This window comes from Lactuca sativa, chromosome 3 (genome assembly GCF_002870075.4).
Source record: "Lactuca sativa cultivar Salinas chromosome 3, Lsat_Salinas_v11, whole genome shotgun sequence".
Lineage (NCBI taxonomy): Eukaryota > Viridiplantae > Streptophyta > Magnoliopsida > Asterales > Asteraceae > Lactuca > Lactuca sativa.
Window position 1 is genome coordinate 152,066,122 of NC_056625.2, and position 72,089 is coordinate 152,138,210.

Sequence of the window (72,089 nt, forward strand, 5' to 3'; positions counted from 1 at the left end):
TTCCAAAGTTGTCAAGATAAGTCCCTTAAGTAAAATGTTAGACTTGTGACTACGCTGGGCATACTAAGGAGTACGTTGCGTGTACTCGTGTGCTTATGTTGGACGTGGACTCGCCTGGGTACACTAGGCGTACCTAAGGTTACGTTGGTTGTAATGTGTCCAGATGTAAACCCTAATTTGGGGCATGAGCACTATAAAAGGAATGTTATGGCTTCGACCTCAGCCTCCATACCAGAGAGAAAAACCCTAATAGAGAGTCCCCTTTCGTTTTTAGCTAGTGTGTTGGTGTTCTAAGCTTCTAAGTGTCATTTCAAGGTGGTGGAAGGAAAGAAGATGTCATTTTGGAGGCTACAAGCTTGAGGGAAAGAGTAGATCCGAGCTTTTCAGAGGTTGGAGGTTCTTCCTGAGGTAAAAAGCTCAAAACTTGCCTTGTCATTTATGTTGTGTGCTTCTTGGACCAATTTCTAGGGTTTTTGGTCCCAAGATGGAGACTTTATGAGCAAATGGTCTCCATTGGCCTAGATCTATCATATTTCATGACTATAAGTGTTGTATGTTCATAAAAAATGAAATCTTGGACGTAAATATTGAGCCATGCATGAGATCTAGACCATTGCAGGAGGAAGGAAAGCGGTTTGAGGGTGTAAGGACCTTTACAGCCATGCAAAGACTTAAAGGCCCCGACTTTATGGAATAGGAGGCTTTAAGAGAGTCAGATCTGGAAGTTGAAGGAGTGTCTTAACTGTTTAAGACCTAAATCTATGAAATGGGTGAACTGGGACTTATGTTGGGCGTAACTCTCAGTACGCGTAGCGTAAGGGGTTGAGGCCCTGATTGTGGTTCTCTGGCGTACTCCCCGCGTACTGAGAAGGTACGCGCCAAATACTGCCCCCTGTTGACTTTCGTTGACTTTTAGGGTTTTGGTCAACCTTTGGACTTTTGGGTCAAGGAGGGGTAAAATGGTCTGTTACCCTTCTATGGAAATTGTATAATAGATTTAATCTAGCCTTTAAGAGTCGTTATTTATCTGAGAGTATTGTTATGTGTTTAGGCGGGGGCTAGACCAGTGTGATTCGAGTGCGAGATTATCCGAGATACCGAGGTGAGTCTTCTCACTATATTGTACATGGAAGGGTGCCTATGTGTGACCAAAAGGTCTTATATGCTATGAGAAGTATGTGTTGTATGCTGTTATGTGATATGTATGTTATGCATGATATGGACCGAAAGGTCAAGTTAATATGGTCGGAAGGTCAAGAGGTTACAGACCGGAAGGTCGATACAGGTAAGACCGTAAGGTCTACCGGGATTCGGGACGGAAGTCCCCTGAGACACTTCGGTTGGAAGATCCTACAAAGTTATGGCCTGGAAAAGCAAATGTGTTGTATGTGGTATTTTGGGGAACTCACTAAGCATTTATGCTTACACTGTTGTGTTATGTGTTTCAGGTACTAGTGACGATCGCGGGAGGGCACCAACATGATTGGTACACACACGAGGAGTTTTACATGTTATGATCTTGGGATGTAATGTAATGGATTGTTATGTGATACAATGAGATTTTTATAACTATTATGAATGAAAGTGTGTTTTCAAAATGTGAAAAATTGTTTTGAAAGTTTAATTCGTTGCAAGTTGGTATCAGAGCCTTGGTTTGAGGGATTCGGATGTACCTTCGGGAATATCTGAACTCAAACTGAGGATTTGAGGAAATTTTTTCATAAAATAAACAATTTTTCCAAGAAAGTAAAAGATTTTAAGAAAGACAGAACGGAGCAGTGTGTACGATCAGCCAGCGCCCGAACGGTGATTTCCCAAAATACCCTTACATTATGTGTTGTGAGATATTATGTGATATGCTATGCATGCTAGAGTAGGCCAGGTATTCATATTAGGACTAGAGTGGCCTGATTTGTGATGCCTTAGCCTACGATATTACTGGTGCTATGAGATGCCTTAAGAGTGAGCAGGTTGCACTGAGGAGCTTATGAGAGGTCTACTGGAGGGTAGCCAATGTAAAGCAAGAATAGAGTACTTGTGATCTGGGATTCAAGGAGGAGGACTTGGGGTGAATACTGATGCGGTGTGGTCGGTAGTATAGGGCCCATACTACTGAAGACACCGGATAGGTGAGCAGTCCAAGTAAGAATCCTTATGATACTAAGGGACAAGTAAGGTTGTGTTATCGAGTGCAAGTATGCTCGAACGAGTCTCTAATGTTTTTATCTTGTATTTCAGAGACACCATGGTTGGGACACGACACACACCTGAGAGCAACAGTGTCACCAACGAGGAGATCCGCCAGTTGATTCGTGAGGAGGTGGCTGCAGCCATACGAGCTGATATACCAGAGATGTTCAGGTCTATCAAGACCACATTGATTGAGACCTTTGATGAGCGGTAAGCAGCAGTGACTGAGGTTGCGGCTGCTGCAGCTACTGCCGCTGTTGTTGCTACCAGGCCTCAGGGACGTGACTCGTTGTTGTTTCGGGAGTTCAGCAACACGAAGCCACCAGAGTTTGATGGGACACGGGACCCGATCGCTAAGATGAGATGGATTTGTGATATCGAGGGATGTTTCTACACGTGCTCTTGTCCAGAGCACTTAAGGGTACGGTTCGCGTTGAACCAGCTTCGTTTGGGAGCGAAGGATTGGTGGAAGTTCGTGAAGGCGAGCTTCACTCTTGCAGAGATTTTTGAGGTGACCTGGGAGAGGTTCACCACCATGTTCATAGAGGAATATGTTCCTCATCTGGAGAGGCAGCGGTTGGCTCAGCAGTTCTTGATCCTTAAGCAGGGTACTGAATCGGTTACTATGATTACCAGGAAGTTTCATGAGAGGGATATGTTCTGCCCTGAGCAGGTGGCTACTGAACAGGCATGCATGAGCCGATACTTGAGCATTTTGAGGAGGGATATTCGGGAGTTCGTATCGAACTCAACTTACCGGACATTTGCTGAGCTTCAGGAGAATGCCCGTAAGAGGGAGATTGAGTTGGAAACTCAGGCTAGGGAGGAGGCCGAGCCTCATGTGACTGATAGGCGGTCGGCACAGTCTCAGCCGACAGCCAAGCGAGCAAAGCCCACCGATTCGAGATCTGGAGGCCAGAAGGGCCGCACATGCGGAAAGTGCGGAAAGGGACACGATGGGGTTTGTCGATCTGGTGCTTGCTACAAATGTGGAAAGGAGGGGCATATAGCCAAGGATTTCCCCAAGGGATTCATGGTCTGCTTTCATTGCAACCAGACGGGCCATCGGAAGGACGAGTGTCCGAAGCTGCGAGGGACAGCACAGGGAGCACAGCAGGGATTTGTCCCTGCCGTTGTGCGTGCTACTGAGGTTCCGCCGGTGAAGGCCGAGGCACCGAAGGCTCGTGGGAGAGCCTTCTAGTTGACAGCAGAGGAGGTCCGTGCAGCGCCTGATGTCATGGCTGGGATGTATTCTTTCATTTATTTATGTTGAGTTTGAAGTGTTGTGCTTATATTATGATATGCGTAGGTACTTTTCTTGTGAATTCTGTACCTGCTTTGGTGTTATTTGACTCGGGTGCGAGTCTTTCATTTGTTTCCTTGGCATTTAGTCAGCACATTAGTATCCGGCGAGAGGCAATGAGTAGGCCTCTGCGAGTTTCTATAGCTAACGATCGAGCGGTGTATGCTACAGATGTGATTCGAGGATGTATACTTGAGATCTTCGGTGTGGAGTTCCTAATAGATTTAGTCCCGATTGCGATGGGGGACGTATGTGTCATAGTGGGCATGGATTGGTTGAGCCGATTTGGAGCTATTATAGACTGCGAGCATCAGTTGGTGACTATATGAGACCCTAGTGGGGGAGTACTTACGGTGTACGGCGAGGGTACCCGTCCTGAGTCAGCATTTTGTTCGGCTGCTAGGGCGAGGCAGAGCCTAAAGTAGGGCTGTAGTGGGTTTGTGGCGTACGTGATGGACACACGAGTGGACGCTGGGAGGCCAAGTTTGATTGATGAGGTCCCGATAATGTGCGAGTTCCCGGATGTTTTCCCCGAGGAATTGTCGGGTGTGCCCCCCGAGAGGCAAGTAGAGTTCCGTATTGATTTGGTTCCGGGGGCAGCACCTATCGCCAAGGTGCCATACCGCCTTGCGCCACCAGAGATGCAAGAGTTATCCTCGCAGCTTTAGGAGCTGCTGGGGAAGGGGTTTATTAGACTGAGTAGCTCACCTTGGGGAGCGCCGATCCTTTTTGCCAAGAAAAAGGATGGTTCACACCGAATGTGCATTGATTACCTGGAGTTGAACAAGTTGACGGTCAAGAACCGTTATCCGTTACCGAGGATTGATGATCTATTCGATTAGTTGCTGGGAGCGTGTTGGTTCTCCAAGATAGACTTGAGGTCGGGATATCATCAGATGAGGGTTTGAGATGAATATATCCAGAAGATGGCGTTCAGAACTCGTTATGGGCATTATGAGTTCGTGGTGATGCCTTTTGGGCTCACCAATGCACCGGCAGCGTTCATGGATCTCATGAACAGGGTGTGTAGGCCGATGTTGATCGGTCGGTGATCATGTTCATTGATGATATTTTGGTGTACTCGAGATCTAGAGAGCATCACGAGGAGCATCTGAGGGAGATTCTCGGGGTATTGAGATCGGAGAGGCTTTTCACCAAATTCGACAAGTGTGATTTTTGGTTACGAGAGGTCCAGTTCTTGGGACACCTTGTTAACCAGGATGGGATATTGGTCGATCCGGCCAAGATTGAGGCGGTTATGAGATGGGAGGTGCCGAGATCACTCACCGAGATTAGAAGTTTCCTAGGTTTGGCCGGCTATTATCGTAGATTTATCATAGATTTCTCCAAGATCAATGTGCCTCTCACCAGGTTGTCCCAGAAGGGTGTTACTTTTCCATGGGGACCGGAGCAGCAGACCTCGTTTGAGACACTTCGTCAGAGATTGTGCAAAGCCCCGGTGCTAGCACTCCCGGAAAGGATGGAGGATTTTTTGGTGTATTGTGACACATCGATATTGGGTATGGGTTCAGTACTTATGCAGAGGGGGCATGTGATAGCGTATGCGTCGAGGCAGCTGAAGCCTCATGAGACGAGATATCCCACCCATGATTTGGAGTTGGGAGCAGTGGTGTTTGCCCTCAAGATCTGGCGCCACTCTTTATATGGGGTTCGGTGTGCCATCTACAGGGAACATAAAAGTTTGAAGTATCTTATGGACCAGCCCAATCTGAACATGCGCCAACGGAGATGGCTGGATGTGGTAAAGGATTACGATTGTAAGATCCTGTACCACCCGGGCAAGGCTAATGTCGTAGCTGATGCCCTGAGCCGTAGGGCGGAGAGTGCCTCGATTCGGGATATTTGTATGCGGTTGACAGTGACGGCACCGGTGTTGGACACCGTTCAGGAGGTCCAGGCAGAGGCCGTGAAACCGGAGAACCGTAAGAGGGAGTGGGTGATTGGGTAGGTGCCAGAGTTAATTACCGATAGTCGCGGGCTGATGACCCTTCAGGGTCGGATTTGGGTGCCGTATGAGGGAGGAGTGTGCACCATCTTGATGGAGAAGGCGCATAAATCAAGATTTTTGATCCATCCCGGGGCCATTAAGACGTATTTGGATTTGAAGAAGGATTATTGGTGGCCATGTATGAAGAGGGATGTAGCATGGTTTGTTGAGAGGTGCTTAACATGTCGTAGGGTTAAGGCTAAGCACCAGCGGCTGCATGGTTTGTTGCAGCCACTTGAGGTTCCCTAATGGAAGTGGGAACAGATTTCTATGGATTTCGTCACCAAGTTGCCAAGACCACGAGGGGTGTCGACGCAATTTCGGTGATCGTCGACCGACTGACGAAGAGTGCTCACTTTCTTGCTATCAGTGAGAGCTCTTCTGCTGAGAGGCTAGCAGAGTTGTATGTCAGGGAGGTGGTATCGCGACATGGAGTGCCGATCTCATTTGTATCAGATCGGGATGTACATTTTACTTCCGGGTTCTGGAAGAAGTTACACGAGGAGTTGGGCACGAGGCTGCATTTCAGTACCGCTTACCATCCCCAGACAGACAGACAGAGTGAGCGAACAATTCAGACGCTCGAAGATATGCTTCGGGCATGTGTGTTGGACTTCGGAGGAAGTTGGGACACGTATCTGCCTTTGGCTGAGTTTTCCTCTAACAACAGCCACCATTCGAGCATTGGTATGCCTCCCTTTGAGCTATTGTTTGAAAGGAGGTGTCAGACTCCCATTTGTTGGAGAGAGGTAGGGCCGCGAGTAATGGGTAGCACTGAGATAGTGCTTCAGACGATAAAGTAGATACAGTGGGTTAGACAGCGTTAGCTGATGGCCCAGATTCGTCAGAAGAGTTACGCGGATAGGCGTCGATTAGAGCTCGAGTTTCAGGTTGGGGATTTTGTACTCCTGAAAGTGTCTCCTTGGAAAGGAGTGATTCGTTTCAGGAAGAGGGGCGAGCTGGGGCCCCGATATATTAGGATGTTTAGGGTGATCACTAAGGTGGGAAGAGTAGCATATCCTTTGGAGCTACCTGCGGAGTTGGGCCAAATTCATGATACCTTCCACGTGTCTCAGCTGAGGAAGTGTATAGCCGACAAGCAGGAAGTGGTGCCGCTGGAGGATATCCAGGTGGATGCGATTCTGAATTATGTCAAGAGGCCAATCGCGATTCTAGACCAGAAGATCAAGGTTCTGAGAAACAAGGAGGTGCACCTAGTTCAGGTTCAGTGGCAGCATCGGAAAGGGTCCGAGCTGACTTGGGAGCCGGAGTTGGAGATGCGGGAATAGCATCCGGAGTTATTTTTGACATGAGACATTGAGGGCGAAGTCTAGTTCTAGTGTGGGAGAATTGTAACATCCCAAAACTCAGGTAAAGCTATTTAACCCTTCTATTTTTCCAAAGTTGTCAAGATAAGTCCCTTAAGTAAAATGTTAGACTTGTGAGTACGCTGGGCATACTGAGCAGTACGTTGCTCGTACTCGCGCGCTTATGTTGGACGCGGACTCGCTTGGGTACGCTAGGCGTACCCAGGGTTACGTTGGTTGTAATGTTCCCAGATGTAAACCCTAATTTGGGGCTTGAGCACTATAAAACGAATGTTATGCTTCGACCTCAGCCTCCATACCAGAGAGAAAAACCCTAATAGAGAGTCCCCTTTTGTTTTTAGCAAGTGTGTTGGTGTTCTAAGCTTCTAAGTGTCATTTCAAGGTGGTGGAAGGAAAGAAGAGGTCATTTTGGAGGCTACAAGCTTGAGGGAAAGAGTAGATCCGAGCTTTTCAGAGGTTGGAGGTTCTTCCTGAGGTAAAAAGCTCAATACATGCCTTGTCATTTATGTTGTGTGCTTCTTCGACCAATTTCTAGGGTTTTTGGTCCCAAGATGGAGACTTTATGAGCAAATGGTCTCCATTGGCCTAGATCTATCATATTCCAGGACTATAAATGTTGTATGTTCATAAAAATGCAATCTTGGATGTAAATATTGAGCCATGCATGAGATCTAGACCATTGCAGATCCACCCTTCCCATGCCTATTCCTCACGTAAAGTTGCAAACTTTACGTGTAGAGATGGAGATCTACGAAAAATAGACCATAAACTAGGGTTTAAGGCCAAGGGGTTCAAAATTGACTCAAGGGCTGATACTTTATGCTTCTCTAGTCCATAACACACTTGGATCTGAAGTAGCAACTCCATATCCGGCTTCTAACTCAAATGGGTGACAAACCATGGCTTAAAAGCCCCAAATCTCACAACCATGGAAGATATAAAGGAGAGAAATGACTTATTACCTTCAATATCTCAGAAAGGCTCTACAAACTCCAGATCTGAAGCCAATCCTTGAAGCTTCATTGATTCCCCTCTTTCTTCTTCCTTCAAATCACCCAAAAATGGCTTGGAAGCTTGAATGCACAACAATGGAGGCTTAGGGTTCGCTTTCTGAATGAGGGAGGCTCTAACGAACCCTAATGGAGAGAATAAAGAGCTTAAATAGCGCCCAAAGTCCCGGATTTAGGGTTTTCCTCGCACAGACCAGACTCGTCGAGCCCACTTGGCCGACTCGCCGAGTTGGTCACTTACACCTCGACCCGGATCCCGCTCGGACTCGCCGAGTTCCTCCTTGGACTCGCCGTGTCACCCCTAAAAATTAGGGTTTTCTTTCCTTTCTTGGCCTCCAAAACCTTGGGTGTTACACTTACTTAAACAACAACCATGCTCATTTAAAGAACCGTTCACTATAGAAATGGCTAACGGAAAAACTGAGAGCACTAACAATATATACATAGGATGTACTCTAACTCTAGATAGCCATACATTTTCGATCGACCTCATGCCGGTCCCAATTAAAAGTTTCGATGTCATTATCGGCATGGATTGGTTGAGTCTTCATCGTGCCGACATCATGTGTAATGAGAAATTTGTTCGCCTTAATCTCCCGTGTAACGAAACTCTTATTATCTACAGCGACAAACTCGGCATGAGCCTACGAATCATCTCAAGTATTCAAACTTAGAAGTACTTACGTAAGGAATACCATGCATTCCTTGCACACGTTGTTGATACGAGCCACAAAACTAAACACTTGAAGAACATCCCTGTAGTATGCGACTTTACCGAAATATTTCTAGAAGAACTATTGGGGTTACCTCCACAACGCCAAGTCGAGTTCAGAATCGACTTAGTACTAGGGGCTACCTCAGTAGCCAAATCGCCGTATCATTTAGCACCAACTGAGATGCAGTAATTGTCCGGTCAACTTAACAAACTGCTTAGCAAGGGATTTATAAGACAAAGCTTCTCACCTTGGGGAGCTCCGGTATTATTCTTCAAGAACAAGGATGGGTCGTTTCGTATGTGCATCTACTATAGAGAACTCAACAAACTTACGGTCAAAAATCGTTACCCTCTGCCTAGCATAGACGATTTGTTCGGCCAACTGCAAGGAGCGAATTACTTTTCACAGATTGATCCAAGATCCGGGTATCACCAATTACAAGTGTTAGATGAGGATGTTCTGAAGACAGCCTTCCGAACTCGTTACGGACACTACGAGTTCGTAGTGATGCCATTCAGATTGACCAATGCGCCCGTAATATTGATGGATCTACTGAATAGGGTGTACCGTCCTTACTTGGATCGGTTCGTCGTCATATTCATTGATGACATACTTATCTAGTCTCGTAGTGAGGAGGAGCATAGTAAACACCTGCGGCTAATCTTAGAAACACTACAATCAGAGAAACTCTACACAAACTTCTCTAAATAATAATTTTGGATCCGAAGAGTCGAAGTCTTAGGACACGTGGTTAGCAAAGTGGGAAACCACGTGGACCCATCCAAAAGTAAAGTCATTGAGAACTGGTCAGCACCGAAGACGCCTACTGAAATTTGTCAATTTCTAGGCTTCGCTGGCTACTACCGCAGATTCATACAGAACTTCTCTCGAATTGCGAAACCTCTTACAACATTGACCCAGAAGGGCGTGGCCTTTGACTGGGAAGAGAAACAAGAGAAGGCATTTCAAACGTTGAAAAGAGCCTTATGCACCGCACCAATACTATCCCTCCCAGAAGGAATAGAAGACTTCGTAGTCTACTGCGATGCGTCCAATTAAGGGCTTAGTTGTGTTCTTATGCAACGAGGTAAGGTCATCGCCTATGCCTCAAGTGTAACATCCCGAAACTCAGGTAAAGCTATTTAACCATTCTATTTTTCCAAAGTTGTCAAGATAAGTCCCTTAAGTAAAATGTTATACTTGTGAGTACGTTGGGCATACTGAGGAGTACGTTGCGTGTACTCGCATGCTTATGTTGGATGTGGACTCGCCTGGGTACACTAGGCGTACCCAAGGTTACGTTGGTTGTAATGTGTCCAGATGTAAACCCTAATTTGGGGCTTGAGCACTATAAAAGTAATGTTATGGCTTCGACGTCAGCCTCCATACCAGAGAGAAAAACCCTAATAGAGAGTCCCCTTTCGTTTTTAGCTAGTGTGTTGGTGTTCTAAGCTTCTAAGTGTCATTTCAAGGTGGTGGAAGGAAAGAAGATGTCATTTTGGAGGCTACAAGCTTGAGGGAAAGAGTAGATCCGAGCTTTTCAGAGGTTGGAGGTTCTTCCTGAGGTAAAAAGCTCAAAACTTGCCTTGTCATTTATGTTGTGTGCTTCTTGGACCAATTTCTAGGGTTTTTGGTCCCAAGATGGAGACTTTATGAGCAAATGGTCTCCATTGGCCTAGATCTATCATATTTAATGACTATAAGTGTTGTAAGTTCATAAAAAATGAAATCTTGGACGTAAATATTGAGCCATGCATGAGATCTAGACCATTGCAGGAGGAAGGAAAGAGGTTTGAGGGTGTAAGGACCTTTACAGCCATGCAAAGACTTAAAGGCCCCGACTTTATGGAATAGGAGGCTTTAAGAGAGTCAGATCTGGAAGTTGAAGGAGTGTCTTAACTGTGTAAGACCTAAATCTATGAAATGACTAAACTGGGACTTACATTAGGCGTAACTCTCAGTACGCGCAGCGTAAGGGGTTGAGGTCCCGATTGTCGTTCTCTGGTGTACGCCCCACGTACAGAGAAGGTACGTGCCGCTTACTGACCCCTGTTGACTTTTAGGGTTTTGGTCAACCTTTGGACTTTGGGGTCAGGGAGGGGTAAAATGGTCTTTTACCCTCCTGTGGAAATTGTAGAATGGATTTAATCTAGCATTTAAGAGTTGTTATTTATTTGAGAGTATTGTTATGTGTTTAGGCGGGGGCTGGACCAGTATGATTCGAGTGCGAGATTATCCGAGACACCGAGGTGAGTCTTCTCACTATACTATACCTGGAAGGGTACTATGTGTGACCGGAAGGTCTTATATGCTATGAGAAGTATGTTTTGTATGTTGTTATGTGTTATGTATGTTATGCATGATATGGACCGGAAGTTCAAGATGATGTGGACCGGAAGGTCGATACGGGTAGGACTGGAAGGTCTACTGGGATTCGGTACGGAAGTCCCCTGATACACTTGGGTCGGAAGATCCTACAGAGTTATGGCCTGGAAAGGCGTATGTGTTGTATGTGGTATTTTGAGGACCAACTAAGCATTTATGCTTACAGTGTTGTGTTATGTGTTTCAGGTACTAGTGACGATCGCGGGAAGGCACCGGCATGATCAGTACACACACGAGGAGTTTTACATGCTATGATCTTGGGATGTAATGTAATGGATTGTAATGTGATACAATGACATTTTTATAACTATTATGAATGAAAGTGTGTTTTTAAAATGTGAAAAATTGTTTTGAAAATTTACGTCGTTACATCAAGGCAGCTGAAGACACACGAAGTAAACAGCACCACACACGATCTTAAGTTAGGAGCAGTTGTGTTTGCTCTGAAGATCTGGAGATAGTACTTGTATGGTATAAAATGCACTATCTTTATAGACCACAAAGCCTACAACACATATTCAACTAGAAGGAGCTCAACATGAGATAACGGCGGTGGGTCGAGCTACTCAATGACTACGAATGCGAAATTCGTTATCATCAGGTTAAGGCCAACGTAATAGTAGACGCCCTAAGCTAGAAAGAATATTGTGGTCAAAGAGTCAAATCATTGACTATGACTATCCATTCGCATCTGTCTACACAAATCAACGAGGCTCAACTCGAAGCCTTGAAACCAAAAAATGTGGCAGGTGAATCCCTGCGAGGGATGGAGAAGAATTTGGAAGTCAAGGGTAGTGGAGCCTTATATCTCATGGACCGGATCTAGACACCGAAACACGGTGGCTTCCGAGACTTAGTCATGACCGACGCACACAACACTCGATATTCCGTCCACCCAGGTTCAGATAAGATGTATCTGGATCTTAAAAAGCTATACTGGTGTCCTAATATGAAAGAAATGATTGCTACCTTCATGATTAAATGTCTTACTTACGCAAAGGTTAAGGTCGAATACCAGAAACCATCAGGTTTACTTCAAAAACCAGAGATACCAGAATGGAAGTGCGAGCGAATCACAATGGACTTCATAACCAAGTTACCCAAGACTACGGTTGGACTTGATACCATTTGGTTCATCGTCGATAGATTGACCAAATTTGCACACTTCCTACCCATCAAAGAGACCGACAAGATGGAGAAACTCACAAGAATTTACATTCGGGAGATCGTACGACCGCATGGTGTTCCTATATCTATTATCTCCGATAGAGATAGTAGATTCACTATGAGGTTCTGGCAGTTGCTACAAAGTTCCCTTGGAACGAGGCTGGACATGAGTACAGCCTACCATCCACAAATCGACGGACATAGTGAGAGAACGATACAATCTTTGGAAGATATGATTAGAGCCTGTGTGATCGACTTTGGGAAGGCATGGTATACTCACTTACCCCTTGTCGAGTTTTCCTAAAACAACAATTATCACATGTGCATAAAGCTGCTCCATTTGAATCCCTCTATGGCCGGAAGTACAGATCCCCGCTGTGCTGGGCTGAGGTGGGTGACACCCAATTAGCTAAAGGATGAGTTCCTGAAAGCACTTATACAGGCCCGGAGATCATTCGGGAAACGACAGAGAAGATCATTCAGATTCGCAAACGATTGAAAACCTCTAGAGACCGACTGAAAAGCTACGCAGACAAATGAAGGAAACCTTTGGAATTCCAGGTGGGAGACCGAGTCCTTTTGAAAGTCTCACCCTGGAAGGGCTTGATACGTTTTGGTAATCGTGGGAAGCTAAATCCGACATACATTAGGCCTTTTGAGATTCTCGCAAGAATCGGCCCAATAGCTTACAAACTCAACCTACCCCGCAAACTCAGTAACGTACATTCTACATTCAATGTCTCAAACCTGAAAAAGTGTATGTCCGACGAGACTCTTATAATCTCACACAATGAGATCGGGATCAACGAGAGCCTCAACTTCGTGGAAGAACCTGTAGAGATCATGGACCGAGAGGTTAAGCAGACGAAGCAAAGCCGCATCCCTATAGTGAAGGTTCGCTGGAACGCCAAGCGAGGACCAGAATTCACTTGGGAGCACGAGGATCAAATGAAACTGAAATTTCCTCATCTTTTCGCTTAGTTATTTGTAACTATCTACTTGCTTAAAACTCCAATTTTGGGACGAAATTCCCTCTAATGGGGGGATGATGTGACAACCCAAAATTTCTATTTGTACAAACCCTACAGTCAACCAAATTCATATTCTTTTCTGTTAACTTTTAACTCTGTTTAGAGTCCGCTTGGGTGTTTTAATCTTAATTCATCAAAAGAACAAAAGAAAGGAAGTACCTTCTAGAGTTTATGGTAAAGCAAGAAAACATTTAACAACATAACATGGTGTATACGGCCAAACATTAGGAGTTTGCGCCATAAACTCCATTTGGCCATGAACTCATGCATAAAGCATGATTTTACTCCTTTCCTCCTTCATTTCTCACCATCCATGTTCAAGATCCTCCAAATTCTCTCTCAAGTATCATAAGATCTTCCTTCGAATATTCCAAAAATGTAAGTATTTCTTCTCTTGATTTGTTGTTACAACTCTTCATCTAGTAGTTATACATTATTTCATCCATGAAATCCTTTCATTTTGATAGATCTTCAAGTGTTCTTTATTTCACCAAGAACACACACTAGTGTTCTTGGATCTTAAACACCCTTACAAGCCTCATATAAGTAAGTACACTCCTCTTAACTAGTTATATGCTTAGATTACTTGTTAAACCATTGAAAAAAACCAAAAAAAGCTCAAGAACACATGGGTTTACGGTCAAGGCAATCTTCTTGGGCCGTAAACACCATAAGGTGGTGCATATGTGCCACCATTACTTCCTAAGGATTGGATATTGGACTAGAACCCTTCCTACATGAACTAAGGACCTTAATCTATGAAATGGTAGAAGTTACCATGGGTTTATGGCCATAAACCCATTGCATATTCCGAGGCTTAATCGTAGTGTCTAACTTGCCTAAATACTTCTTGTATAGTTATGAAAGTAAGTTGTTGTATGCATGTATTGTACTTAAATGAACTAACTATTTATGTTAAACGAAATGCGGCTTAGTGCGTAAAAAATGTTTTGTCAGAGAGTATTAGTCCCTTAAGCATTTATAGTTTGTATATCTTATGTGGTTCGATATACTTAGTTCACTATAAACAATGCTCTGATACCAATCTGTCACACCCCCAAACCGGAACGGCGGAAACGTTCGGGGGCGGATGACTTCATGTAGTACTGTAACACTTGAATACATAGTAAAGAAAGCAATATAACCATCATATATATAATTGGAAGTTTACATTGTTGAAACGTACATGTTAAAAACCAATTACAACATGATGTCAAAATATGAATTTAAATTGGCACCGGAGCGTCCCTTCTTCAAAAGCTGTTTGTTACTTGTAATTATTGAATCCCTGGGACATACAAGTAGTTTTGAAAGAGTAGATCAGCATTTCAGCTGCTGAGTTTCATAAGTATTTAATGACAATGTTTGTATGAACTAAAATGAAATTGTTTGCTTTAGTTTGTTTGTTCCTAGAAAATCCCATATTTTCTACTGGTATAAATGTAGCCTTCTACCAAGACCAATGTTTGTTTCTAGAAAATTGATGTTTTTCCAAATGTGGGTGGCAGTTTAGAAGTTCCAAAACTGTAAGACATTAATGTTTTTCATGCCTAGAGTAGTCAATTTATGTACGTATAAAGTTGCTAAGACGTCTGAAATCCCCGTAAATCAATGTGTTTTTAATACTCCATGTGAGTTTTATAACCATGATATTGACCAGGACGGCCTGTACACAACGTTCTTTAGGCGTTGAAATGTTCTGATGTTTGTCACCCCAAATGGTGTACTGTAGCCAATAGTCAGGGCGCGGGGTTGTCAATCCCGTATAGATCTATACATAAGCACCATGCTCCCCCTCCAAGGGATTCTGGTATATAAAATAGGACTTGAAATGTGTACTCTAACGTACGTGAAGTTTAATGTCTCACAAAACATAGTATAAAACAGATTTACGTATGAAAATGTTCATTTGTTCTTGTATATGAAAGTATCTCCTTGAAATGGTGTTTTTATTATGTAAAAGTTCATGATGTTCTCGTAAAACTATACCTATTATAGCTTTCCAAAAGTGTGTTTCATTAGTATAGTAAACCCTAGAGTGTTTGATTTATATATATATATATATATATATATATATATATATATATATATATATATATATAGCAACATATTTCATTTCAAAAGACGAGATGTTATTGTGATATATTTTATATACGAAAGTTTCCATATAGTAGTTATAAATCACATATGATTCACTTGATAAAAAGTGTATAATTAAAATTTATGTAACACACGATAATAACCGTGTGTTTAGTTGTATCCCCCCCCCCCCCCGCCCCCCTTAAAAGCCTATAAAAGCATTTATAAAATATTTAAAAGTGTAGATTATAGGGGTATGAACTCACATGATTGTTTGAAAAAGCGAAACGACAATCGAGAAGAGCTTCGACTTTAGATTGTTGATTTTTCTTGCGGAAATCTCGGGAATCTCGAGATTCTCGGGAGTGCAAAACCTTCCTTCAGGGCATAGATATGAAATCCCCTTTTCGATACTTAAGGTTAAAAACTATCGTATTGAAACTTCGCGTTTTTACGATTATCTATGTTGTCGGTTTTGTCGGAAATCTTAGAATGGTCATAACTTCTTCGTTATACCTTGGATTTTAGTGTTCTTATTATTTCTGTAAACCTTGACTCAATATCTAGCATAGCAGGGAATCTCGGGATTCTTGGGAGTGCAAAACCTTCCTTCGGGGCTTAGATATGAAAACCGGGGCTTCAGGATATTTCTTACATGTAAAATGAGGTAAAATCGTGAGAGAAAGAGAGAGAATGAGCAAATTTGGCAGGCACCTCGCATCCCTTTTATAGGAGGGCTGACCCTTCGGTACGCTGGGCGTACTCTGGAAGTACGCTAGGCGTACTCATACGTCATTGCTTACCGCTTCTTCGGACGAAGCGTCGGATTTGATGGTCTAGAAGATTAGGGGTGACGTGGACGAATCGAGGCCTTGCACTCCATTACGCTGGGCGTAAATCCTCTTGGTGTGTGTACCCTGAACTTGTAAAATCCGTAACTTTTGCATAGGAGCTCCGTTTTTGACGTTCTTTATATGCACGCGAAGGTGAAAACATGCTCTACAACTCTCTTTTATACTTCATTGGCAAATTTTGAATTTATTTTTAATTATTATATTTTTAACAGGCCAGGACACGAGAAGTCTGTTAAAAATCCATAACTTCTTCATCTGATGTCCGTTTTCGCCAAACTTTTCACCGTTATACTACAATTGTTGATGCCTTTGATCCTTATTTACGTTGTTTTGACCAAAAACCTCTCGATCTCTATTTCAAGTTTTTATTTGTCTATTGTTAGATCCGTATTTTGTAAACTTTATAACTTCCTCATACGTAGTCAGATTTGGTCGATCTTTTTATGTACGTTTATGGTTTAATAATATCTAAAACTTTCCTATAGATACTTAAGGTTAAAAACTATTGTATTGAAACTTCGCATTTTTACGTTTATCTGTGTTGTCGGTTTTGTCGGAAATCTTAGAATGGTCATAACTTCTTCGTTATACCTTGGATTTTAGTGTTCTTATTATTTCTATAAACCTTGACTCAATATCTAGCATAACAGGTAACCCAATAGAGACTTTTGAACATTTTATTTTCGAAGTTAATTTCATTACAATACTTGCCCTTTCAGGTCATTACATAGATTCGAAATATCGGGTTGTCACACTAGTACATACTATTCATACACATAATATATTATACTAGAGAACTTACTATGAAGAGAATCAGGGAAGACATACACTACACTAGTACATACAATAGATACACATTATAACATAAATGTGAGGCACTACTTTGGGGCATGGCATCTCTGTCATGGCTCGTCTTGTAGTCAGAGTCTTCTGAAGGGAGAGCATGAATTCGTATATAGATCTATACTGGACTAACCTTCCTACACCTTATTGCTAGCTACAGTGGGACCAGAAGGTCTTCGGGTGATGAATGTCATACCATCTCGACGTCTTCGAGCTTCGTGTTTCACTAGGTCGATCAAGTATGGTTACAATTATATCACATTATACCATAATAAACAATTGGATTACGGTAGTGTGACAACCCGATATTTCGAATCTATGTAATGACCTGAAAGGGCACCTATTGTAACCTCTTTTGATGTAATGAAATTAACTTTGAAAATAAAATGTTCAATAGTCTCTAATTGGTTACCTACTATGCTAGATATTGAGTCAAGGTTTACAGAAATACTAAGAACACTAAAATCCGAGTTATAACTAAGAAGTTATGACCATTCTAAGATTCCCGACAAAACCGACAACACAGATAAACGTAAAAATGCGAAGTTTCAATATGATAGTTTTTAACCTTAAGTATCTAAAGGAAAGTTGTAGATATCATTAAACCATAAACGTACAAAAAAAGATCAACCAAATCTGACTTCGTATGAGGAAGTTAAAAATTTTACAAAATACGGATATAGCAATAGACACCTAAAAACCATAAACGTAATGGAGTGCTAGGCCTCGGTTCGTCCACGTCGCCCCTACTCTTCTAGACCATCTCATCTGACACTTTGCCCGAAGAATCGGTAAGCAATGACGTACGATTACGCCCGGCGTACTTCTGGAGTACGCCCAGCGTACCGAAGGGTCAGCCCTGCTATAAAAGGGATGCGAGGGTGCCGACCAAATTTGCTCATTCTCTCTCTTTCTCTCACGATTTTACCTCGTTTTACGTGCAAGAAATATCCCGAAGCCCCGGTTTTCATATCTAAGCCCCGAAGGAAGGTTTTACATTCCCGAGAATCCTGAGATACCCAAGATTTCCACAAGAAAAATCAACAATCTAAAGTCGAAGCTCTGCTCGATTGTCGTTTTGCTTTTTCAAACAATCAAGTGAGTTCATACCCCTATCATCAACACTTTTAAATGTTTTATAAATGCTTTTATACGCTTTTAAGGGGGGAAATACAAGTAAACACATGGTTATTATCGCGTGTTACATAAAGTTTCATTATACACTTTTTATCAAGTGAATCATATGTGATTTATAACTACTATATGGAAACTTTCGTATATAAAATTTATCACAATAACATCTCGTCATTTGAAATGAAATATGTTGTTATATATATATATATATATATATATATATATATATATATATATATATATATAAATGAAACACTTTGTTTATACTTTCTGTATAGGTGTCCATCTTTGACACTACAAAAGTTATACTTTTCATAACAAGTGAGCATTACACTAGGGTTTACTATACTAATGAAACACACTTTTCAAAAGCTATAAGAACTTTTACGTACTAAAAACACCATTTCAAGGAGATACTTTCATATACATGAACAAACAAACATTTTCATACGTAAATCTGTTTTATAGTAAGTTTTGTGAGACATTAAACTTCACGTAGGTTTGAGTACATGTGACAACTGTCAAATTCAAGTCATTCTTGGACTCATGCATCCTTATAAAAACCATTCATGTACAACATGCCATGGCCTAGTAGTATAGATTAGGTCAAAATCTTGCATAAACTAGAATCCAACTAAGATCTAGGACTAATATACTTGACACTTACAATTCTAGTAAGTTGCTTAACTACAATAGGAAATGCTAATGTGATAATTTGAATGAAACTTTCAAGCTTAGTTATAATTGAAAAAGGGTATAAAACCCTAAAAATAAATTAAAATATTCTAATTATACTTTATTATGATGATGAATATCAAACAATATTCCAAAACCCTAAAAGAGCTAAAAATCCAAACTTATAAATTATAAAGCTTAAAAACTTTATAAAATTTGGCTATAAACTTTCTAATATCAAATTTTTATTAATCAAATTATGAATTATAATCGATGATATAGAAAATTATCAAGTATTAATCATAATTTATTAGTTAAAAACAAGATTTATAAATAAATCAAATTTGCTTAATAAACACTTTTATAAAATTAGGGTTTTTATAAATAAAATAGAGGGAATTTTATAAAATTTGAAAATTAAGAGAGAGGAGGCTTAGGGCATGCAAGAGCCGGCCATTCTCCCCTCCCCATGCCCTCTCTCTTCCCAAAACACAATCATTAAGCTAAAACCCTCAAACTTCCTCTTCTCTCTTCACTCTCTTACACTCCACTCTCCTCTCACACAAACTCTCTTCCTTTCTCTCTCTCTAACCCACGAAATCCTCCCTTCCTCTGCCATAATTTCGAGATTTAGGAGAGCTTGAAGTGTTCTTGCTTCTCTCAAAGTCAAAACCAAGGTAAACAACACAATCTTCTCTCATAGTTTCATGATTTTACTTCCTCTTCTTCTTAGTTTTCTCTTCTTTTCGGATTCTATGCCTTTCCATGGCTAGAAATCCTTATTTTTCCCTTGTAGTTTGTAGATTCTCACCATAACACAATGCATGTGTTTGAAATGGTGAAAATCCGGGATCAAGCCCATGCAAGGAATGAAAATGATGCACATATGTTCATGTGACTTCAAAACCAAGTATTACATCTTCTTCTCCATTTCTTTTGTGTTCTTACATGATCAAAAGCATTTAAACCATTTCTAGTACATCTTGGATGCTCATTCACTCCATGCATGTGCTAGAAATCGGACCTTAACAAAGGCATGCATGATGTTCTTGTCAAAATATCTTAAGAATGCACTCAAAGCAAACATGCAATCTGCCAGATTACTTTGTTCAACTTTGAACGACCATAACTCGGTCATTACTTAACCAAATCATGATATTCTTTTTGTATTGGATAGTTCCATGAGTTAAATTTCAAACCCAACTGGTCTCACTGTAAAATATTAAATATCCGATTTTTGGAAATTTTTACAAAATAGTTGCGCAAACAGCTCTTTTTCTGTGATCACCATTTTTGCCTTGCATGATAAGTGGCCTTAAACCCAACCATAAATCTGAGGAAAAATACTTTAGAAACTTAACATATCCAGTGAATGATGGCTGAAATTTCGTGGCTTAAAACCTCACTGAATGGGCTACACGAATTCATGAACTTCAGCCACATTTACATCTCATGCACCATTGCATGCAACATTTCTTAACTTGTTTGGGTTCATTACCCCTATTTCCCTTCTGAATAAATTTTGAACATTTTTTTCTTTTGAAATCCCTCATATGCATGTGATAATCTGTAAAATACCAAGAGCTTTTATCATTTCTTTGATTTATTAAAATTATTGCTAGAAACCAAGGGCATAAATAAAATAAAATACTTCCAGAGGTCAATAAATCCGGAACAAATTCATGGATGACCCTTATGGTGGATGATGACTCCTCACTAAATTTCATCAATTTTTGTTGTTGTTTGGTATGATTTCCGATTTTATTTTTGTTAAGATATAATAAATCACAAAACCACTTTAGAGAGTGTAAAAATTATATCTAACAATATTCTCATACCTTACCTGTGATGGGTGACTCAGAAAAATAATTTCAACATTTTTCATCATGCCATTCTATTTTTCCTGATTTTTTTGTAATTATAATGGTTTTAAAATGGGAAAAATAGTTCTGATTATCCAAAATTCAGGACAATTTACCAGAACATCATATTGTACAGTAGGAGGTTACATAAAAATTTTGAGGATCTTTCTCTACTATAAACTATTTTTCTCTTATTTTCTAATGTTAATTACACATAAATACCCAAAACTAGATTATACAGTACGAAAACCACTTTTGATATTTTTCCCAGGTTATTTATACTGTAAATGATGTTACAAAAAATTTTGGTAATTTATTTTAATGGTTTAATATTATTTCTTCAATTAATGATTATCTAAAGGAATAAAACAAGGAAAAATAGAAATACCCACTGAAAAATATCTTTTATATTTTTCCCACCCTATTTATGTACAATAACAGTTAATTTAAAAGTTTGGGTAATTTTGGAAACTTTTTTCTATTTATTTCAATTTTTATTGGAATAAATGCTCAAAAATCATAAAAATATAATTAAACAGCTTGGAAATTCATTTTTATATCTTTCCCAGCTTAGTATTGTGAAATATCAGATAAATAAAAAGTTTGAGAACTTTTATCCTTTGAATGCTATTTTTCGTGAAATTATGTTGTTATAAAGACTTAAAGTTTAGAAAATTTATATTCCAAAGTTGTAATTAATCGCACGACTTGTAGAATTTCGTTATTTCAGAAAAAGTGTAACTAATTAATATAAAATCAAATACTAAAACATAAATTGGCATTTCACTATATGTAGAATTTAGTATATTAGCATTAGATTTCGACATGGAAACTCACTAGTGTGTGTTTGATATCGTAGGATCCCGGTAGTAAGACGTTGGTGCATTCCGAAGTACCACTTGTACCTACTCGAAACATTGTGAGTATTCACGTACTCCCCTATTTTCAGTTTTTATGTTTTGGGGTGGAAAAGCATGTCCAGAAAAACTTTAATTTGCATGTTGTATTTAAATTGATTTATATCAATCATGATTGCTATTGTATTGCTATGTTTCTTTATGTATGTCTATGCAACACGGAACATGAGAACTTATCGTACTAAGGCCCTTCCCTTATCTCTAACCATTAACTCTTTGAGCCAATAGTCATTATGGATAGCGCTATTAGGAATTGACAACTCCTCACTCACCCGAATCGCTGGAGTGCATGATACCATATTCATCTATGGAACGATAAGCATAGATCTCGATAGGGCTTCAGTCATAGGTTTGGTTGAGTCTCATTGTTTGCTCATACACATACAAACTCGTTTCTCGTTATAGCAATAAACTTGTATTCATTAATAGCAATCAAATCTGTTTATCATTAAAGCAATGTACTTGTATTTACGAAAAGCCTTATTTCAAGCTCGATTTTATAAACTTGTGAACTCACCAACTATTTTCATAGTTGACGCTCATTTTACATGCTTTTTCAGGAAATAATTAGTAAGTGGATATAAAGATTCATCATCATAGAGCATGCTGCATCGTGTTGAAGCTATTATGAAGCTATATTTTGAACAATGTTGTTTTGGAAAAACTTGTATTCTGTTTCTTTTTAAATTATGGGTTGTAAACTTTTCAATACTGCTATGGTGATGTATCTTTATCTTTTGCAATGAAACCGTTATCGCTGTCATATCTTGCGTTTCTGCTTTAGCGGGGTGTGACAGTACACATTTCAAGTCCTATTTTATATACCAGAATCCCTTGGAGGGGGAACATAATGTTTGTGCATAGATCTATACGGGATTGACAACCCCGCGCCCTGAATTTTAGCTACAGTACACCATTTGGGGTGACAAACGTCAGAACATTTCAACGCCTAAAGAACGTTGTGTATAGGCCGTCCTGGTCAATAGCATGGTTATAAAACTCACATGGAGTATTAAAAACACATTGATTTACGGGGATTTCAGACGTCGTAGCAACTTTATACGTATATAAATTGACTACTCTAGGCATGAAAAACATTAATGTGTTACATTTTTGGAACGTCTAAATTGCCACCCACATACGGAAAAACATCAATTTTCTAGAAACAAACATTGGTCTTGGTAGAAGGCTACATTTATTGTAACACCGAAAATTTTAAAATAATTTTTCACAATTTATAAAACATTTCTCGTTAATTTTTCATAAAAACATCAGGTTTAAATCTCAATTCACATTACACAAAATCCCAAGATCAATGTATATCAAAAATCCCATGCGTGTGTACAGATCAAGCCGGCGCCTTCCCACGGTCATCGCTAGTACCTGAAACAACAACACTAACACTATAAGCACAAAGCTTAGTGAGTTCCCCAAAATACCACATAAACACACATATATATATATATATATATATATATATATATATATATATATATATATATGTATATATATATATATATATATATATATATATATTGGCCACTCGGGGCTATAACTCTGTGGGTCCGTGCACCCAAGCTCTGTGAACCCTCAGGTTCTAACTCTGGGAACCTTCCGGTTCTAGCTCTATAAACATGCACAACATAAATCACATAGACATCATGCAGTACAACACATAGCATACACATAACATACACATACTCTGACACATAACTCTGATTACCTACTCAAGGTAAAGTATAGTGAGAAGACTCACCTCGTGAATATTGATAGCTAGCAAATCCCGAAATCACACGTGCTCGATCCTCCGAGCTACAATCTCCCTATAACATCACATGTCTCTAATTAACACTTTCTAACACTAAGGTTGACTACCCCTAAGAAGTCAACACTGGTCAGCTCTTGGTCAACGGTCAACTTTGACCGGACTCGGCGAGTGCACAATGGCGACTCGGCGAGTCTAAACGTTTTCACCAATCTCTCTGGAATTCCCTTTTTACACGTCGAGTACTCCCCCCCTGACTCGACGAGTTCCACCTGGCAGAAATCGCGGGGCCACCCCGACTCAACTCGCCGAGTCTCAAGAACAACTCGGCGAGTCCCAGCTCGACTCAGTGCACCTGACCACCTTCTCTAACTCGCCCTAACTCACTGAGTCAACCTATGACTCGACTGGACCGCTCTTTGGCCGATCTAAGGGCAATCTTCAAGCTACTCACCGAGTCTGCTCATCGGACTCGGCGAGTCCATGCCATGCAATCACTCAAACTCGCTTCTAAGGTCATATCCGCTCCAATAATTCATAGATCTGGCCTTCCTAGACTGATTCATCACGTAAAGCCCTTAACTTGGTGTTCACAACACACCCTATGGTCCATAAATAGCATTTTGACCCAAGGCATAAGGATTCCAATCCAAAACATCCATTGATTCACAGAAAGCTTGGGCAAAGGGACTCTCTGGACCTCCAAGGGTCCAGATCTATGGTCTAATTCGCGTAAGGGGGCAAGGGGGCTCTAGATCTAGCCTCAAAAGGGTTCAATAAACCCTAAATCAAATAAATATCAACATAGAAGAGGATAGCTCGAAGATATTACCACAATAACGATGCTCTGGACTCCAAACTCTTAGAAAATGGCTCCCCTTGCTTTCCCCTTAGCTGATCCTCCCTTTCCCTTGCAAGATGACACCTCCAAAATCAATAATGGCCTCCTACGTTACTCCAAACGCTCACACTCGATTAGGGTTTTCACTCAAGGGACTAGTGAGCAGAAATGACGGCCATAAGGCCCTTTAAATAGGTCCCAAACCCGAGAAATTAGGGTTTCATTAAACAGCGCGGACTCGCCGAGTCCATACCTTGGACTCGCCGAGTCCAGGCGCGAACCCATGCCCAAATCGCGATCCTACTCAGCGAGTCTAAGCTCCAACTCGTTGAGTACCCTCACAAAACAACAAAATTGAAAGCATAAAAGATACCTGGAAATCCGGGGTGTTACATTTATACCAGTAGAAAATATGGGATTTTCTAGGAACAAACAAACAAACACAAACCATTTCATTTTAGTTCATACAAACATTGTCATTAAATACTTATGAAACTCACCAGCTTAAATGTTAATCTACTCTTTCAAAACTACTTGTATGTCCCAGGGATTCAGTAATTATAGGTAACAAATAGCTTTTGCAGAAGGGACACTGCGGTGCCAGTTTAAATTTATATTTTGACATCATATTGTAATTGGTTTTGAACATGTACCTTTCAACAATGTAAACTTTCAATTATATATATATATATATATATATATATATATATATATATATATATATATATATATATATATATATATATATATATATGATCGTTATATTGCTTTCTTTACTATGTATTCAATTGTTATGGTACTACATGAAGTCATCCGCCCCCGAACGTTTCCGCCGTTCCGGTTTGGGGGCGTGACAGATTGGTATCAGAGCATTGTTTATAGTGAACTAAGTATATCGAACCACATAAGATATACAAACTATAAATGCTTAAGGGACTAATACTCTCTGACAAAACATTTTTACGCACTAAGCCGTGTTTCGTTTAACTTAAATAGTTAGTTCATATAACTACAATACATGCATACAACCACTTACTTTCATAACTATACAAGAAGTATTTAGGCAAGTTGGACACTACGATTTAGCCTCGGAATATGTAATCAGATTTGGGACTAATATATCCTGATCAAGTATATTCATCCGAGATCGGACTAATATATGTCGAGGAATGGTCGTAGTGAGCAACAAGTCGAAACTTACCAAAACATCACAAATGATCAAACGCACGAATTTAAATACTATTGAAGTATTTGGTACATAAAATAGTTTAACTTACACGTTTGGTCTTACATGTTCCAAATTTTGTTCAATTCTTATAACCCTATTCTCGTATAGTTAAATGTTGGATTTCATCCATTCGGAGACCCCTACTATCCCAACCAAGGCAACGGGGGATGGGTCGAAGAGGATCCCGAGGAAGACGAAGAACCCATAGAATTGGATGAAGGGGAGGACTCCGGTACTGACTCAGAGCCGGAAATAATCAACCCACCACCCGCACAACCTCCCCTCTTCGTGAGAAACTTTCAAGGACCAACTCCCGAGATGGGGAGCCATCTTTACCATTGGAGTCAACAACAAGGTCTACGCCCTCCCTACAGCATGTGCAGAGTCTTCTACGATGTCAGAGGTGGAAGTTCAGCCGATTGAGCACTCCCAGTTATGATTGGCAAGCTAGCTAACCAGTGTTATCAATCCGGAGTGCAAGCGGCCTAGATCCACGAGGTCAATGTGTAAGGTAAGGTACACACTTCTGACATCCGCCGTCTAGACAAATTGCAAGGGGGTGACCAAGACCACATCAACACCCTTCAAGCACAACTAAATACAGCCATCGCAGAAATGCTAGAAATGAGGTAGCAACAGGCCGCTTTTGATAGACGCCTTATGGGGTTGAAACAGTCGGACACGGAGTCAAGCTCCAAACGAAACTTACGCCGCAAGTAGTACATGCCCGGCTCCCAAATTTTGTTATAAGTTAGGACCTCGGCTGAAAGTTTTATTTTTTCTTAAACTTTGTAACCGGGGACCCTTAGAAGGGTCAAATTTTATTGATCGTTGTATCAACTATTATATTAATATAGTTGGCATGCTATTATTACTACATTGAGTATTTCGTTCAATCCTTAAAATGTTAACCATACGCTTGTTTCATATATTTAGATTTGCGAATAACTTTCATTCTTCTATCATTAAGACTCATACTATCATTTGTTATTGAACTATGGCGATTTAGTTCATAAGACACATTCATTTTCTATGCTATGGAATTCTTATCTTTATCTTTTCAACCTATAGTTGAAGGATGCCTCCGCGTAGAAACCCGAGACGAAACAACGGTGGGGAAGCACCGATACCACCACCGCCTCCACCTCCTCAGTTCGATGTTGTTATGTTCCAAGCAGCAGTCACAGCAGCTGTGGCAGCTGCCATGTCAAATATCAATACTCCTGTTACTACTGGGTTCGGGAACTGGCACACTTCCTTCCAACCATGGCGAGAGTCATGGGCACTCCCGAGAGTGCACCTATAAAGACTTTATAAATGCCAAACCCCGAATGTTTAATGGAACTGGTGGTGTGATGATTTTGAGGCAGTGGATTGAAAGGACAGAATCAGTCTTTGAAATATGCTCCTGTCCTGAGCATAGCAAAGTCAAATTTGCCACTTACACACTTTCTGACAAAGCTTTAACTTGGTGGAATGGCCAAGTTAAGGCACATACTCTAATAGTGGTGAATTCAATAAGCTGGGAGAATCTAAAAATCATGTTGATGAGAGAGTACTGTCCACGAGGAGAGGTTCAAAAACTCGAGCATGAACTCTGGACTCTTAGGATGATTGGTACTGATATATCAACTTATACCAACAGATTCTGTGATCTGGCAATCCTTTACACAGATATGATTGCTCTTGAGAGCAAGAAAATAGAGAGATACATTTTGGGTACTGTCGCCCCAAATTCAGTCAAGCGTGTTAGCTTCAAAACCTGACACTTTTGAAAGTGCCAAGGAACTGGCACAATCTATTATTAATCACGGAAGTCATCAGAACTCAACAATTTCTGCACCAGAACCACAAAGGGGAAACAACAACAATAACAAGAAGAGAGGATGGAATAAGGGGAAGGGTGGGTCTTCCCAAGAGTCCTCGAAGAAACAACAACTGGTTATAGTGAATGCTGCTACTATACCTACTACCATTTCTACAAATCTCTACCCAGCAAAGCCTTATGTGGGTAACCTTCCAAAGTGCACCAAATGCACTTACCCTCACAATGGACCTTGTCGGGAAATGCAGTGCTCCAACTGCAATAGAAAGGGACACACTGTCCGTTTCTGCAAAGCCCCCATAAAGTCGATCACTCAAGTTCCCAATGTTGGTGTGGGCCAAGCTTGCTACGGTTGTGGTGAGGTGGGCCACTACAAAAGAAACTGCCCAAAGAAACTACAGTAGTTGTTGGTACGTTTCTTCTCGATACTTCATATGCATGCATACTATTCGATAGTGGAGCAAAGAGAAGCTTCGTGAGCCAGAATTTTATTCACTTACTTAAACATAATCCTCGCATGTTAGAAAAATCATTCACTGCAGAAATGGCAAATGGAAAAATGGAAAACCCTAACTGCATATACATGGGTTGTACATTAACTTTAGACGGTCATTCTTTCCCAATCAACCTCATGCCAGTCCAAATTAAAAGTTTCGACGTCATAGTCGACATGGATTGGTTAAGTCTTCTTCGCGCCGACATCATGTGCTTTGAGAAAGCAGTTCGTCTTAATCTCCCTAACGATGAAAAAGTAGTGATTTACGACGACAAATCAAGTACAAACCTTCGCAGCATTTCGTGCATCCAAGCTCGAAAGTGTTTGCGGAACGATTATCATGAATTTCTTGCACACATCGTCGATACGAGTCAAGAAATGAAAGACATTACGAGCATTCCAGAAGTACGCGACTTTCCCGATATCTTTCCAGAAGAACTACTGGGATTACCACCGCAGCGGCAAGTCGAGTTTAGAATCGACGTAGTTCCAGGGGCTACCCCAGTAGCCAAATCACCTTATCATCTGGCACCAGTAGAGATGCAAGAAATTTCCAGTCAGCTTAACGAACTCCACCAAAAAGGATTCAATAGGCCAAGCTTCTCACCTTGGGGAGCACCGGTATTTTTTGTAAAGAAGAAAGACGGATCGTTCCGTATGTGTATTGACTACAGAGAACTAAACAGACTTACTGTCAAAAATCGTTACCCTCTGCCCCGCATTGACGACCTATTTAATCAACTTCAAGGAGCAAACTACTTCTCGAAGATAGATCTAAGATCCGGTTATCACCAATTACGAGTACTAGAAGAGGATATTCCCAAGACAGTCTTCCAAACTCATTATGGACACTACGAATTTGTAGTGATGCCGTTCGGATTAACCAACGCACCAGCGGTATTCATGAACCTAATGAATAGGGTGTTCCATCCTTACTTGGATCAATTCGTCATCGTATTCATCGATGATATACTTATCTACTCTCGAAGAAAGGAAGAACTTAGTCAACACCTACGAAAAGTCTTAGAAACATTACGATCGGAGAAGCTCTATGCAAAGTTCTCTAAGTGCGAATTTTGGATTCGAAGAGTCGAATTTTTGGGCCATGTGGTTAGCGAAAAGGGAATAAAAGTGGACCCCTCCAAAATTAAGGCCGTTGAGAACTGGTCGGCACCGAAGACACCTATAGAGATTCGTCAATTTCTAGGTCTCGCCGGCTACTATCGCAGATTCATAAAGAGCTTCTCTAGCATTGTGAAACCTCTTACTACATTAACCCAGAAAGGCGTGGCCTTTGACTAGGAAGCAAAACAAGAGAAGGCATTCCAAACACTGAAGCAGGACTTGTGCACCGCACCGATACTATCCCTCACCGAAGGGATAGAAGATTTCATAGTGTATTGCGATGCATCAAATCAAGGACTTGGTTGTGTTCTTATGCAAAGAGGGAAGGTTATTTCCTATGCCTCCCGTCAGCTTAAGACACACGAAGTAAACTATACAACACACGATCTTGAGTTAGGAGTGTTGGATATAGTGTCTAAGCCCATAACTATATTTGGTATATACTTGACCCGACCCGGCATGGTCCATTTGGGTTGCACTTCACCCGAACAATTTATGGATAATATTTGAGAATAGTACAAGTTATGATTTATTAATATATTATAAGTTCTAATATATTAATATAAGATCATATTATTTAATTAGTAGTGATCTATAATTAATCTAGGATTAATTTAGTGATCAAAGATATTACTAATTAAGTATGGGCTTCTATATTTATATAGTGTGGGCTTATGCTTATTTGGAATGGGCTAGGCTTGGATGGAGAAGTCCATGGATACTCCATGGAGCTTTAACCCATGGATCTCATGGAAATGAAGAGACATGGGTATTAGGGTTTACATGGATGTAACCCTAATCCACCACACTATATAAAGGAGGCTTTGGCTCTTGAAATCAAGCTAGTGAACACTAGTTGACACATGTTGAGGTGAGGGCCGATTTCAAGAGAAGTGTGACTATTCTCTCAAAGTTCCAAGTTTGTGGTGATTTGTGACTTTCATTGGAGGCATCCACATTATTGGTGCTAGGCTCTAAAACTCCAAGGAATCAACTACAACTACAAGGTAAGTGTTTCTACTAGCTTTATTTGATTCAAGTTCCCCATGCCATGCTAGTTAGGATATAAGCCTTGGAAAAATAATTATTTGCATGTATCTTAGACAAACATAGATCCAAGGTTTATTAGGGTTGCATGTACACTTAGGAAGTGTTAGAATGCTCAAAACCCATCAGTGGTATCAGAGCCTAGGTCTGTTTGTTTGATACTTGTGATTAAAAGTTGGAAAAAGTTGAAAAAACTTGCTGTCTGACGAATGGACTCAGCGAGTCCATGGGGGGACTCGTCGAGTTCACTTGTATCTTCAACCTACTCGGCGAGTAGGTTCATGCACTCGGCGAGTAGGGTCGACAGAGTGCAGATTTTCGACTTTAGTTGCTGGAAATGGATTGGAAACATTACCCTAAACTGTTTTGGTACTTGAAAACTTGTTTTAGCTGGTGTAATGTTTTTGCTAATTCATTTACAACAACTAGTTATCAAAATTACAAAGTTTAATGTGATTTTGATTCTTGAAAGTGTTCATATTCATGTTCTTGTTCTTATGAAGTTTAGATGATCATAGGAATTATTTGTAACCTATGTGGTAGTTTAATTCTTGATCATAATGTGTTTTAATGGAGTCCATAACTTGTCCTCAAGTTATGGAAAACCAAAATTCTCTTGGATTAAAAACCATTAAAAGAACACAAGAGTTAGAAAAAATGAAAAGTCCTCATTTTATTACTCTATTAAACTCATAAGTTACAAGAAATGAAAAGTTTTGAAAGTTTACAAAACTTGCCCTCAAGTTTTGGAACAAGTAAAGTTAAGTTAAACTTTAGTTCCAACCCCTAGAATTTTAAAAGTTAAAATTCAACCCTTATACTTATATTATTATGATTTAATAATTATATATATATATATATATATATATATATATATATATATATATATATATATATGTATAAGAACAAAGTCGTCTTACCGCTAGTACGCCTCATTCACGAAGCCGGTCTATAAGGTGGGTATAAGGTTGTTGCCTATAAAATGGTGACTTAATGGGTGTCCACTCTCACCCACCGCTTGCTTGACTGGTGGAGGGTCGTTAGCCGAACAGGTAAGACAAGGACTTATAAATTCTCATTCAAAGTATGATGAATATTATAAAGTAACTAAATGTTTTATTAAATTCCCAATCTTAGTTACTTTAGGAAAAATGTGAATAAGGTGCTAATCCATGAAATTACACTTTACACTTTGATTGAGTCGTTGGTGGAGCGTGTGTGGTTAACCGGCACACAAACTTGGACTTAACAAGGTAGGTAAAGGGTGACTTAAAGGTTTATTATAGTATCGATGGAGCGTGTGTGGTTTACCGGCAAATCTATTGAGTGATAAACTTTAAAGGGTACCAAGTGATTTGCATGGTTACTTCACACCTCGTTTTGTGATCCTCGGCATCCCAGTCACAAAACCTGGAGGGCACACTCAAGATTGAAACATGCCTTTGAAAAGTTCATTGAATCTCAAAGAATCTAGGAATTTCTAAGAACCAATCAAAAACCTAATACTTAAATGTTTCGGTTTTCGTGGTGGAAATTGGTGAATCGTCATTCACCTACCTTTCAAATATGGTATAGCTTAGATTACGGCATACCTCTGCTAAGTTATATTATATTGTGATTGGATCTTAGCCTTAATATTACATTTGGGTGTTTTATTAAGGACTCTCTTATATCTAAACTAATCTTGTTCTCTTCTTTTTAGATGTCTTCAAACAATGCTGCTTCTGGCTCTAATCCTAATGGCTCCTTTACCCTTATGAACTTGTGTGGGAAAGTCACCTTTGATGGATCCAACTTCAATGAGTGGATCAGAAACATTAGGATGATTACCCGCTACGAGGACAAAGAATATGTCCTTGACAAGGAGCTTAAGGAGATTGATGAGACCACTGCAACTCCTCAGGAGATCGCTGAATTTCGGGCACATGAAAGGGATGCTACGAAAGTGGCTTGCATCATGATGGCCATGATGACAGCGGAACTCCAAAAGTCTTATGAGGATTTCTACCCTTATGAAATGCACCAAGATTTGATGGAAAGATACCATCAAAGTGCAAGACAAGAGAGGTATGAAATCATCTGCTCCATGATAATAACCATGATGAAGGACGGGGAATCCGTCACGAGCCACATGCAGAAAATGCAAAGGTATGTGGATCGTTTGCTGAAGCTTAATGTGAACTTCCCTGAGGATCTTGCAATAGATATCATTTTGCACTCCTTACCATCGTGCTATGATCAATTCCGCATGACATATCAAATGAATAAGGAAGAGGTCACACTCAGCAAACTTCAGGGACTTCTCAAGACCGCAGAATCAGGTCTTAAGGGGAAGTCGGTTGCTATCACTCCTACTCCAAACTCAACTCCGGTTTTGGCAATTGGGAAAAATCAATGGAGGAAGAGAAAGAGATCCTCGAAGGGTACCAAGGCTCGGACCCTTGATGGCTCTTCTTCAAGTGGAACCAAGAAAGGTTTCGTCACTCCTTCTTTTCACCCAAAAGAGGCTGAATGCTTCTATTGTCATGAAAAATCTCATTGGAAGCGGAACTGCCCAAAGTACCAGCAGGATGTGAAGGATGGGAAAGTCAAACCCAACCATGCAGGTACTTACACTATCATTTCTAATAACTCACCCCATTCTAAGTCTTGGGTCCTTGATACCGGTTGTGGTATTCATATTTGTTGTGACTTGCAGGGACTAAGAAGAAGTGAGAATGTGGAGCAAGGAAGAATAAACTTGATCATGGGGAATAGGAAAGCTTTACCTGTTACCAAGATTGGAGTTTATACTTTATCGCTAAGTAGTGGGTTTAATTTAGATTTGAATAAGTGTTGTTATTCGCCAGGAATGGCAAGAAATATTATTTCCTTTCAGGCTTTGTACAAACAAGGGTTTACCTTTTCATTTAATAATGAAGTTGGTTCTATAGATGTTTTCTATAATAATGTTTTTTATTTTAAAGCATTACCTTGTGATGGTGTGTATGAAGCTGTATCTGTTGTAGATAACTTGGGAAATAATGTTTTGTGTATTGATTCTACTAATAATAATAACTTGGATAAAGCATCATTATGGCATTGTCATCTTGGACATAAAAGCAAGAAACGCATAGGGCAACTCCAAAAGGATGGAGTCTTGGAGTCGTTTGACCTAAAGTCAGATGATAGTTGCGAATCATGCTTACTTGGAAAAATGACAAAGTCACCCTTCACAGGCTCGTGTGAGAGGGGTGAAGGTTTGTTGGACCTTATACACACGGATGTGTGTGGACCATTCAAACATGCCACAAGGGATGCTAATCGTTATTATTTGACTTTTACTGATGATTACAGTAGATATGGATATGTCTACTTAATCAAGCATAAGTCAGAGACTTTCAAGAGGTTTAAGGAATTTAAACAGGAAGTCGAGAATCAATTGGGCAGGAACATTAAGATGCTTCGATCCGATCGAGGAGGTGAGTATCTTAGTTCAGAGTTCCTCGACTATCTTAGGGAATGTGGGATTGTCTCACAATTGACACCTCCCAGGACACCACAGTTGAATGGTGTGGCTGAGAGGCGTAATCGAACCTTGTTGGATATGGTTCGTTCCATGATGAGCCGAGCTATGCTACCAATCTCATTCTGGGGGTATGCCTTAGAGACTGCCGCCCATATTCTTAATCTTGTCCCTACAAAGAAAGTTGCCAAAACTCCTCACGAGATGTGGACTGGCAAAGTACCTAAGCTAGACCACATCAAGATTTGGGGTTGTGAGGCTTTCGTGAGACGCGAGACTCATGATAAGCTCGAACCTCGAAGCGAGAGGTGTATTTTCAACGGCTACCCACAGCATTCCTTTGGTTACCTCTTCTACAGACCTAGTGACAATGTGGTCTTCGTAGCAAGAAGAGGAGTCTTTCGGGAGAGAGAATTTATAAGCCAAGGAGACAGTGGGAGGCAAATTGATCTTGAAGAAATTCAAGAATCAAGCGGTGAAGGAACTTCAAACACTAGCCCTCAACTTGAGGAGGAAACTCCTGTTGAGCCAGTTGATGAGCCTGTACCTCTGAGGCGTTCCACGAGAGTTAGGAATGCACCTGAGCATTACTATGGTTTCCATATTACTGCGGAAGGTGAGACACTTATTAGTGATGAGACACTAGTTAGTCTGGATGAACCTAACAGCTACATGGAAGCCATGGCAGGCCCTGAGGCTGCTAAATGGAAAGAGGCCATGGATAGCGAGATACAATCCATGTATGACAATCAAGTTTGGAACTTGGTTGAGAATGTACCTGGTCGTAAGACTGTAGGGTGCAAGTGGGTCTTCAAGAAGAAGACCGACATGGATGGTAAAGTACACACTTATAAGGCGAGACCGGTTGCAAAGGGCTTCTCTCAAATTCCTGGAGTGGACTATGATGAGACCTTTTCTCCAGTAGCCAAGATTAAGTCTATTCGGGTTCTGTTAGCCATAGCTTCATTTCATGACTATGAAATATAGAAAATGGATGTCAAAACCGCTTTCCTTAATGGAAAGTTGGCTGAAGATGTTTACATGAGTCAGCCAGAGGGTTTTGTCAGCAACAAGTACCCTAATAGAGTGTGTAAACTCGAGAAATCCATTTATGGATTGAAACAGGCACCTCGCAGGTGAAATCTTTGCTTTGATGAGAAAGTCAAGGAATTTGGCTTTTCGAGGAGTGAAGATGAATCTTGCGTCTATATCAAGGCTAGTGGGAGCATAGTCAGTTTTTTGGTACTGTATGTGGATGACATACTACTCATAGGAAATGACATCCCAACCCTACAGGAAGTAAAGTCCTGGCTTGGGAAGTGTTTCGCTATGAAGGACCTTGGTGAAGCTGCCTATATCCTAGGGATAAAGATTTTGAGAAACAGGAGTAAAAGACTAATTGGACTTAGTCAAAGTACCTACTTGGACAAAGTGTTGAAAAGATTCAACATGCATAACTCCAAGAAAGGTGAGTTACCCATTCAGTGTAACGCTAGATTGAGTAAGACACAAAGCCCTAGTACTGAGGCTGAGATAGCAGAAATGAGTCGATTTCCTTATGCTTCAGTTGTAGGATCGATCATGTATGCTATGACGTGTACTCGACCTGATGTAGCCTTTGCTTTGAGCATGGTTAGCAGGTATCAGGCGAACCCTGGAAAGGAACACTGGACTGCGGTAAAGAATATCCTCAAGTACCTGCGAAGGACTAAGGACTGGGGCTTACCTTCGGTGGGAGTGATGACTTGAGAGTTGTAGGGTATAGTGATGCTAGTTTCCAGACTGATAGGGATAATTTCCGCTCTCAGTCAAGCTGGGTCTTTACCCTAAACGGAGGAGCAATTTCTTGGAAGAGTTCCAAGCAGGAGACAGTGGCTGATTCCACTTGTGAATCAGAGTATATAGCAGCAAGCGAGGCAGCAAAGGAGGCGATATGGCTAAAGAACTTCATCGGAGACCTTGGAGTTGTTCCAGCTATAAAAGAGCCAATGGAGATTTTCTGTGACAACAATAGTGCGGTTGCCTTAGCCAAGGAACCAAGGGATCACGGGAGATCCAGACACATCGACAGAAAATACCATTTTATCAGACATCGAATTGAAGAAGGACTCCTCATGGCAAAGAGGGTATCATCGGATGAGAACCCGGCAGATCCCCTCACAAAGGGACTGAGTAGGGTTAAGCATCTCCAGCATGCTCGGAGCATAGGGCTGAAGGATGATATAAGTTTTAGTAGTTAGATAACCCAGAAATTTGTAAAGTGTAATTGACATTTGATGATGAATAAAAGGTGTTTTATTTATGAGTAAAGTGTTGCTATCTCTTGTCGATCTTTTACTATATTTCTTTTGCATGTTTTGACTTCCAGAATAATTATGTTTGGTATATCATATTATTCAAACCTCCACAGTTGGTCATATGTCAGAAGTAGGTATGAATCAAGACTGTCATGATTGGTTGTAGAGGTCTAAGGTGTTGGACATGGCTACAACAATCATGAGTGCTCATAAGTTCTGAGCATTGGACTCAACCCACGCCCACTGGAATCACTTCATGGAATTTTATCTCGAGTGATCGTGAGACGGTAATATCATATAAGTCTTCAAACCTAGAGATATGATTTGTTACTTACGAGTTGGTTATGCATTGATTGTACGTAAACGCATTGGTAACTCGATGTTATAAAACGTGCCTTTGTGTGTAATTCAATGAGTGGTAGAACAAACATATGAGTCGAAGTTTATCTGTTCCTTCTTGGATTAGAAGCTGATATCTGGGCCCCTCGATGATTTTGTTTTGACCTATGTACCGGGCCCGGTCAGAACTAAATTGATGTGTTCAGTTGAGTTCTATGTCAAACAAATCGGAAATCGGGAAACAAATGCTGGACAATAAGCAAGACAATGTTCCATGTGTTTGTCCGGCTGATATCTAGAACAGAGGATTATATGATCACTTATCTAAATGGCGCGTTCTAGTTCAACAGAGTTTAAAGAGCTACGATTGCGGATCGGTTCCTGAAGTTATACTTGCAAATATAGTTACTAGACTTATCCAAGTGGGAGACTGTTGGATATAGTGTCTAAGCCCATAACTATATTTGGTATATACTTGACCCGACCCGGCATGGTCCATTTGGGTTGCACTTCACCCGAACAATTTATGGATAATATTTGAGAATAGTACAAGTTATGATTTATTAATATATTATAAGTTCTAATATATTAATATAAGATCATATTATTTAATTAGTAGTGATCTATAATTAATCTAGGATTAATTTAGTGATCAAAGATATTACTAATTAAGTATGGGCTTCTATATTTATATAGTGTGGGCTTATGCTTATTTGGAATGGGCTAGGCTTGGATGGAGAAGTCCATGGATACTCCATGGAGCTTTAACCCATGGATCTCATGGAAATGAAGAGACATGGGTATTAGGGTTTACATGGATGTAACCCTAATCCACCACACTATATAAAGGAGGCTTTGGCTCTTGAAATCAAGCTAGTGAACACTAGTTGACACATGTTGAGGTGAGGGCCGATTTCAAGAGAAGTGTGACTATTCTCTCAAAGTTCCAAGTTTGTGGTGATTTGTGACTTTCATTTGAGGCATCCACATTATTGGTGCTAGGCTCTAAAACTCCAAGGAATCAACTACAACTACAAGGTAAGTGTTTCTACTAGCTTTATTTGATTCAAGTTCCCCATGCCATGCTAGTTAGGATATAAGCCTTGGAAAAATAATTATTTGCATGTATCTTAGACAAACATAGATCCAAGGTTTATTAGGGTTGCATGTACACTTAGGAAGTGTTAGAATGTTCAAAACCCATCAAGGAGCAGTGGTATTTTCTCTGAAGATCTGGAGACACTACCTGTACGGAACAAAGAGTACTATTTTCACCGACCACAAGAGCCTTCAACACATTTTCGATCAAAAGGAGATCAACATGCGTTAACGACGATGGGTCGAGCTACTCAATGACTACGAATGTGAAATTCGTTATCATCCTGGCAAGGCCAATGTAGTAGCTGACGCCCTCAGTCGAAAAGAGTACACTGGTCGGAGAATCAAATCTCTGACTATGACTATCCATTCCCACTTGTCCACACAAATTAAGGAGGATCAACTGGAAGCTTTGAAACCTAAAAATGTGACGGGTGACTCCCTGAGAGGAATGGAAAAGAATCTAGAAATCAAGGGTGGCGGAGCATATTATCTCATGGACCGTATCTGGACACCGAGACATGGTGGCTTTAGAGACTTGGTCATGACCGAACCACACAACATGAGATATTCCGTTCACCCAGGTTCAGATAAGATGTATCTGGATCTTAAGAAACTGTACCGGTGGCCTAACATGAAAGTAGAAATTGCTACCTTCGTAAGTAAATATCTTACTTGCGCTAAGGTTAAGGTCAAGTACCAGAAACCCTCAGGACTACTACAAAAACCGGAGATACCAGAATGGAAATGGGAACAGATTACTATGGACTTCATAACCAAGTTGCCCAAGACAATGGGTGGACTCGATACCATATGCGTCATCGTCGACAGATTGACCAAATTTGCGCATTTTCTACCAATCAAGGAGACTGACAAGATGGAAAGGCTTACAAGAACTTACATAAGGGAAATAGTACGACTGCATGGTGTTCCAATATCCATTATCTTCGATAGAGATAGTAGATTCACTTCAAGGTTCTGGCAGTCACTACAAAGTTCCCTGGGAACTAGGCTGGACATGAGTACAGCCTACCATCCACAAACAGACGGGAAAAGTGAGAGAATGATACAAACTTTGGAAGATATGCTGAGATCCTGTGTGATTGACTTTGGAAAGGCATGGGATATCCATTTACCCCTTGTCGAATTTTCATACAACAATAGTTATCATACGAGCATAAAGGCTGCTCCATTTGAATCCCTCTATGGCCGTAAGTGCAGGTCCCCTCTATGTTGGGCTGAAGTTTGCGACACATAATTAGCTAAAGGACGAATTCCTGAAAGCACTCTCACCGGTCCGGAAATCATATGAGAAACGACAGAGAACATCGTTCAGATTCATGAACGATTGAAAGCCTCTAGAGACCGACAGAAAAGCTACGCTGACAAAAGGAGGAAACCTTTGGAATTCCAAGTAGGAGACCACGTTCTATTGAAGGTCTCACCCTGGAAAGGCTTGATACGCTTTGGAAAGTGTGGAAAGCTAAATCCAAGATACGTAAGGCCTTTCAAGATTCTCGCCAGAATCAGCCCTATAACTTACAAACTCAATCTACCACGTGAACTTAGTAACGTACATCCAACTTTCCACGTCTCGAACTTGAAAAAGTGTCTGTCCGATGAGACTCTTGTTATCCCACACGACGAGATCGAGATCAACGAGAGCCTCAACTTCATGGAAGAACCGGTAGAAAGCATGGACCGAGAGGTCAAACAAACAAAACAAAGTCGCATACCCATTGTAAAGGTTTGCTGGAACGCCAAGCGAGGACCTGAATTCACATGGGAGCGAGAAGATCAGATGAAACAAAAGTACCCACATCTTTTTCCCTGATTCACAAGTATCTTTCTTACATTAAATATCGGGACAAAATTCCCTCTAACGACGGGATGATGTGACAACCCGATATTTCAAATCTATGTAATGACCTGAAAGGGCAAGCATTGTAACCTCTTTTGATGTAATGAAATTAAATTCGAAAATAAAATTTTTAAAAGTCTCTATTGGTTTACCTACTATGCTAGATATTGAGTCAAGGTTTATAGAAATACTAAGAACTCTAAAATCCGAGTTATAACGAAGAAGTTATGACCATTCTAATATTTCCGACAAAACCGACAACACAGATAAACGTAAAAACGCAAAGTTTCAATACGATAGTTTTTAACCTTAAGTATCTAAAGGAAAGTTGTAGATATCATTAAACCATCAACGTACATAAAAAGATCGACCAAATCTGACTTCATATGAGGAAGTTATAAATTTTACAAAATACGGATATAGCAGTAGACAGCTAAAAACTCGAAATAGAGATCGAGAGGTTTTTGGTAAAAACAACCTAAATAAGGATCAAAGGCATCAATAATAGTAGTATAACGGTGAAAATTATGGCGAAAACGGACATCGGATGAAGAAGTTATGGATTTTAATAGACTTTTCGTGTCCCGGCCTGTTAAAAATATATTAATTAAAAATAAATTCAAAATTTACCAATGAACTCTAAACGAGAGTTGTAGATCATGTTTTCACCTTAGCGTGGAGATAAAGAACGTTAAAAATGGAGCTCGTATGTGAAAGGTACGGATTTTACAAGTTCGGGGTACACACACCAAGAAGATTTACGCCTAGCGTACCCTCGTACGCCCAGCGTAATGGACTGCTAGCCCTCGGTTCGTCCACGTCGCCCTACTCTTCTAGTCCATGACATCCGACGCATCGTCCAAAGAAGCGGTAAGAAATGACGTACGAGTATGCCCAGCATACTTCCGGAGTACGCCCAGCGTACCGAAGGTTCAGCCCTCCTATAAAAGGGATGCGAGGGTGCCGGCCAAATTTGATCAGTCTCTTTCTTTCTCTCACGATTTTACCTAGTTTTACGTGCAAGAAATATCCCGAATCCCCAGTTTTCATATCTAAGCCCCGAAGGAAGGTTTTGCACTCCCGAGAATCCTGAGATTCCTGAGATTTCCGCAAGAAAAATCAACAATCTAAAGTCGAAGCTCTACTTGATTGTCTTTTCGCTTTTTCAAACAATCAAGTGAGTTCATACCCCTGTAATCTACACTTTTAAATGTTTTATAAATGCTTTTATACGCTTTTAAGGGGGGGGAATACAAATAAACACACGGTTATTATCGTATGTTACATAAAGTTTCATTATACACTTTTTATCAAGTGAATCATATGTGATTTATAAATACTATATGGAAACTTTCGTATATAAAATATATCGCGATAACCTCTCGTCTTTTGAAATGAAATATGTTGTTATATATATATATATATATATATATATATATATATATATATATATATATATATATATATATATATATATATCAAATGCTTTGTTTATACTTTATGTATAGGTGTCCCTCTTTAACACTACAAAAGTTATACTTTTCATAAAAAGTGAGCATTACACTAGGGTTTACTATACTAATGAAACACACTTTTGGAAAGCTATAATAGGTATAGTTTTACGAGAACATCATGAACTTTTACATACTAAAAACACCATTTCAAGGAGATACTTTCATATACAAGAACAAACGAACATTTTCATACGTAAATCTGTTTTATACTAAGTTTTGTGAGATATTAAACTTCACGTACGTTCGAGTACACTTTTCAAGTCCTATTTTATATACCAGAATCCCTTGGAGGGGGAGCATGGTGTTTGTGTATAGATCTATACAGGATTGACAACCCCGCGCCCTGACTGTTAGCTACAGTACACAATTTGGGGTGACAAACGTCAGAAGATTTCAACGCCTAAAGAACGTTTTGTATAGGCCGTCCTGGTCAATAGCATGGTTATAAAACTCACATGCAGTATTGAAAACACATTGATTTACAGGGATTTCAGACGTCTTAGCAACTTTATACGTACATAAATTGACTACTCTAGGCATGAAAAACATTAATGTGTTACAGTTTTGGAACTTCTAAACTGCCACCCACATACGAAAAAACATCAATTTTCTAGAAACAAACATTGGTCTTGGTAGAAGGCTACATTTATACTAGTAGAAAATATGGGATTTTCTAGGAACAAACAAACAAAAACAAACCATTTCATTTTAGTTCATACAAACATTGTCATTAAATAGTTATGAAACTCACCAGTTTAAATATTGATCTACTCTTTCAAAACTACTTGTATGTCCTAGGGATTCAATAATTACAGGTAACAAACAGCTTTTTGAAGAAGGGACGATGTGATGCCTGTTTAAATTCATATTTTGGCATCATATTATAATTGGTATTGAACATGTACCTTTCAACAATGTAAACTTTCAATTATATATATTATGGTTATATTGCTTTCTTAACTATGCATTCAATTGTTACGGTACTACATGAAGTCATCCGCCCCCGAACGTTTCCGCTGTTCCGGTTTGGGGGTGTGACAGGTAGTTAGTACAACAGTAGTTACTATAACAAAATACTACAGTACGTCATTATTTTCCCATTACACCTACTTTGTGATCTTTTCACGTAAATAGTAATGTAAAAACTATATTTTATCGATGATAGTTACAGTTGGGAGAAATACTCACTTTTATAATGAATAAACATACAACACATTTGATGCCTTGGTAGAAGGCTACTTCAAGTAAAAAAATATAGGATTTTCTAGGAGATTCAAACAATTACTACAAACATTTACAAGCTTATACTTACAACACTTACAAACATTTTCATACAAACAATGACACTAAAATGCTTATGAACTCACCAGCTTTAATGCTAATAAACTCTTTCAAAATAACTTGTATTCTTAGGTCATCAGTAGACAAGTACCGAGGCCAACTTTTGACAAGATGGAGCATATACAAGACTCATCTTTTATTTTGATTCATATTTTGGTGTCTTATAAACCACAGAACACACTTGTATTAAATTATATTATTAATGCAATGGATGATGTTGTTTGCTTGTTTACTATTCTTCTGTATTGTGATAATGTACATGACGTTCTCCGCCCCAGAACGTTTCCGGCATTCCAGTTTTGGGGTGTGACAGAAATATAAACTTTTACAAGAAACAAACATACAGAACATTTGATGCCTTGGTAGAAGGCTGCTTTTAGTAGAAAATATAGGATTTTCTAGGAGATACAAACATTTACTACAAACTTTTACAAACTTATACATCAAACACTTACAAACATTTTCATACAAACAATGACACTAAAATGCTTATGAATTCACCAGCTTTAAGGTTGATAAACTCTTTCAAAATAACTTGTATTCTCAGGTCATCAGTAGACAGGTACCGATGCCAGGTTTTGAGAAGATGGAGTACGTTCAAGACTCATCTCTTATTTTGATTTCATATTTTGATGTCTTATAAAATATACATAACACACTTGTACTAAATTATATTATTAATGCAATGGATGATGTTGTTGCTTGTTTACTATTATGTATTGTTGTGATACTGTACATGACGTCCTCCACCCCAGAACGTTTCCGTCGTTCTATTTTTGGGGTGTGACAAATACATTGTGCTTTGACTAAATCCTATTAAACATTTTGATCTATACTTTTAAATCGAAATACCAAGTATCAATGTCATTTCTCCTTGTCCATTATAGCGAAACAATTACCTAGCTTTTGCACCTTGCAACTTAGGACAATGTTTCTTATAAGGGTTATTGTCATCTACATGCAATACCTCATAGAAAACAACACTCCCACTATCTTTGACATGTACTCAAGACTGATACGAACTTCTAGAAAGACAACATTATTTCACTTTCTCATAGGAGAATAGATTCCTGCTACGCAATACTTGTCTAAATCTATGAATAGATTTCTCAAGCATACATACCATATTTGGATACTTTGTATGGCATATATCCCTTGAAGATTTCTATTGAGGGAAGTTGTTTAAACATCCATTTTACCATATCTTTAATCAAAGAAGGCAACAATGGTAACAAATAACAAAATATACCATTTTCAGCTACTGGAAATAATGTTTCCTCATATTCAATTTCTTGTGTTTAAGCAAAATCTTTTCCGCCATACTAACTTTGAATGTGTGTACATTCATATCTATGTTAGTCTTCACATTAAATATCTAATCGTAACCCACTGTCATAACGCTAGGCTTAATAATCAACCAATTTCAAAATTAGTTATCCTTCATGGAAATAATTTTGTTATCCTTAGACTCTTCTAACGACATCCATAGGGCTCACTATTGCTTCTTGGTAGCTATTAGGCTTATCCAAATTGATCGATGTTTTATAAACATATCTCATTCCATTATTAGATGATACTGATAAAACTTGGGAGGTGCTCTAACTTGACTAAATTTTCTAGGAGACAAGGAAATGTTTTTTGATTAGTTTTTCTAACCTCGGGTTAAGATCAAGTGACAACTATAAATTCACTGTCGGTCATTTCTTGAATTTCTTTAAATTCAATATGAATCCCACTGACTTCTTGATATCTATATGTTCTTTCTCTCAAGGAACTTTCCTTTTTAGTTACGAGCATCAAATGTACCAAAAGTATTTAGTGAATACTCGACAATGTAACACTTCATAAATCTCAATTCAAGTTGCTCATTGGTTTCTTGTCTAATGAAAGACCTCACGACACCAGATCTAAATGTGAGGGAAATTTTTGACTCCACATTTCATGATGTTTTTTTCAAAACCTACTTAGCTGGATACAAGTTTTAAGAATTCTCTACTAATTTAAGTTTATATTCCCAAAAATTGTGAATGATAGCGAGCCATACCTCATCATATAGATCAAACCATATAGAATTTGATTCTCCTTTTAGTAACATCATTACAATATGGTGTCCTCAGAGAAGCTAATTATGGAAACCATTCCACAATCCCCATGATGATCTTAGAACCCGATACTAAGGCATTTTCCTTTCCTTTCAGATTGGAAATTCTTGATCTTCTTGCAAAATTGATTCCCTACTTTGTTCTGGTACTCTTTTAAAGTTTTCAAATTGCCAACATTATGCTTAATCATATAAATATAACCATATATTCTGAACCTATCAATAAATATGACATAGCAGTATATGTTGCCCTTTGTGGTGGATCTGATGGTTCCACACACATTAATGTGTACAAGATCCAATAATATTTTGTCTCCAATACATGTCCATGTGAATGGTGACAAAGTCATGTTGCCAACATACAAGACTTACATTCATCATCCAACTCGAGGTTGAATGATTTCAAGTCCGGTCCAATTGGAGCTTGGTGATGTGATTCTCACTAATATGGAGAAGAATCAATGTTCAATTCATTATTGTTGTTATTAGAACCACAAACTACAATTTTATGAATGCCAATTGCAAGAAGATGTTTTAAACATAAAACCATCATCTTTATAAACTAGAATTGTCACATTTTCATTATCAAATGAAATTCATGTTTATGTAAAAAATAAGATGAAATCTTGATTTCTAGACATCTCCAGAGAGTAATAACAAATGACTAGATTTATCCTAACTCCATTACTAAGAACAAGTTCGAAATCCTCAATCATTGAGACATGCAAAATTCGTCCATTCCAATGATTAGGTTAAGCTCTTAATGCTTAACTTCCTTCTTTATTATATATTCTCCATCCAAATGTGATTAGCACATCATGCATCAAGGAACTATAAATTGAATGTAATTGGAGTTTGACTATTCAAGTATTTGATGTAGAGTTAAAGATTTGACTTTACCATATCAAAATACTTAAGGAAATCTTTGTTTCCTATGATCCTTGTCTTCACATTAATTGCAGATTGCCTCTTTTAAATCATGGATGTATGGATTAGATGACACACCAAATCCATTCCTTCACAATGGGAAGTTCCGGATGAAAGCCTTCCTTTCCATATAGGATTTGAAGGTTTCCTATTCATTCCACCAACATTTAAAAGCGATAACTAGAATTTAATAAGAATTCTAATTTATTTGCAGTTTTCTCGATTTAGCAAAGGTTTAGGAATCTCATCAATTTTTTCCTTCCATACTATTCACATGATAAATCATGTTGAAATTATCATATGAACTAATGAAAGATCCAAGAATAAGATCTATAGCAAGACTCTTTTCAGGTCAACATTGGGATTCTCGAGTTTTTCATACAAACTCTCTTCTTCAATGCGAATGAAATTAAGAAATTTTAATGATTTCCAAATTACTCTTTTCTTTCCTTTTGGTGAGACATTTTACTAAAATGAAAATTCATTTCATATGTTCAGATGTTCACAAAAGGTCATTTTATAACATCGAGGACATATATATAATGATGCAAGATAACCATATTTGACAAATCTACATTTTATGGGAATAACCACTTATATAAAGTTGAAACATTATTAATTTAAGAGTTATGCTCCTTATTGAAATCTTTCCTAATATAAAGAAAGAGGAAGATCCCATAACAAATGATCCGTTCGTGAGGGAGAACAAAGAGAAGCTAGAATTAGAATGTGATTAAGGTAGTGGGAGAGGATTCCACTTAACCTAAAGCATAAAGTTTAATTAAGTCAATTTATTCCTTATTTATTAACCAAGTTTCAAATTAAGGCTAAGATCCATAAATATGATTCCTAACATGAAGAAGGATGATGTAATCACATCACGGATCTATTTTAGGTAGGTAAAGCAGTTTACCAATTTCAATCAAAATGAAACTCCTAGATCTATTAAGATCATTAAACAATCAATGGTGTGTTAATCTCAGATTACACTCTTCGATTTATTATTGGGATGCCGAGGATCACAAATAAGATATGAATAACCATGCAAACCCGCTTGACAACCTCGAAGTCTTTTATCATCTCAAATATGATGTGCCGGTAAACCACACATACACCATCAATTAATGATAATTTTTGAGTGGTGCCATCAAAAAAAATTTGCAATCCAAAATAAATATGTTAGTTAACCACGAATGCTCCACCAACGACTCATAAACATTGATGTGTGTTTTCATGAATTCTCGTACAATTTCATATTTTCCTAATGTAACTAGAGTGGAATTTTAAAGTAGTTTATAGTACTTTATATCATTATAATTTTAAAGAAGTTTATGTCCTATCTAGTCCATTTAGCTAACAACCCTCCACCACATAGGAGAGCACTGGGAGAAAGAAATACTTATTCGACGGTTATTTTATAGGCCATTTCCTTATACCCTCTTTATAGCATGGCTTCGTAAATGGGGCATATTAGCGATTCGACTTACTCATGTTATACATATAGTATTAAACTTTTAATATATAAGCTTAAGGGTGTAATTTAAACATTTTAAATCACAAGGTTTAATGTTAATTAAATTAGACATTTAAATTAATCAATAATAATACTTAAATTAATCAAATAATTAAATGTAATTAAATTATGACGATAATTCAGAAATTCAAGATTTAGGATATCTGATTATCAAGTTAAATATTCAAGTTTTATATAATTAAAATAATATTAACCAATGTAATTATCCTAAGCAATTTGAATTGATCAAATAAAAAATATTTCTCTGATCAGATGCTCCTCACGACACGGATTAGAAGATCACCACGACTTGTCACAAAGATGCCCACGTTGTGGCTACGACAAAATGACAATTTTGTTTTATTTAATTTGTTCAAGTTCAACTAATGAACATTCAATTTTTAGACAACCTAATGCTCTGATACAACTGATGGGTTTAATATTTAATAATGTGGGAAAATCAGTATACTTTTAAGGGTACATGCCACCTATTTTGATCTATGTCATAACATTATTGAAGCAACATACTGTTGAACAAAAAAAATCTAATAAACCCTATTAGAAATCAAATTCATAATCAAGAACATACCTTTCGTAGATCCCAATCAAGATAATCAAAGTCTTGTAGTCTCCTTGCAAAACCTAGCTCCAATAGTGTGCAATCCTCTAATGGTTCACACCCAAAATCCAAGAAACCCTAGGATTAAAGGAGAGAGGGGAGAGAGAACGAGAATTTCACTCTCCCCTTTTAGGTATGAGTGAGTCACAAAAATTAGGTACCTAATGATCCTATATATACTCTAGGGACAAAGCAAGATTTGAATCATTAAATAATATATTTTAATCCTAATCTAAATCTTTTCATTATATATATCATCTGGAGGCTTCTAGAAACCCTAAGGAAGGCTACAAAACCATCCATGACATGGATTATTCTAGAATTGCCTCTTGTGTTTAACTATTAAATAATTACAATTCACCCCTTGAACCTTTAATTAATTTCAATTAATCCCGAATTAATTTCATATTTATTCTAATTAATAATCAATCAAATTTGACTATTTCTAATTATTATATTATTCATATAATAAATTAAAAAATAATGAATTAAAAAATTTGTAATTAATATATTAATAACATAATATGTATTAACAAATCATTTTATCTCTCTCTCTATCTCTCCCTTGCTCTCTCTCTCTTTCTCTCTCTCTCTCTCTCTCTCTCTCTCTTGATAAATCTAAGCCATTTCCTGGTTATGAGGGAAAACCAACAAGGACTTTACTTTTATGCATCACCATTATACCAATTTAGTTAGGACCATTGACACTTAATCCGACAGTATAATTGTAACATCCCAATAATACTAAGAAAAATTTTTGTTTTAAATCAACCAAAATCATCAATCATTCATCTCAAATCCTCAAAGTACGCCAAACTACTAAATAGTTATCAGAGTACAATCCCAAAATTGTGAAATGGTGGACACGGGTGGATGCACTACGATCAGGTCAGGCCGTTCCCTTTCGAATTGAAAGTACTTGAAACATAAACTTAAACCGTAAGAACAAAGTTTAGTGAGTTACCAAAAATACCACATAACATACAAGCAACAAGCCCTACCAATAAATATAACATGCCTCGACCTAAATCGCATAATGAGTCGTGCCCAATGAGTATAACGGGCCTCGCCCTAACTCGCATATCAGGCCCCACCCAATGAGTATAATGGGCCTCGCCTTAACTTTCATAACGGGCCACGTCCAATGAGTATGACGGGACTGACCCTAACTCGCATAAAGTGCCCCGCCTAACAAACAAAACATCCAAGTATCACACTGACTACTAGCATCCTACAAACATAATCCAGTGGGTCGGCATTGGTGTCTTCGAACTACGAGTATAATGAAAAGGCTCACCTCGAAATGCAGCTCAAAATGAACAAGCTCACAAGGTCCAAAACGATGCTACTCGACAACGAGGTAACATGCAAGGAAGAACCTTAGTCTACCTTCTAAAACTAGACATTTGACCCAAGACAAAAAATCAAGAGTCAAACCTCAAATTCAAAGGTCAATGGTGAAAGTCAACAGTAAAAAATTAGCTTCTACGACTCGTCATACCATGGCCATCCTTGGCGACGTCATGACATTAAATCAGGACAAAACAATCAATCCAACCCCAGTCGCCATGGCATGGCGACCTGATGCCACATCGTGGGTGCTGGATTCAAAATAACTTAATGGGTTTAGCTGTCTCCTTCAGCCCCAAGAGCACCAAAGCTCATATCAATTCTGAAATACGGCCTCGAAGGATAAACTTTCCAAACTTATCTGTTAAGTCCACCCAAAAGGACAAAATTTCTAATCCTAGGTTCCATAAGGCTAAAAATGGAAAAGGCTTAACAGTTAATCACTTAATGTCGAGGGTCCTTAATCCAACTTCTCTAGAATGCTTCTAAGACCCCTAATGGTCTGTAAAAATCCAAACTTTATGGACATGCATGACCCATGCATGTCCTTCTTCAAACAATTTCAGAAGGGAACAATATGACCCAAAACCCATGTATAGGTCACATCATACCACAAAATTCTATATCTATGAGATATAACGCTCAAGATACATAGAGAAACCATAAAGTTGCAAACTTTATCTCTTATAACCGCTCCAAAAAGATCAAAACATGCATCAAAGCCTAGATCTATGAAGAAGAACTCAAAAAGGTTGAAATTTGAGGACTTACAAAGAGTCCAGAAGACGCACACAAATGGAGGAAAGGATTTCTTATTGAACTATGATGTTAGCTCTTTTCCTTCTACCATCAAAACCACCATAAGTTTTCTAAAATGAGAAAAAGAGCACACATGAGGATTAGATTTAGGTTTATGTCGGGTTTGAGAGTGGTGGAGGTTTAGGATAAGTAACCCTAGCCTCCCACTTTCCTTTAAATACTTGAAAAATTAGGGTTTAATGTCAATAGCAGCCACACTGTGGCGATCCTTTACCATGTCATGACAACTCTGAAAATGAATTTTAATTAAAATAAACTATACCTCAAAATTTGGATATTACAATTCTTCTCAACTTGAATCAGACTTTGTCCACGAAGTCCATTGCTGAAAATAGCTCCAGGTAGTGCTCCTTCATCTCCTCCTTAGCTTCCCAAGTCCACTATGAGCACTTCTTTGCTCAGCAAGGTGAATCCCTAACTCAAACCTTTAACAAGTTTAATTGTTTGGTGAATGATATGTGCAGGTTAGGAGTCATCAAGCATTCTTCTCGGTTGGTTTAAAGTTCTTGGACTCTCTTGGAAAAATATGGGAACATCACATTAATGTTCTTAAGAATAGTTATAAGATTAACCTCATGGATCTCAACTCCTTGTTTGGAAATCTACGAAACTATGACGAAACCAATGCTCTTCGTAAACACATATTGAAGGACTAAAAAGAGAAGTATAGATGCTTAGTCTCTCTAAAAAAAGCAATGAATCTCATTAGTGACTCCAATGACTCTGATCAGGTAAAAACAAGTAATGATGAACATACTTATGAGCTTGTTGCTAGTGCTGCACTTATTGTTTAATGATATGATGAAAGCAGATCAAATGGAGTACGAAGAGCTCAGTCCAAGGGATTTAGTTCAACGAGAAGACTTAACTAAGAGAAAAGAATCTTAGGTAATTGTTTTAACTGTGGAAGCCCTGACTATTTTGCTAGGGACTGTAAAGAGAAGAATGAAGCTCAAAGTCTAAAGAGTTATGAAGTCTTTCACAAGAAGCTACTAGTCCACATAAAGAAGGAGAACATCTCTCCACTAAAATCATTCATTGCAAAGCAGGAAGAATCTAAGGAATGGTGGAAGAGGAGACATTTGAAGATGAAGGGTTAAATATTAAGGTTCTTATGGCTCTCATTAACAATACCCCTGATGGTGGTGCCAACAAGGGTGGCGTTGATACTTCTCAAGCTATCCAAGAACCAAAGATAAAGAGCTAGAATCTATTTTCCCTTGTTAGGATCTAGAACATACATGGTTCCTTGATAATAGGTGATCTAGACACATGACTGGTCTCAAGTTCCTTTTAATAGATTTTGTGTAGAAACATGGTACTATTGTATTTTTTAGGGACAATAGTGAAGGAACAGTCATGGGCGTTGGAGCATTTGAGTGCAGTGCGTTCAAGCTAAAGAATGTGTTCTATGTCAAGGGCCTTAAAAGCAATCTTATCTCCATAAATCAACTTTGTAATGCTTGTTACAAAGTTCTCTTTGATTACAATGAAGGAAAGGTCATTGACTCAAAGAACGAAATTGTATTCACTACACTCAGGGACAATAACATTTACATGCTTTAATTTTACTTGTGTTGGATAATGTCGCTTTATGACTTTACATAATTTTTTGCTATCGTAAAAAATTATGAACATACGCTGCTGATTTTTAGTTTACTGTGAGATTTTTTGCTTCAAAAATTCCTTTTAACTTTAATTTTAACAAAGAAGTATATGTTGTATATTATGCTACTAACTTTGCCTACGTGTACTCTTCTCTCTCACTTTCTAAGTCTCGAGATCTTCTTCCTTCATCTTGACAATAATCTTAACAAATGTGTCCCTTTGGAAAGCATCAATGTGTCATTCCTTTGGCGTAGGATCTTTAGAATAGGACCAGTTAGAGCTGGATATACATCCTTTCTTAAGCGCCAACTTCTTTCTCCATGACACTTATGCTCACACTGATAGACATGCAATATCCTGTCGATGAGGCCATATAGGAGAGAAATATGTCAAAACTTGTTTTTCTAGGCACATATCTTTGAGAACAAGTAATCAATATGCAAGGACAAGGTTTGAAAAATCAAACCTTGAGTTAATCTTTAAGGTCAACATCTGCTTTTAATTAATGGTTCTAGTCGAATACGGTAATACCAATTAGGACTTGAAGAAAAGATTCAACAAAGTACTCAATATTAAATGAAGTGAACTAGGAGTATAATCAATGTAAAGACATTTAACAAACAAGACAAATGTTGTGAAAGATATAAACATGATAGAAAAGTGAAAGTGAAACAAAGAAAACTTTTGCTATCTTTGGAGTAACAATGCTTGTTTTTCTTGTCATTCGAATCACTGCTTAAATAGGCTAAGGAGGAACATTGTACAAACTGGGAAACATTCCTAGGACTGGATAATAATCGGTCAACTCACAATCTGATTATCTAAAAGATACATAAAGAAAAGTCTTATGAAACGCCACATCAATAATAAGAAAAGAAAAATTAAATGCTCGAACAGTCTGTAGATCTCAGAAATGCCTTTCATCTAGGAATGATCTTCATCTCGTACTCCATATCTATCTCGGACTTCACTAATCTCGGACTCAGTTGACTTTGGATCTTTATTACTTGTGATTACTAGAGGTTCACTTTTGATGTTTCAACAATCTCCCCTAAGTAAACTTAGCAATCAAGTCAGCTTAGTTGGTTTCTTCTTTGATGAACACATAAGCTCTGTATAGCCAATATTGAACATCCAGATGCCATTGAAGTTGACTTATGAACTTGGAATTCACATGCTCTGGGGCTTCTGACTTGACTGCATTTTTGACAAATGTTTGAAGAGATTTGGAAGGGACGAGATGCTTGTCTAGGACTCGGAAGAAGTCCTTTTTGTTTGTTTTCTTCTGCAAGTAGACATATCCCAACGCTGCTTCATCAGTTGGTCCTTTTGCAAGAATTTTTCCGAACAAATGAGCATGTTCGAAGTCACATCAACAAAATTCAACCACATAGTCTTTCAAGTAGTTCAATGTAGCACTATAGGCATCAATGATCATTTGGTTATCTTAGCGAGTTTGGAAGTGTACAACAACACTCAAGATCTCATTTAGATTTATAGAAGGGAAATCGGTGTCTGAGATGATGAGTTGTTTAGACTTGTTCTGATAGCAGTGATATTTGTACAGCATGCAGTCCATATCGAATTTACTTTAAAATTTTTATCCAAACCTAAAAATATGTGTGATTCTTATCCGATACCATACTTCCTTTTGTGGTTGAGCTTTCACGGAATAGAATGTCTTCAACATTTCTCTTTCGGTTCTGATGATCATTTGAGGATCATCATCTGGGTGGAGAGGAGCATACTTTATGTAGTATTTGCCTTTACGAGAGATAGGGAGATCAATCTGGTCCGATTCTTGGGTTGGTAGTTTATAATACATGAAAGGCAAGATGTCAAGATCATGAATTATTCCTTCATGACAAAGTAGGGAAAGCCCTAGCATTGGATCAAGGTTGTCTTTGAGATCTTGAATCGAAATACTCTCTTCAAGGGCTTGATCTATTTATGCTTGAGACCATCCTTCGGACTTCTTGGCAGTTTGTTCATAGCTTTGGGGTTCCTCGATAGGCTTCTTGCCTTTGTCTTGTTTGTTCAAGTCATCAATGACTTGTTGAGTTTTCTCATCGATTGTGAACTTAGGAGATTGAGGAATCATAGGCTCTTTTGGGATGTTGTTAGGCTTCCAAAGTTGTGAACCTTCGTCAATTGGAACTATTCTCGTAAACGGAATCAGAGGCAACATCGACTGGGTATGTCGAAATGCGTCAATTGTGAGCTTAGTCTTTGCCTTGGCCATTTCACAACTTCTTTGTAAAACTTCAGCCAAGGATGAAGGCCTAGTAACTATAGACCATATCTTTCGTTCTTCCTCTGAGAGAGTTTTCGCCGAAAATTTCCTTGGAGCTTCAATTCCAATCACAACATTCGTGATGTAATCAACTTCTTCATAATCATCAGAAGGAATACTTTTGGAAACAATTTGAACATCATCATCATTACATTTATCTTGGAGTTTAAACTCTAAGGCAGGCTTCCAGGAAATGGTATGATCTCTTTTGCTTGGTCCTTCTCCTTCTCTTGCATCGGATGGCCCTAGAACCGAGTAAAGTATAATTGAGCTTTGAAATTCTAACAGCCTATCAAACACCTTTTGGAAATTGGTGTTCATCTGAAAAGTGAGGGCATCATAGGATTTAGCGGTAGGGGCCTAAGCTTTCAAGTGATCAAATAAAGTGGCAAGAATTGAAATCATTTCATTGAATTTTTTCTTCGAAACATCCACTATATTCCAATAGGCTAGGAGGAGTTTGATGAGGACTTGCTACATTATGAGATTCATTTCGTCTTTCTTATTGATGTCTTTCTCCATCCTCTAAATTTGTTTTTCATGTCTGGCATTGTTTTGTTTGATCAGCTCATTGGTGACACTGATCATGTCATCATGAACTTTAAGCATGGTAGTGATTGTGTCAAGGTAGTGGTCCAGACTTGAGTAGTATTTTTGCTTAACCTCCTCAATGGTGTGCTTTAGTTGAAGGGATATTAGTAGATCCTGCTGTTCTGCCCTTTCTGCATTTTAGGTTGCTAGTTTCATGACTTCTGATAGGGAGAGGAGAATGGCATCAAGCTTTGTGTCGAGACTAGACACTTTGGCATCGAGTTTGGAGTCAAGCAGGGCAACTGACTTGTCTAGAGATTCCACTTTTTAGATTGTAGCTGAAACATTGTCTCGGATTTCCAATAAGGAAAATGTATCAGCAAGGTTTGTAGCTAATGATCTAGTTCCTGGGGTGGAACTCTCAGACTTAGCTTTATCAGTTACTTGATTGACTGGAGGTTCGGAATGAGCAGGATTGTTTGTAGTGGCTATTTGATCTTCCTTGGGAGGATTCGTTTCTATTTTACCTCTAGATGTGTGCTATACTTGTTGATCAACTTGGATTTCTTTATCAACAGGCTCTAATGAAGATGATGAAAAACCGAAGTCATAGATGGACCGTGATGATGATGGTTTCTGCAAAATGTCAAAAGATAAGAAAACTGGAGAAGCAACAATGAAGATGATGTCGTCATCGAACATGAAATCAGTCGGATGCTCCTTATCAGGATCAGGATGGAATGCAACATGGTGGGTAGACTTCGGAGGATCATCCAAGATGATGTTTTCTTGATGAGTTTCTCCTGATGTAAATTCTTGGTCGGTGACATCATCAGATGGAGCAATAAACGGAAGATTGCTCTGAGTAGCTTGATTCCTCATATAAATGAGAGAAGCTTCTACTTGTGATCGTGTAAGCTCTGGATGCCTTGAGTGATCCCTACTAACAAAATCTAACCAATCGGGGTCATCAGTACTTGGTCGTCCTTTACTTTAGCCAAGTATTAGACCAGTTGTGGCTTCCGAGGTTGGAGGGACCACACTAGCTTCGGAAAGCTTAGGATCCAAGGCAGGGGCCTCGAATCATTCTTGTATAGAAGAAGGAGGAGGGATATTCGAGATGAATCGTGGTTGTGTTCCAGGGGGTGCAAGGAATTATGTTCAACACCCACATCACTTTGTTGGGAAGGTGAGGGTGGATTACGAGGAGACTCCTCATGAGTGTGTGCAAGTGGTTTTGAAACTCTGAAGGGTACTTCAGAAGAGTGGTCAAGTAGGGTGAGAGGATGACCAAAGTCAGTCAAAATGTATTGGATAGATTCTTTTTGAGAGGAAGTATAGACTTTGGCTCTCTTTATAGCTTTTGGTTTAGAGGGAGAAGTCTTTCACTTAGTTGCCTTCCTTTTCTTTCCACCAATTGAGACTAGCTTGGCCACATCTGAGGTGGGCTCAATGGGGGCTGATGAGGATTGTGTTGGGTTGTACACAATTGAATTCACCAAATGATGTTTCAACAAAAAGGACTATGATGGTAATGAGGCCAACATGTTTTCAGGCAATCTACGTGTAGGTCTGAAAGATGCTTGCTTCGGAAGGAGATAAGTTTTAACCGCTTTAAAGTTTAGAAATACCTCTTTCGGAATGGTATTAACTGGAATTGGTTCCTACCTCTCTTTGTAGAGCTGTTGAATGGTAAGAGCCCAAAATCTCGCACTCAAACTCTCTTGAGGCTTTCTCTTCACAACGAACTTCTGAAAATCTAGCCACAAGACTTCAGTTAGGTCAACAACATTTATCTTCCCTGAGTAGATACTGTAGAAAACGTGAAGCCAATATTTACTCATGGTGTCTGTTCCTCCATGTTTACCAGAGAGACCTCGAAGGATGAGGTGCATGAGTACCGTCCATAGACCAGGAACTGCAGATTATTTGAACTTTTTCGCCTTCAACTCTTCTGCATACCAAATATGGTTAAGGGACGTCTGAAACTCTTCAGAAGTTGGTTCTTGTAAGGTAAAACCCTTAGGGTTTTTAGGAATTCCAATCACTCCTAGAAATTCCTGTTTGGAGACAGGCGCAATACGATCTCTAGTAATCTTGATTTCGAAAAGCCCATCTTCAATTTTGATTCTATCAAAAGCGGTGTGAAGGAGACGAAGTGGAATTGGTGAATTTTGCATTTTTCTGAGTGGAACCATGGGATGACGGGATATGAACTTGATCATAACTCAGATTGACTCGTCATAGACCATAGGATTTAGGGAAAAGAGTTGCATGTTGTCTTGAAGGAACGTTTCAGTTGAGGAGGATGAAGCAGAACCTTTGGAGGATTTATTTTTGGGAACATTTTTTGAGGTTTTAGGGGCATTTTGTGAGGACACCATAGTTGCAGGTTTTGAGAGCTCGAAGAATAGTTTTTGCAGAGAGAAAGTGAAGAAGATGATGACCGCGTAAAAGGTATCGAGTGATTTTTAGGGGCCTTTTATAATTTGAGAAATCGGATCGGGTTAAAAGAAAAGGTAATGATTATACCTAATTTTGGAAATGGATTGCATTAAATGTGTTGCCACATTTGGTATGAGTTGACCTGCATCGATGAAAAACACAATGGAAAGACGTGCAAAATGGAAACCGTCGTTTCATTTGAAAAGATGTTTACTTTATTGAGACGTGTGCAAAAAAAGTGCATTTTTTTAGGATTAAAGGATAATCATTAAAAATTAATCATTTGAGTTATTAGAAAAATGTTTCAAAAAAATAATGAAAAACCTTTTGAACTTCTTTTCAAGAAAGTGATCTCGAAGCAAGGAATTTCTGAGATGAATTGTCATAGGATACTTTCGAGGTGAAAATGAAAACACTTGTACATGATATAGAGTCCGAGATTTCACAGACTTAGAATGAATATCATAGGTAAGAGGTAAGAAGATCTTAGAAGACATATTTTAAACAAATTTTGAGGTTCCGAGATGAAAAGAGTCAGGTCTCGGACAGGGTTAAGACGTGAAGGCTCATTACCATTTCGGAAATGAATTGTGAGGTGAACTCTATAGAACTTTTTTTAGATAGGTTCTGAGGTGAGACCAAACAATATACCAATGTAACTATATTGGTCAAATAAACCTCAAAAGACAAGGTGAACTGCATAACTTAAATGGAAGAAGTGGTCAGACAAAAAAGACACATAAAATGATCCTATATACTCCGAGAGGAATTGATTCCGAGATGAAAACAATTTTGAATTCAGAATTAATTTACTTTCCAGTGTTTCCATTAGAGATTACAAGCCTCTTGGAAGAATTGATGATTAGGCAACATCATACCCATTTTGTTCAGAAAACCATTAAATTTGGTTTCGTCTAATGCCTTAGTAACGACATCAATAATTTTATCTTCAAATGGAACAAAAATAAGTTCAATGTGTCCTTTTAAAACATGAACTTTAATGAAATGGTATCGTATATCAATGTGCTTTGTCATAGAGTGCTGAATTGGATTGCGTGAAATTACAATGGCACTTTTAGAATCATAATAGATTGGAATTTGTTAGAACCAGTAACCATATTCCGAAAGCTATGATTTCATCCAAAGAGCTGGAGAAGTGCAACTACTAGTAACAATGTATTCCTCTTTGGCTGTTAAAAGTGGAATACAGTTTTGTTTCTTGGTTGACCAGCTAACGAATCTTCCACCTAAAAATTGACAGCCACCATAGGTGCTTTTTCTATCCAATTAAAACTTCCATAGTTTGAGTCAGAGTAAGCTTGTAGGAGGAAACTCCCTTTTGCTAGGTACCATATTCAGAGACTCTTTGTACTTTTGAGGTGGTAGAATATTTGTTTCATAGCCAAAATATGAGACATCTTTGGATTGACGTGAAAATCGGAACACAAACATGTAGAAAACATGATGTCCACTCGACTTGCTATTAGGTAGAGTAGGGATCCAATCATTCCTCTGTACTTCTTTTCATCAACAGAAACACCTGATGGGTCCGAAAAGATCTTGTGTCTGAAACCTATAGGTACCTTTACAGTGGCACAAGTATCCATTGAGTATGTCATTAGGAGCTCAAAAATGTATTTTTCTTAGTGAATAAAGATTCCTCTATTGGTTTGCTTGATTTGAAGACCAAGGAAGAAACTTAGCTCATGATTCATACTCATTTGGAATCGACTAATCATAAGTTTGGCAAAATCAAAAACTATTGATTAATCCGTAGATCCAAAAATGATATCGTCAACATATATTTGGACAAGTATGAGATGTTTTCATTTTATCTTCGAAATAGGGTAGGATCAAGAATTCCTCTTTGAAAACCGGAACGCTTTAAAAAATCAGCAAGAGTCTCGTACTAGGCGCGAGGAGCTTGCTTGAGGCCATAAACAGCTTTTCAGAGTTTTTAGCAATGGTTCGGATAAGAAAGATTGAAAAACCCGGGAGGATGTTGGAGATACACTTTAGTATCCATTTCACCATTAAGAAAGCAATTTTGAAGTCCATTTGGTAAACTTTAAAGACTTTATGAGCTGCATAGGCAAGAAAGATTCTGATGGATTTAAGGAGAGCAATTGGAGGAAAGGTCTCATCATAGTCGAGTCCTTCAATATGAGTGAATCCTTTGGCCACTAATCTTTCCTTGTTTCGAATGATTACTCCAGCGTCGCCTAGCTTGTTTCGAAAAAACCATCTTGTGCCAACAATAGGTTGATCCTGAGGAGGAGGGACGAAAGTCCATACTTAATTTATGTCAAATTCTACCAACTCTTCTTGCATGGCTATAATCCAGTCAGCATGTTCTAATGCTTCTTTGATGAATTTTGGTTCAATTACTAAGATGAATGCCGAGAAATGACATTCATTTTGGATGCTAGTGGCGGAGCGAGTTTGCATACTGGCGTTGAGATTTCCTATAACATTGTTTGGAACATCATCCTTTGTCCAAATATGTAGTCTCGGAAGCTCTTGTGCAGCTTATGATCTGATATCAGTAATGGGGTTATGTTGCTCCCCCTGAAAAACTTGAATTTGAGGATAATGCTCCCCATGAATTTCTGAACCGGAGATATCAACGTTGTCTTCGTTCGGAAAGTCAAATAAGTCAGCATCGTTGTCATTGTTGGTCGTAATAGGATCGAATTCAGCAAATTGATCTACTGCATCTTGGAATCCATCAATATTTGATTCAAGAGAGGAAGAACCATTCTCCCCCTATACCTGAGAAGGTTGAAAGGCCGCGAAGGTTGAAATGGAACGAAAATACTTAAAACCGAGAACTTTCGCACCTTCTTTCTCTTCTTTCCCTTCGGACCGCAAACGAGGTTCGTGAACCTTCATATCATAAATGCTTCGGCCGGGAACCGAGGCCGCGAATAGTTAACCGCCTTCGGCCATGATCCGAAGTCGTTAACTCCTCAGTTCGAGAACCCTCGCACATAAATACTATTCAACTGATTTTTACTTCATTTTCTCACTTGCAAACGAGATTTCAACCCTTTTCTCTCAAGTATCATCAGCCAAGAACAAACTCTCTCCTCAAGAACATGCTATATTCATCATATCTCATCATATTCAAGCAATAATCACTAGTTCTTTACAAGATCTAACAGGTATCATTTCTAGATCTTGTTATCATTCCAAAAACATCCTTCAATCTTCTTATACTAGGCTGAAACCCATTTGATTTCACTAGTTTTCACGAAGAATACGAAGAACATGCAAAGAACATGAAGAAAAATCACCTGAAAACCCTTGAATCTTCTTAGAAACTGGTTTAGGATCATCAAGTGTTCTTCATTCCTTCAAGAACATAGGGTCGTGAACACCCAGGGCCGTGAACACCTTCGGGCCGTGAACAACTATCAGATTCCATTTTAGCTTCTAACACTCCAATTTGTAAGTAACACTTACAAATTAGTCCAGTTTCCAATCATTCATATGATTGCTTTAGCTAATTGGATGCATATATTCCATACAAATTGCTATATAGGACTTGTTTTGCTATGGGACTTCACTTATGGAACTAAACATCATATACGAAATCATCATTTGAATCAGCTTCCAAAAGGTGAGTTCATACCCTCGTATTTTCATAGTTTTCACAGTTTTAAGGGGGGGGATACAAATCTAACACAAGGATCTTGTGTTCTCAACAAATGGTTTCAAAATCTCTTACAAAATGGATTTCAGTTATCTTCTAATCGAATGGTTTCAAATTGTGTTAAAATGACATCATGTCATCAAAAGTATTTCAAAATGTTAAAATCTTCAAAATGTTTTACAAACTTATATTTTTTCCCAAAAATCATATTTATATATATATATATATATATATATATATATATATATATATATATATATATATATATACATTTATATAAATAAGATTTAAAGGGCTTAGGACTACTAACTCACTTTATTTCCTTTTCCTTGTTTGGATGTGAATTTAGTGCATCGGTTATTTGTCCGAATGTCGTTTAAATTTTAGTTATATATATTTCTGTATGTATATAAATATAAAGGTTATTTAATTCAGTTTCAATACCCTTTGTAACATGTTGAGCAAGGGGTTGGATTCATGAACAACTAGCATCTATACAGAAAGTACATATAAATTATAATAGGTATAATTTATGATTCAAGAACACTAACTTACAGTTCAAGTATACTAGAGTATACTTTTTACAAGAACATGGGTTTGATTCAAAACTAAACAAGGGTATACAGTGTTACAAATATATTTCAAGTATACTAAACAAGGAACATACTATCAATCATTTATTCCAGAATGATTGGGTTTTCATTACTATTATACACGTAACGTCTATATGCTTTTTATGGGTCAACAGATTCAGATTGTTTATTCATTTAAACAACATAGTTAAAGTCCTGATATTATAACCAGAATCTCTAGTTGGGGATCAAAACAAGTGTGTATAGATATATATTGGGATTGACAACCCCGCACTTAGGATGCTAGCTACAATCGGGTATACACGCATGTGAGTGATAATTGTTATCAACAGTCTAAACGCCTTCAAAGCATTTGTTTCAAGCCATCTAGTCATAGTATGGTTATAATAACTCATTAAAAAGATATTAACAATACGGTTAGTGTATAATTAACTAAAACATGGATAATTTTCAAAATACCAGTTTTACAAGCATACAATATACAGTAGTACAGTACAGTTTACAATAACAGCTGGTGGAGTCAGGCATACTTACTTTTATGAGTTTTACAAAGGAATACAAATACAAAACATTTGTTTACAAACATAACGGTTTTATGGGATTAAAACTACTTTTCATATAATAGCAGAAAATACAGGATTTTCTGGGAACAGTTAACATATTCAAAGAACACAAAACAAACTTTCAAAACATACATACTTATGCACTCAACCAACTTTATGTTGATACTCTCTTTTCAAACTACTTGTATTCTCAGGGAATCTGTAAACAGGTACTCCCCAAGCTTTTGAGAAGATGGATCTTTTTTGAGTCGAGTCTTCTATATTTTGCTATAACTCTTTTGGTGTCAATATACTATGATTAAACACACGTATAAACTTACGTTTTTTTTAATACAATTGTTGTTTGTACTTTGATTTCTATAATGCATGTGTTGTGATACTACAAACAAATTCATCCACCATCGGACGTTTCCGCTTTCTAGTTTGGGGTGTGATAGATTGGTATCAGAGCATTATTTATAGTGAACTCAGTATATCAATTCATAAAAGATATACAAACTATAAATACATTAGGGTTGAGAGATCTGAATACAAGTATACTTTTAAAATTTTAAGTATTTTTTCAAGAAGTATACTAACACTCATATGCTTCGGATATAGGATCGATTACATGTGCTATATTCATCCTTTCTAAAATTTTCCAAATGCCTAGGGCATTAAGAAGGGAAAAGGTTTAGAACTGGATATGACTAAAAGGATTAAACAATTGTCGAGGACAATCTAAGGTTTACCAAAGATTGGTTGCTCAAGCACAGTTGGAAGTATAGTGATAATTCTGGAAGGACCATATTGACATAATCTGGAAGGAGGCAACTCTTGTTCAGAAGTTATAGTCAAAATGGAATCTGGAAATGTTTCAAAGTTAGAATTTTCAATCTGTGTAAGATTAAGGAAACTTAATGCAAGAAGGATGATTCCAAGGAGCTGATCTCCTTTGGAATACTCTATAATGATTGTTGTCAAGTCTTTTCTGACTTTGTGCATAATCATTACAAGAGGATCAATGCATATAAGTTTAGAATCTAACAGATTTAATTAAATGACATGAATTTGGAATTCTTGCATTTGAAGTAAGATTTGGGACTGTGAAATGAGAATCATTGGAGTTATGTTCAATTGATCTAGTTCACAAAGTAAAGATCATAGACAAACATAGTATGCATACTTGGTGTATGGCATAACTAGTGTTTAGAAAACATAGTGTACATGCTTGGAGCATGGGACAACTATTGTTTTAAATTCAAGAATAAAGTTGATAGTTGAAACAGTATACAATGAATAATGTGTAATCATATGGTGATAAATAAAAGATGTTTTATTTATGTTCATAGGTTTTGATACCATATTGGATTCAATTATTATTGTGTTTCATTTTGCATGTTTTGACTTCCAGAATAAACTAGGTTATTCTTCCGGAATGACTACGTTATTCAAACCATCCACAGTCAGTCATATGTTGGAGTAGATATGAATTAAGACTGTCATGGGTTGGCTTGTAGAGGTCTAAGGTGTTGGACAAAGGGCTACAACACTCATGAGTGCTCATAAGTTCTGAGTATTGGATTCAACCCGCGCTCATTGGAATCACTTCATGGATTTTATCACGAGTGATCATGAGATGATAATATCTTATATTCTTCAAACCTAGAGATACGAGTTGTTACTATGAGTTGATAGTACATTGATTGCATGAAAACGCATTTGGTAACTCGGTGCTATAAAATGTGCCTTTGTGTATGATTCAACAACTAGTAGAACAAGCCATATGTGTCGAAGTTTATCCATTCCTTTTACCTTCGGGATAAAAGAGATATATGTGGGCCCCTCGATGATTTGATGATGACAAATGGAAGTGCTCGGCCGGGCCGGGACTGATTTGATTTGTTCAATTAGTCAGTCGTCATAAATCGGAAATCAGGAAACAACAAATGGACAGAGAGAATGATTATAATCCATGTCTCAGTTCATATGATATCTAGAATGGAGGAATATATGATCCCTTATCTAATGGACAAGTCACTAACAAAGGTCAGAGTTCATCTACAAGGTCAGAGTTCGACAGAAGCTTTTGAGAGCTATGATTGCCAGTTGGTTCTTGAAGTTATACGCAACAATAGTTTTAGACTTATCCAAGTGGGAGACTGTTGGATTAATGTCTAAGTCCATAACTATAATTGGTAAGACTTGACCCGACCCGGCATGGTCCATTTGGGTTGCATGGAATCATGCACTTGGATAGACTATAATGAGAGAAATAAAACACTTATGGTTATTAATATATTATAAGTTCTAGTATATTAATAATAAGAATAATAAGATTATTTAATTAGTATTGATCAAGAATTAATCTAGGATTAATTAAGTGATCAAAAGAAGACTAATTAAATATATGGGTTGATTGTGTAAATCATCCATACTTGTATCGTGGGCTAATGCTCCATGGATAATCAAGTTGGGCTAAAACCCATAGGATGGTCCATGGATGCTCCATGGTGTATTTGAACCCATGGATCCAAGGAAATGGAAAGTCATGACAATTAGGGTTTACCCTAATTGTAACACTATATAAAGATCTTATTCTTGACAAAATCGGTGACTAGTATCATTCAAGAAAGGGCTAGCTGATTTTCATGAAGTGTAGAATTCTCTCAAGTTATTCCAAGTGTATTTGGTGTTGTATGAACCATTTGAGGTGTCACACTTGGGGCACTTGGCACTCAAGCTTCATGAAGACTTTCTACATGAAAGAGGTATGTATTCTATCTTGTTATATTCATTATTTTATATGCTAGATTAGGATAATACCTTGGATGTTCATATTTGTATGTATAATAATGAAAACATAGATCCAAGGTATTTAGGGTTGCATGTACACTTAGGAGTGTTAGAATGCTCAAAACCCAACACTATATACTAAGAACAAACTACATGAAAACAAAGGATTATGGATGATAGCTTTATAAGTACTAAGTGCATGCAACACGATTATATATGATGAAGGTTGTATAGACTCAGGATGAGTGGTCTAAGCTTTATTTCCTTTTCCTTGTTTAGATGTGGATTTAGAGTAGGATCATTTATTCGAAGGACTATTCGACCTAATTTGTATATAATTGGTATACACTATGTACTTATAGAAGGACTCAGTAGGACTTATACCAAACAAAATTCATTATCTGTTAACTGTAAGTTTCTCTCATAGAAACTTGTATTTGCAATTTATCTTTACTAATTATATTAGACATTTCTTATATCCCTATTCTCTCTTAGATAACAATGGTTGGATTCCATTTACCCCGAGACCCATACTCTCTCAATCAGGGCAATAGAGGATGGCCCGATACAGAACTAGAAGAGAACTGTGAAATCCCCCTAGACGATGATTTTGAAGAAGATTCTTCTGAAGATGTTGATTCAGGATCAGAAGCCTAAAATCCACCACTAGTTGCTCAGAATCCCAATCCACGACAAAACTTCCAAGGTCCGACACCTCTTTGGGCGATAAACCAAGACAGATGGAGTAACGAACAGATTCAGAACCATCCTTACCTAGGAGACCGAAGCTTCTATAATCTGGACACAGGAGGCTCAGCAGATAGAACCCTCCCAGTGTTAGTTCGTCATCTTGCACGTTACGCGGAACAAGGAAGAGCAGCTATCGACCGAGTCATGCAGGTTGATGCTTCTAAGGGAGTCAACACGGTTCACATTCGCAACCTAGAAGACAGTTATTATGCGACTAGGAATCGTACTAATTACCTGATGAGAGAACCGGCAGCATCACAAGCCGAAATCAGAGAACTGTGAGAACGACAAGTAAAACAAGAAAGGTGTATGTGTGAGATAGAATGCCAGTTAGCCAAATCCAGGGTTGGATCTAGTAGGAAGTAGATTGTACTTTACTTGTTCACTAATTACTCTTTTGGTTATAGACTAAGTCTTCGGATATGTTTTAGCGATATTTTTCATGTTTTTCAGTACAACCGCGAAAATTTCATTTCCGGTAGGTTGGTTTGATATCGATGTTTTCCTTGTATTGTGGTATATTGTAGACCTGCTTTAAGGTCAAATTTTCTGAACTCTATGTACTAAATATGCCTATTCAATCGACATGCATTTTCATACTCTCGGAAGAATAACCACTCAATTTCACATTATCCAGTTGCAAGTTGTGCTTGTAGTAGGCTTCTATTTCCAATTCTTTACAAGATTCATATTGAACTAAGTGTTTTAGTTCATAGATATCAAATTTATGTTCATTTTTGATATCTAACTGTCTTTACATCTTTTAATTATTAAAGTGAAAGATGCATCCACGGAGAAACCCCAGGCATGTCCATATTAATGAAGCACCAACACCACCTCCGCCGCCACCACCTCAATTTGACGTTGCCACATTTCAGGTGGCGATCACTGTAACTATTGTAGCTGATATGTCTCATATAACCACCACTGCTACAATTAGATCAGGGAGTAGCACACACCCCTCCCATCAGGGTGAAAGTCACGGGCACCATCAGGAGTGTACCTACAAGGACTTTACAAACTCCAAACCTAGGACCTTTAACGTGACTGGGGGAGTTATGGCGTTAAGGAAATGCATTGAGAAAACAGAGGCAGTCTTCGAGATCTGCTCCTGCCCGGAAGGTAGCAAAGTCAAATTCGCTGTCTGTACTTTTGTTGATAGAGCCCCAAAATGGTGGAACGGCCATGTTAAGTCACTGATTCTGGTAGTGGCTAACTCCATAAGCTGGGAGAACCTCAAGTCAATGCTCATGTGGGAGTACTGTCCACGGGGTGAAATTCAGAAAATCGAGCAAGAGCTTTAAGTTCTTACTATGGTTGGTTCAGACATAACAACCTACACAAATAGGTTTAGCGACTTGGCGATCCTATGTCCGGATATGGTCGCTATGGAGAGTAAAAAGATTGAAAGGTACATCTAGGGGTTGTCACCTCAGATTCAGGGAAGTGTTATTGCTTCCAGTCCTATTACCTTTGACAGTGCCAAAGAGCTGGCACAGTCACTTATTGACCATGGAGCCCATCAGAACTCTGTGGTTACTGGTCTAGAACAACCCAAGGGAAACAACAACAACAATAACAACAGTAACAACTACAACACAAAGAAGAAACAATGGAATAAAAGGAAGGGAAAATCTTCTCAGGAGCCCTCGAAAAAGCAAAAGTTAGTGGCAGTCCATGCTGCTACTGTACCTGATGTTGTTCCTGCTAACCCCACACCAGCTAAGCCTTATGCTGGTAATCTCCCTAAATGTAACAAGTGTAATTTTCACCACAATGGAAACTCCCGAGAAATGCAGTGTCGAAACTGCAACAAGAAAGGGCATACTTCCCGATTCTATAAATCACCACCCCAACCACTTAACCAAGTACCTGCCGTTGGAGTAGGTCAAGCGTGTTATGGATGCGGGGAAGTTATACATTTCAAAAAAGATTGCCCGAAAGCTGGAAATGCCGGTGGAGTTGGAAGGATACTGGTAATAGGTCACGAAGAAGTTGTGGCAAACTCTACGGTGGTCACAGGTACATTTCTTCTCAACAATACTTATGCATGCATTCTATTTAATAGTGGTGCTAAGAAGAGCTTTGTGAGCCATAAATTCGAACACCTACTAAAACAAAACTCCCAACCACTAAATGAAACCTTCACAGTAGAAATGGCCAATGGGAAATCCAAATACACTAACAATATATACATAGGATCTACCCTTACCTTGAATAACTTTTCTTTCCCAATAGAGCTTATGTCAGTCTCTATCAATAGTTTTGATGTCATAATTGGTATGGATTGGTTGTGTTTTAAACATACCGACATCCTATGTTACGAAAGAGTCGTACACTTGAACTTACCAAATAATGAAACTCTTATCATGTACGGCGAAAACCCCGGAACGAACCTTCAGTTCATTTCTTGTATCAAGGCACAAAAGTATCTCAGTAAGGAATACTATGCTTTTTTAGCTCACGTGGTAGATAAAAATCAAGAAGTGAAAGAAATCGTGAGCATTCCCGAGGTCTGGAATTTTCCCGATCTATTTCCCGACAATCTCCCAGGAGTGCCTCCCAAACGTCAAGTCGAATTCAGAATCGAGTTAATCCATGGGTCTACTTCTGTAGCCAAATCCCCATATCGTCTTGCACCTTCAAAAATGTAGGAATTGTCCAACCAGCAGAACAAACTCCTTAGCAAAGTCTTCAAACGACCAAGTTTCTCACCATAGGGAGAACCGATCTTGTTTGGGAAGAAGAAGGACAGGACATTCTGTATGTGTATAGACTATCGCGAGCTAAATAAACATACCGTTCAGTACCGTTATCCTCTGCCTCGCATAGATGACCTGTTCAACCAACTTCAAGATGCGAGCTACTTCTCGAAAATAGACTTAAGATCCAGGTATCACCAAGTGCGAATTTTGGAGGAGGACGTTCCCAAAACATCATTCAGAACTTGTTATGGTCATTACGAGTTTGTAGTGATGCCTTTCCGATTGACGAATGCACCTGCTGTGTTCATGGACCTAATGAACAGAGTGTATCATCCATACCTGGACAAATTCGGCATAGTCTTCATTGACGACATCCTTATCTACTCAAGAAGCAAACAGGAGCATGGCCAACATCTTCGTCAAGTATTGCAAACTCTGAGAACAGAGAAACTTTATGCGAAGTTCTCAAAATGTGAATTTTGGATCAGGAAGGTAGATTTCCTGGGTCACGTGGTCATTCAAGAAGGAATACACGTGGACCCTTCCAAAATAAAGGCAATTGAGAACTGGTCAGCACCCAAAACACCTATTGAAATTTGACAATTCTTAGGTCTTGCTAGCTACTATTGCAGATTCATCCAGAATTTCTCCTGAGTTGCTAAACCACTTACCACCCTGATACAAAAAGGTGTAACTTTTAGCTGGGGAGAGAAACAAGAAACAGCGTTCCAAACGCTGAAGCAATCCCTGTGCAGTGCATCGGTCTTGTCTCTTACTGAAGGGACAGAAGACTTCATAGTGTACTGTGATGCTTCTAACCAAGGGCTTGGATGTGTTCTTATGCAATGAGGAAAGGTTATATCCTACGCCTCTAGACAGCTAAAGACACATGAGGTCAACTACACAACACACGACCTTGAACTAGGAGCAATTTTATTTGCTCTGGAGATCTAGAGACATTACTTGTATAGCATGAAGTGCACTGTATTCACGGATCATAAAATTCTTCAGCATATCTTTGACCAAAATGATTTGAACATGAGACAACGACGGTGGTTCGAGCTACTAAATGATTACAAATGCAAGATTCGTTGTCACCCTGGTAAAGCCAATGTAGTAATTGACGCCCTTAGCAGAAAAGAATACTCGGGGCGCCGAGTAAAGTCGTTGACCATGAAAATCCATTCACATCTGCCCACATAGATCAAAGAGGCTCAACTCGAGGCCTTAAACCCGAAAACATGGTAGGTGAATCCTTGAGAGGAATGGATAAGAACTTCGAAGTCAGAAGTGATGGAGTCTATTGTTTCATGAATCGGATCTGGACACCAAAGTTCGGTGGTTACAAACACGTGGTTATGATTGAAGCACACAAAACCCGATACTTCATTCATCTAGGTTCATACAAGATGTATCTGGGCCTTAAGAAACTTTATTGGTGGCCTAACATGAAGATCGAGATTGCTACCTTTGTGGGTAAGTGCCTTACTTGTGCCAAAGTCAAGTTAGAGTACCAGAAACCTTCAGGTCTATTGCAACAACCTAAAATCCCTAAATGGAAGTGGGAGCGGATTATGATGGATTTCATAACTATGTTACCCAAGACATCGGGTGGTTATGATACTATTTGGGTAATCGTAGACAGATTAACCAAATCTGTACACTTCTTGCCAATAAAGGAAACCGACAAGATGGAGAACCTAACAAGAACATACATCATAGAAATAGTTAGACTACATGGTGTGCCGATATCTATTATTTCTGACCGAGATAGTAGATTCGCCTCTCGTTTCTGGCAGTCTTTGCAAAACTCTCTAGGAACTAGGCTAGACATGAGTATAGCCTACCATCCATAAATCGACGGACAAAGAGAGAGGACGATTTAAACTCTAGAAGATATGTTGCGATCCTATGTGATAGACTTTGGAAAGGCATGTGATATTCATTTACCCCTTGTTGAGTTCTCCTACAACAGTTATCACACAAGCATAATTCGAGATAGTACTCTCTGTGAATCCCTCTATGGCCTCAAGAGCAGATCACCTCTATGTTGGGCTGAAGTGGGTGATACACAACTAGCTAGAGGTCAAGTTCCAGATAGTACTCTCACTGGTCCAGGAATAATTCAAGAAACCACAGAGAAGATTGTACAAATTCGGGAGCGACTCAAAGCTTCCAGAGATTGATAGAAAATCTACGCTAACAAAAGGAGAAAACCCTTGGAATGTTGGTGACCGCGTCTTGTTGAAGGTCTCACCCTGGAAGGGTATGATAGGCTTTGGAAAGCGTGTCAAACTGAACCCAAGGTACATCGGACCATTCTAGATTCTTGCTAGAATTAGTCCAGTAGCTTACAAACTCTGACTACCTCAAGAACTAAGTAGCATACATCCTACCTTCCATGTCTCTAACTTGAAAAAGTGTCTATCCGATGAGACTCTTGTGATCCCACTCAACGAGATCGAGATAAACAAGGGCCTTTATTTCATGGAAGAGCCCGTAGAAATTCTTGACAGGGAAGTTAAGAGAACCAAACAAAGTCATATCCTGATAGTGAAGGTTTGCTGGAATGCAAAACGGGGACCTGAATTCAATTGAGAAAGGAAGGATCAAATGCAACAGAAGTATCAACATCTTTTTCCCTTTTCTTTCTGTAACGCTTTAGTCCTAATTTCGGGACAAAATTCTTTTTAACGGGGGAATAATGTAACATCCCGTTATTTTCTACTTGAAAACACAACCCTAGTCAACCAAAGTCAAACTTGGGTCAACTAAAGTCCTCTTGATTGTTCTGGGTTTTTATTAAGGTTAGATTAATAAACCTTTGTTTGTTAAAACCCTTAGAATAATTGTGATTGAAATTAGAAGGAAAAGACTTAAAATCGAGAACTTTTGCACCTTCCTTTTCTTCTTTCCCTTCGGACCGCAAACGAGGGTCGTGAACCCTCGGACCGTTAATGCTTCGGCCGAGAACCGAGGCCACGAACAGTTAACCGCCTCCGACCGTGAATCGAGGCCGTGAACTCCTCGGGCCAAGAACCCTCACACATAAATACTATTCAACTGATTTTTACTTCATCTTCTCACTTTCAAACGAGATTTCAACCCTTTTCTCTCAAGTATCATCAGCTTAGAACAACCTCTCTCCTCAAGAACATGCTATATTCATCCTTTCTCAGCATATTCAAGCTATAATCACTAGTTCTTTACAAGATCTAATATGTATCATTTCTTGATCTTGTTATCATTCCAAAAACATCCTTCAATCTTCTTATACTAGGCTGAAACCCATTTGATTTCACTATTTTTCACGAAGAGCACGAAGAACACGCAGAGAACAATCACCTGAAAACCTTTGAATCTTCTTACAAACTAGTTTAGGATCATCAAGTGTTCTTCATTCCTTTGAGAACGTAGGGCCGTGAACACCTATCAGATTCCATTTTAGCTTCTAGCACTCCAATTTGTGAGTTATACTTACAAATTAGTCGAGTTTCCAATCATTACTATGATTGCTTTAGCTAATTGGATGCATATATGCTATAAAAATTGCTATATAGGACTTTTTTGCTACGGTACTTCACTTGTGGAACTAAACATCCTATACCAAATCATCATTTGAATCACCTTACCCCCCGTATTTTCATAGTTTTTACAGTTTTAAAGGAGGGGGGTGGGAATACAAATCTAACACAAGGATCTTGTTTTATCAACAAATGGTTTCAAAATCTGTTACAAAATGGATTTCAGTTATCTTCAAATCAAATGGTTTCAAATTGTGTTAAAATGACATCAAGTCATCTAAAGTATTTCAAAATGTTAAAATCTTCAAAATGTTTTACAAACTTATATTTTTCCCCAAAAATCATATATATATATATATATATATATATATATATATATATATATATATATATATATATATATATATATATATATATATATATAAGATTTAAAGGGCTTAGGACTGATAACTCACTTTATTTCCTTTTCCTTGTTTGGATGTGGATTTAGGGCATCGGTTATTTGTCTGAATGTCATTTAAATTTTAGTTATCTATATTCCTGTATGTATATAAATATAAAGGTTATTTCATTCAGTTTCAATACCATTTGTAACATGTCGAGCAAGGGGTTGGATTCATGAACAGCTAGTATCTATACAGAAAGTACATATGAATTATAATAGGTATAATTTATGATTTAAGAACACTAACTTACAATTCAAGTATACTAGAGTATAATTTCTACAAGAACATGGGTTTGATTCAAAACTAAACAAGGGTATATAGTGTTACAAATATATTTCAAGTATACTAAACAAGGAACATACTATCAATCATTTATTTCAGAATGATTGGGTTTTCATTACTATTATACGCGTAACGTCTATATGCTTTTTATGAGTCAACAGATTCAGATTGTTTATTCATTTAAACAACATAGTTAAAGTCCTGATATTATAACCAGAATCTCCAGTAGGGGATCGAAACAAGTGTGTATAGATCTATATTGGGATTGACAACCCCGCATTCAGGCTGCTAGCTACAGTCGGGCATACACGCCTATGAGTGATAATTGTTATCAACAGTCTAAACGCCTTCAAAGCCTTTGTTTCAGGACATCTAGTCATAGTATGGTTATAATAACTCATTAAAAAGATATTAACATTACGGTTAGTGTATAATTAACTAAACATGAATACATTTTCAAAGTACCAATTTTAAAAACATACAATTTATAGTAATACAGTATAGTTTACAATAACAGTTGGTGGGGTCAGGCATACTTACTTTTACAAGTTTTACAATGGAATACAAATACAAAACATTTGTTTACAAACAGAACGGATTTATGGGATTAAAACTACTTTTCATATAACAGCAGAAAATACATGATTTTCTGGGAATTGTTTACATATTCAAAGAACACAAAACAAACTTTCAAAGCATACATACTTATGCACTCAGCCAACTTTATGTTGCTATAACTCTTTTGGTCTCAATATACTATGACTGAACACATGTATAAACTTACATTTTCTTAATACAATGGTTGT